This window comes from Polyodon spathula, chromosome 12 (genome assembly GCF_017654505.1).
Source record: "Polyodon spathula isolate WHYD16114869_AA chromosome 12, ASM1765450v1, whole genome shotgun sequence".
Classification (NCBI taxonomy): Eukaryota; Metazoa; Chordata; class Actinopteri; order Acipenseriformes; family Polyodontidae; genus Polyodon; species Polyodon spathula.
Genome location: NC_054545.1, coordinates 30,801,580 through 30,862,527, shown reverse-complemented (window position 1 = coordinate 30,862,527; position 60,948 = coordinate 30,801,580). Strand labels below are relative to the sequence as shown.

General features: G+C 38.6%; 2 protein-coding genes across 4 annotated transcripts; both read right to left on the bottom strand.

The window, feature by feature from the left end:
* Positions 1 to 408: 408 nt before the first annotated feature.
* LOC121324447 (C-terminal-binding protein 2-like) lies at positions 409 to 21,534 on the bottom strand. Its single transcript, XM_041266336.1, has 11 exons — positions 21,431 to 21,534; positions 19,822 to 19,901; positions 18,518 to 18,731; positions 7,616 to 7,770; positions 5,159 to 5,303; positions 3,731 to 3,937; positions 3,104 to 3,318; positions 1,740 to 1,870; positions 1,281 to 1,408; positions 951 to 1,071; positions 409 to 803 (listed from the first exon to the last, which is right to left on the bottom strand). The coding sequence occupies exons 3-11, from the start codon at positions 18,573 to 18,575 to the stop codon at positions 632 to 634; spliced, it is 1,332 nt and encodes a 443-aa protein (XP_041122270.1). The 5' UTR covers positions 18,576 to 18,731; positions 19,822 to 19,901; positions 21,431 to 21,534; the 3' UTR covers positions 409 to 631.
* Positions 21,535 to 26,566: 5,032 nt separating this feature from the next.
* LOC121324380 (protein FAM53C-like) lies at positions 26,567 to 56,187 on the bottom strand. 3 transcript variants are annotated; one of them, XM_041266143.1, is made up of 5 exons: positions 56,148 to 56,181; positions 51,952 to 52,204; positions 50,957 to 51,008; positions 45,640 to 46,481; positions 26,567 to 26,710 (listed from the first exon to the last, which is right to left on the bottom strand). In XM_041266143.1, the coding sequence occupies exons 2-5, from the start codon at positions 52,027 to 52,029 to the stop codon at positions 26,654 to 26,656; spliced, it is 1,029 nt and encodes a 342-aa protein (XP_041122077.1). In that variant the 5' UTR covers positions 52,030 to 52,204; positions 56,148 to 56,181; the 3' UTR covers positions 26,567 to 26,653. The 3 variants fall into 3 exon arrangements, with proteins under 3 accessions (XP_041122077.1, XP_041122076.1, XP_041122075.1); XM_041266142.1 differs by lacking the exon at positions 26,567 to 26,710 and adding an exon at positions 30,832 to 33,539 and having other exon boundaries at positions 56,132 to 56,187; XM_041266141.1 differs by lacking the exon at positions 26,567 to 26,710 and adding an exon at positions 30,832 to 33,539.
* Between the last annotated feature and the right edge of the window lie 4,761 nt (positions 56,188 to 60,948).

The window sequence follows — 60,948 nt, the reverse complement described above, 5'->3', positions numbered from 1 at the left end:
GGAGAGTGTGTGAGAGTGTGTGTGTGTTAGACTGACTGTATAAGGACCTGGGTAGACAATGTGGTCTGGTATTAGGAGGCATTTCAAAACGCACAAACTTCCTAAAGGTAGCTTCTGTTGTTGCTTCTTCTAATTTGGTGCACATTTTCATGGTTATAAGAAGGAATTGGAAATGCTATGACAAGTGCCTACCCATTCAAAAGGTAAGGATTGTGCAGCTACAGTGGGTTTGGATAGATTATACATTTACTATGTTAATTAAGAAGATTAGCAGTGGCCAAGTGTTTCCTTTGATTGCATTTTCCATGTCACTATTAAAGCACACTGTTGTGTTTTAAATTAGGTGATCTGTGCAAAGTTCCCAGCACTAATACTGCACACCAAAAAAAACTAAAAATGTATCTAAAATGAGAAAAAAATCCTTTAATAGGCAATTAATGCTTACCACTTAAAGAAACAAACAATGTGAAGTAATCATTGAGAAATTAAAAACAAGTCAAACAGAACTGCAGAAAAAAAATGTACAGGTGTGGTGTTTTTTTTTTTTTTTTTTTTTTTTTTTTTTTTAAGGGAAAGTCAGTAATTGCCTGTTAGAGGTGGCGAGGGTGAGGAATGTGGTTTTGGTGCGTTGCTATTGGTCTGCTGGGATTTCTCTGTCGGACTCAGGCTTGACGGTCTGTCCAGGTGAGGGGGCGTGGCTGGGGGGGATCCCGTGTGAGATTGACAGGGTTCCTGCTACCATCCCCTCCACTGCTGCGGCTGGGATCCCCCCTGCTGTGACACCGACCATTCCTGCTGGAAACCTGTCGCAAGAAATACAAAAAACACAAGTTACCATTGCTGGACAACAACGTGCACGCTGCTCCTTCACCATCACGAACCGCTACACAGCAAAGCGCTTACACTGGCATCAGGCACACACTGCTACTACTCAGTCTTTCCTCTTGTACCTGTATGCTGAAGCTCCGTTGAGCTCTTGGTGTACGCTGGCTGAGTCCATGGTTGGCCACTGAGCTGCAGCCATCAGATACTCCTTATTAACGCAGTTCTTCAGACTGTCTGGGATGCGCCCTTGAAAAGAGAACAACGAGACCACAGTGACACAACCAAAGAGCCTCGACTCACAGGTAGAGAACACACTAGCTTACTAATATAAACTGCTGGCTAACTAGGAACAGAACAGAAACCCTTCCTTGAGCAGAACCAAACTGAAAGCCTCATTTCCACCATTGTGCTGTGCTTGCTACTTATTTGCCCTCCCAGCATTAGAATCCTCTTACCTGTGATCGCTCTGCGGACCTCTTTGGCAGCCTCCTCTCGTGACTCTATAGACGCTTGCTCACTGTACCAGGCTGTGTGAGGAGTGCAGATCAGGTTTGGCGCGTCTTTTAAAGCACCCTGAGAAAAACTGAAATGAGAGGAGAAAGTTTAAAAAAAACAAAAAAAACACAACACCCCAGACTTCAGCTGTAAAGTCCTGCCACAACAAAACTGGGAAGCCATATCTTATGGCGAGTCTGCAAAAACTAGCATGTAATGTCACACTTGCAGCAGTCATACAGTATCCCAATATTTTGTGGCCACTAGGCAAGACTGTTGCAGGATTACTAAATATAATACCTTTGAGCATTTTCTAGTTATGGAAAGAACCTATTCACTAGTCAATAATCAGTAACAGCTAGTCTTCTTGGCAATGCTGCGATGCCTTTTGAGTTTTACATCCCTGGCAGATGATTTACCTGAAAGGTTCGATTTCGTGAACATCAAGCGCCGCCCCTCGTATCCTGCCCTCTTTCAGCGCCTGAGCAAGGGCCTTTTCATCCACCAGGCTTCCCCGGGCAGTGTTCACGAGGAACGCCCCCTGCCGCATCTGCAACAGGACAGCAGAGTTCAATAGAATCAGTGAACAGGCTGGAAACGTGGCGAGGTTAGGTTTGTTCCACATGGACAATCCAGACAGAATGGATGAGCAACGCAGTGGAGAGTTCTGTTCCATCGAGAAGTTGCCACACAAACAAAAGATACAACTTTAATCCTTTCAGTCCTGAATTATTTTTTTGTAGAGCTGAAGGATGAAATTAAGTTATTTAACTCAAAAGGAACTCCTTTATTGAGTATACATGAGAACAGGTCACTTTCTAACATACATTTTGGTAAATGGGACTTTAAAGTCCTGTCAGTACTTTAAAGAACTCTGGCGCCAAGACTGAAAGGGTTAAGCCGCATTCAAAGCAATTGCCAGCCAGCTAACAGTCAAGCAATTCAGTCGGCTCTAAATTCACAAAGACCATATTTAGGACCTATAATGTATTTTGATGTCTTTCACCAAGATCAGGTTGTTTCTCAAAGGTTGCAGGGGACTAGTTTAAGTGTTGAAGATGTACCGTAAATACCACCGAGTGCAATCTTAATAATTCAGGTAAATATACCATAGCAATGTATATTTCACATACATTATGATCTTACATTCTGGTAAAAACAGATTTCAAACTAATAACTTACAAGTACTAAACAACACTGACTGGTGTATTTGTTCAAGTCGGGGCAGTTAATCCATTTATTTCAATAAAGAATCTGATATAACATAAAAGCAACGCATACGCAGAGCGTATCTGATCTGACAAACAGTTGCTATAAATCTCTTAATTCTTTTAAAAAGCACTTTACGCCAATTTATCTCACAGCTAGACCCAAGAAAAATCCAATTTATATTTTCAAGCAGAACACAATGGGAAATGAAAGAATCTATTATGTACTTGAAACACTGGGCCACAAAAATCTATCTGGGTGCTAACCCAAGCATAGATTCTTAGCAGCCTTCGCACTCTCAGTAACGTGCGTGTCTTTTAATGCCTTTCAATACAAAACCGGATCTCCGAAGCGTATCTTCATAAAGAATGAAAGATCAAACCAATTTACGGCACTAAATCATTGTGTGAGGTGAGACAGACGAACACACAACCACATCCCATACCCAGAATGCACTTCAATAATGGAATCCCGGTGTACTTATTCCCAGCAAATGAATTTATAAGCAGTACATGTCACTTCCAGTCATTAGAGCAGGACACACTCTGTGTGATGAAAGACCTAGCTGTGTAACCTGTTTGATGGTGAAGTCGTTGATGAGGTGGTGGTTGTGCTCGTTCAGACAGCAATGCAATGACACGCAGTCGCTGTGTATTAGCAGATCCTGCAGGGTGCTCATTCTCTGCAGGCCCAGGGACCTCTCCACCCCATCTGGAAGATAGGGGTCGTAGAAGATCACGCTGAAGCCAAACGCCTTCGCCCTCAGAGCCACTGCCTGGCCAATCCGTCCTGGAAACCAATCAACCACAATTCAACATCTGTTCCGTTCTCGGAGCCCTGTGAAGAGCAGTCGCTACAGCAGACAAGGAAATAAAACTACACAAATTATATTTAAGACTAATTCGCAACATAATTTTAATGGTCTATTTTACTTCTTCAAATGTTTCTGCATAAAAAAAGGTTTAAGCTCGTCAGCCTATCCTAAAAGTTAATACATTTACGCAATTGAAGCCTGGCAGAATAAAAGATTTCTGTCCAAGATATTTTGTGCCATTTGAACTGGATTTGCATTTGAACTGGAGTGGGCAGGACAGTTCAGTGGTAAGGCACTTGCACTTGTCCATATCCCGGGCTGCTGTCTATATGATGTTGCAATGGATTTGGGATTGGGCGCACTGCATTTTCTGCGTTTCATAATCACCGAGGCCAATGATGCCGAGCGTCTCTCCTCGGATGCGCGCCGCTCCCCCTGCCACTTCGCGGATCTGCTCCACGCTGCTGGCGCGGGTGCCCTCTCGCATGGCCTGGTGCAGCCACGTGACCCGCCGGTACAGGTTCAGTATGTGGCACAGTGTGGAGTCGGCCGTCTCCTCCACCGAGGACGAGGGGACGTTACACACTGCAATCCCTGAAGGAGGAAGAGACAGAGAGGACACTTAGTGATCACACCAGCTTCACCACCACAGATAGCTCACCATCAAGTCCAGCTGTTCATTCCCAATACATCTTACTTTACTCTGTGACACAACTGAATGCAGTTCAGAAATGTTGAGTCCATATGCTCTCTGGCCTCCCTAACACAAACTTACTTACTTTCTTTCTTGTTATGCACAATAATATATTTGTGGAATAAGTACAGAGTTTAAACTATGTGATCATTCTAATAAATAGATACTGACTGGGGAATAACTGTGTGCTTGGAATGGATGAGTCAATGGACCAAACAGCAACCTCTTATTTTAAGCATTTACTATGTTCTCATGAAGGAAAGAAAGAAAGAAAGAAAGAAAGAAAGAAAGAAAGAAAGAAAGAAAGAAAGAAAGAAAGAAAGAAAGAAAGAAAGAAAGAAAGGAGAGGGTGCTTAACAGAAGTAAAACTAGCAAAAAAGATGACAAACAATCATTAATAGCTAATAAGTCAGAAAATGTATTAACATCCAGGGTTTACATCTTTCATGCATATGAGTTTAAGTAGTTATCCTGCAAGCTCACCTAATCTGCAAATGCATGTGTTATTTGTGCACCATCCTAAAAAAACTATTCTGAAAACAGAGGCCTGCCTTTTTAAAGCTTTCGAATATTCATTGCAGTGCATGTGCTCTATGAAGTGCTGCTACCCATTAGCAGCACTGGAACAGCTTGCTCTGGGTAATTAAGATTAACCAGAAACAAGGTTTAACTACCTTAGCACCTCAAATTGGAGGGCAGACATCAGCAATAGGAGGCTAACACAAAAGGGAAATACCACAGTTACTCACCGTTTTGGAAAGTACTGGTGGAAAAAAAAACAAACAAAAAAAAAAAAAAAAAAAACACCCACACATCTTTGTGCATTAATTCTGGGTGGAGATTTAACCATTTCTTTTTTATCCCTTATTTCAGGTGTGTCGTGTATTAACCGAGAAGGTCTACAATTATTTGCATACCTTTCACCTTGGAACAAGCCTGGCCATGCAGTTTCCTCTGGGCAATACATTTCCACTATAAGCCACAATGCCAGTGGGTATATCATTGTTATGAACGCAGCAGATTTGAAATGCCGTAGCCTCTACAAGGTTGGTAAACTCCACCGAGTTTACAAGAAGATACAGTGAAAGAGGATAGAAAACCAGGAGAGTAAACCCCCTTACCTAACTCAGCAGCTGCTTTGATATCAATGTTGTCAAAACCACTGCCGATCCGGACAATGATGCGCAGGCCTTTGAACTTGTCCAGGTCATCTCTGGACAGTGTGATGGTGTGGTACATCATGGCACCCACTGCTTCATTGAGGACCTGCAGAAAATCCCCAAATCCTGCATCAATAGTAGTTTCTTTTTTTCTCAAAAATAATTTATAGCATATCTAAATACAGTTCTCTCTCGATATCTCACCCTTTGAGATTTCACTGTTGGGCCAAGTTGACAATAAATTAAAAGAATCTGATATTTCCTGTATAAAACCTTCACTTTTTGATGTGCAAGTTAAGGATCAAGGCAGGGCTCGACACTAATGGTTGCCTGGGGCAACTAAAATTCAGCCTCAGGCAACTTGAAAATGAAGCCAGAGAGACTTAGTTGCCTCAGCCGAGCAATGAGAATTTTGTTAATGATCAGAACCTGTCTATATATAAAAAGAGAACTTAAAACTGACTTCTACTGCTCCTCTCTTGCTCCCCACACGGACGATCTGACGCATGACGCAGACGGAAACACATCATTCTCAATGTTGTCGGTATAAACTGTCTGGTTTGTCCCAGTACAACCGCGTATGTTTAAAAAAAAACAAAAAAAGTCAGAAGAGGCTTTTTCAATTTGATTTCACCCCTTCCAAAAAAAAAAAAATGAAGGAAAGTGCCGATCAACATAAGGGTCCCCCTGACATCATTCTCTGCTTTGCCATTGGCTGCTGTTAAAGGGGATGTGATGATATCGTACAAGGAGAAACGGCAATGCAAATTCCAGGTTAAATGGAATGAGGAGTTTTCGTGGCTTGGGTGCGATGAGGACGATAACACAATGTTCTGCAACATGTGTCAAAGCTATTCTACATTGGCAGTTACTGGAGGTCCTTTCTTGATCGGAACTAAATTTTAGAAAACAAAAATGTCCAAAAACACCATGCCTCCAAACATCTTTGTGAATGTGCAACAGCCAAGGAAATTTCATTGAGAGTGTCCAGTGCTAAGACCGAAACAATCCCTGATTATCTTATAAAAATGGGCAAGGAGCTATTGGCTAGAGTCACTAAACTTTTTAAAACAGCGTAATTTGCGGCAAAACCAGAACTCCCATTCACAGAATATTCTGAGATTGTTAATTTGCAAGTGAACAACGGACTTGATGTGGGATCGACACATATCAACGACAATGCATGCCGCAGGCACGTTTTTATATTACTTTCTAAACATTCGAAAATTAGCTAGCTATGTTTGAGGAAAAGCTATCTTTTAAACTTTTATACTAGCTAACTGATCCATGTATTTTTTCACACATCAAGGTTCACGGAATTCATCTACCAAGATCTGATCGAGGCAGAGTTGACAGCTGTCAATCAAGCCAAGTATGCAAACATTCTTGTTGACTCAACAGATGTAAGCAACTTGGATTTGGAGACCGTGTACACACCAGGACTTCAAAAGTGGTGCCTCTACCAACCTCTCTCTTGGAGCGGAGGAGCTTGAGACAGCTGATGCCACAGGCCATTGTGGTACAGTCGAGAGGAGTAAGAAGCTAACTGAGCTTGCTAATTGAAAAATAGATATTTTGATTTAACAAGTTTATTGTATATATTGTACTAGACAGATTTGTTTGCTTCGCAAATAGAACTTTCATAGGTGATCTTTGTCCACAGCGACATGTGAGAGGATACAGTCGTATGAAGCGAGTGAAAAGTTACTGGAGGTCTTCACTTTGTCGACATGCTCTCAAAATGAATGTTCATATTCATAAATGGACCAAGCCAGAATAAATATGACGCTGCAGGTACAGTTAACAGATGGTGGAGAGCAGGGGAAAGGGCATGTTGGCTAGACTATGTGAAAGTCTGAACTGATGCAACGTATATCTGTGACTGGAAGCGATGCTGTACATCACAATGAAATGTTCAGTGTTTGTTGGCCTGGATAAGGGTGTCTGCTTGGTAAATCAATAATGCATTTTAAAAGAAAACAGCAATGCTTGTTTTTTTTCCAGCAACCTAAATTTCACTCCGCGCAACCTGGATTTTTGCAGGGCAACTGGGAAAAAGTGTAGACTCCTGAATTAAGGTAACAATAAAGTAAATTAAAAGATGGAGCACTGAACAATTTATACCATTAATATGTTTGTTTTTATCTGAAGTTTACAGGAATCCAGCTTCTAGATTTACTTGTTATATTTTTTAAGTATTTATTTTTCACGTACACTACATCCTGTTAGATACAATAAAGTACTTTTTTTTATGGGGTCTAGTGCTACTGCTACTGCTACAGGGGCTCAAACCTTTATGGTTGAGCGGTACATTTCCCTTGGGATGAAGTATCAATAGATGTATTGAACAACAACTACAAGATAAAACGAGAATCATCTGAAACAAAAACGGGTTGGGAATTTCTCCTCTTTCCCTACCTTTTCATGTATTTCCTGTGTAGACTGAGCGTCGCAGAATGCGACAGTGGCCACGTCTTTCAGAATGGGCATCTCCACCGTGCAGTCTCGCCCGTCCAGCAGCGCCACCAAGGGTCTGGGGTGCATTGGGCCGTTCAGAATCGGTGGGCGAATGCCTGGAACAAGAAGAATAGACAATGACGAGATCATCCAAAACATAACCCTGTAGCGTGCATGACGCAATTTCCCCTTGGTTACCCAATAAACAGCATACTAAAATGTCAACAATAAATCACTTAATGGTAGTTATTATATAATATTTTAAACAGTGTACACCTGTTTTAGAGCTGGTGACTCTTCCTCAATCCTCCCCCCACCCCCCATAGAAAAAGGACCGTTTAAAAAAAAAAAAAAAAAACACAAAAACAGATCCATGTACAGTAGCAAGGAAAGCTGTGCAACATACTGACTGCATGGAAGTATAGCATAGAAAGCCATACTGATAGCCTAGGGTACATCTCACAACTACATCGAAACATGCATTTAAGTAGAGAACGCATACAGCTTTTCCAAGATTTAAATCCACTTCAACCATTACAACTGTAAAATAAATACAAAAACAATTCAGATTGTTCATTTCAGCCCCAGACAGACTTTTCTTGTCTTTTTTTTTTTTTTTTTACCCAAAATAACTCTGAGCTACTCTTAGGCTAGAGTATCTGGCATTGTGTGCCCAGCAGCAACTAAAACATGTTTTTTATGGATGTCTGGTTGTGTACATTCAGAAGAAATAACAGGTCCTGACAGCTCAGGGTCAGGCTCCAGCAATGCCTGTGCTGTGTGTGGAGGACTCATCCCCTGGCCTGGAGAATGAGTCCAATCCTCCGAGCCACAGAATTCCTTCCCTGGAACAGGCCCCAAGCACAGGAGCATCTCATGTAAAACAAAGTGCACCTCTTTATTCTGAGAAGCACGGCACACTGGGGCACATCGTAACCTCGAAATCTCCAAGCACTAACACTGAACTGTACTGACTTATGATACTAGGCATGAACATACTCATTTACATGACATATACAATTAAGGGAAACGGTGACACATCAATTGAGCGCGCGCGCACATATATATATATTTTATATATATATATATATTATATAAATTGGTTAGATATTTTAAAAAAGGTGCCATGCAGTCTTCCTAGGTTAAATCCTCACAATAGAAGGCCTGCAATCAGAAACCTTGAGCCTGCTGTTTCTATTGTCTCCCAAACTCTGTCTGCATCTCTCAGACTAAATGAGCCTGCATTGAAGTCCCTTATCCAACTAGTGTACACAAATGGCATTCAGAATCCAGGACAATGAACAAGGGTCCCATTCACCAAACTAACCCCCGCCCCATACGCAGAGATAGCTTCTCCCCTCGCCCATCCCCCACAGCGACCGTACCCCTCTGAGGGTCAGACACCCCCCCAACCCCACAGACTGCAGCAGCAAGTGGTTCATTCCTGTCAAACAAGAGACAGACAGAGTCTAGAAGGAGATCGTTTATGCATGTGTATGTCTTGTATCAAGATGTTACAGTTAAAACGTGCTTAATTAAGCCTGTATTTTTAAAACACACACAAACTTTTTTTATCCTCCGACTTCAATTGCTTAAATGACATTTAAACTTAAAATATACAAAACTAAAACAGAATGAGGCAGCTTAATAGTAAAGATGGATATGTACAATAATATATATTTAAAATAAATGCTTTGGTTCTATCTAAATAGGACATTATTCACAAATATATACAGAAGCATACTATAAATTTAAGTCTGATCCATTCATAACACAGACACTATTGGTGCTAAAACAAAACGGCCTTTACAGGATCAAGTGGTTTACCCTTGTCGCCTTACACAATGTACCCGTTTCATAGTGATCTGTGAATCATTTAGCATGTACTGCAGTAGCTGCTCATTGTGGAGATCTGGCTTAGCCAAGACATTGAGCCTCTTTTTCTTCTGAAATGCAGCTGTAGACTACAGCACTTTCTATACGTTGCAAAAATAATAAGGCCTTCACATTGCTCTCCCATACAGCTGCTACTCCCCTCCCCATTTCCTACCCTGCGACAGCTTTGTATATTTATAGTTGCCTTTGTATTAACCTCCCCAGATGACCATTTCAGGAGTCCACTTAACCAAACTCTCCAACGCTTACATAGGAAGGAATCAGGAATCTCAGCTGGGTTTGCTTCCTCCCTCATTTGCCATGCATGAAACTGCAGTCACGTGGCAACAGGAATAACAATATTATAATGGAGTACACTAGATCAGAGAAAAAGAGCCCAAGAGGTTTTGCTGCAAATCTCCAAGGTTCAGATTTCACTACATCAATTCAGGGAGTTTTGCAATTAGAGCAGTTTCCTCTATGGAATGGTCTGTCTGGTTCAGCATTGCACCTTGATGGTACTGGCTGCTGACTGTGTACAATACAGTCAAAAACGATGCCTTTGCTATCCATGACGCAAACAGGTTTACAACAATGAATCACAGCCATAAGTAATGCCATACCAAAAAGCAAAAGAAAACAACAAAAAAAAGCTGTGTTACAATGCGGTTTAATAGTATGCAATATAAATATTACCAGCTCAAGGCAATGTCATGATGTATGTATTGGTTAACTAGAAACTTGTTTAAAGTGACACCTTGTACATATTACAATTTGTGGATTTGAAGAAAAATATGGGTTGCTTTAAAGGAGAACTGTAATGCAAAGGAATCTATAATAATTTCAATAGAAGCCACATTAACTAAAGCTTTTCAGCCTCTCCTTGAGCAGTATATAATATAAAAACCATTAAAACAAATTAACACTGAATGTATTGGAGCTTTCTTCCGTCACGCTTTGTGCGATGTCCTGCCGTTGACTTGCTCTACAGGTCACACATAATGGGTGCGATCAGAGAGATCATTCTGCGCAGATTCTGTGCAGAATTTGCCCGATTTAGCCAATGATCTTCTAAGAATGATCTCCCTGAATGCACCCTTTGGCTAAATTGGTCAGATTCTGCACAGAATCTGCGCAGAATGATCACTGTGAACGCACCCAGTATTCTAATAACAGCAGTGTCAGAAAGCTTCCAATATGGCAGTGGCCTGCGTTTCTAGCTGACCCAGAAAGCTGACAAAAAAACTGAAATATTGCCCGAACGCTTGACTTAACAGAATTGGCGCAGCAAGACACATTTGTTATGTATACAGAGCACTTAGACAGCCTTGTTATTTTGAGTACAGTTTCCCTTTAAGAAAAGTTTCCAATGAACCAACTGTATTAGCGTTAATCTAATATAATCTCTTTTCCAAGTTCACCAAGCCAAAAGTAATGCCAATAAAAACAAGACTATTTTGACTAGAACAGGTCCTGAAAAGCTAACAAAAGTAGAAAAGATTTCCAGAACATAATGCGTTTTTTTAACTGCATCCATGCAGTCACAGCAGACGCAGTGCAGAGCAGAATATGTGTGTGACTTGCACTACTATATTGCCTGTGGCATTGAGAAGAGGTTTTAATATGTAGGACAACTCCCGACAACAAACCGGATGTCTTGAATGTATTAGAATTAGCCCAGCATGTATAACATCCCTGGCTTTTAAATTAAAATCATGCATTTTACTATTTAAGCAATGTGCAGTAATTCAGTCAGCTGTCTCAGTTCCCATTATCCATCAGTCATTGAAAAGTAATCTTTCCAAAACATTACTGATTGTGCAGTACTTTTGATATGCTAGCAGTGGAGTTCTGTATCGGAAACAGACACTCTGTTTATCAGAAGAGAACAATTTATGATGCATAGGTCACCTGCACTTAAGATTATTCAAGTCTATATTTAAAAAGCTATTTTAGAATAAATCTGGTAAAGCAAATAACGAGCGAACATAAGTCGGGACATAAATTACTTCAAAACTTGGGGTATAATATTTAGACTCAGAACCAGTAGAGTGATGAACATGTCTATTCTTCCTCCGGAATTCTGCTTTTTTTCAGCATTATTTAACTATTTTATTAATTCTAAATCATTTCTTGCAACATGTACTCTTACTTGTATTCTACATTGCCATACCATAGACTACTGTACTGATATTCTTCAAGGACTAATAAAAATGTTAATAGATCTTTATTTATTATCATCACCGGTAGTATTATTATTATTTCAGAATTATAAATTATGAGGTGCTTTGCAATGCTCAATTATTACTGCAATATTCTAATGTTAATATACAAACTGAGAAACAAAACTGGCAATTTACAGTAGAATTTTATCATGTGGAGAAAAGCACATAACCTTCTGCTATCAAAGGCATCTCTCATCCTACAGCACAGTGTGACAAAATAACCCTGTGACCCACAGAAGACAAGGGCAGAAAAAACAAAGAGAACACAACAAATGGAAGCATGCGTGGAAGATCAGAGCAGGAGGCTGGAAACCCAGGCTTGGTTGGACTGTGTCCCGGCTATCCCGCTGCCCAGCGATTACTAGACACCAGCTTTAGGAAACCCAACGCCAAAAGAAGTGAGAGCCAGCCTTGAAGAGGTTAGACATCAGCAACACTAAACTAACATTTACACTGCAAGCAATTAAAAAACCCACAGCAAGGTGTATTGTTCAGCCACTGCAACATTCAGGTATCTTCAGTTCCTTACCAAAGGTAATTAGCCCTTGGACTGTAACCTTCCTTCCTACCATAGTTGAAACATGCATGCTTTTCAACCTAATCTGTACATATGTGTGCACATAGTATCAGCAGCAATGACACGCGCATGACAAATCATGGGCCACACAAAGCTGTCCATTCAAGAAGGGTTCATTCATTCACTCATTCATCATGCTTTTTTCTAGAACGGTGCGGCTGTGTGTTTCTGTGCGAGAGGGTTTGGTCTTGCTGCAGTGCCCCACCCTAGCCTCACACAAACCCTACCTCAGCATGCCGAGCACAGCGATCCAGAAAAAGGATTCCTTGCATGCACACCGCAAGCACCTCCGCAAGACAAGTAAAGCCTTGAGAGAAATCCCCAAACCTTGCATCCTGGTGTCAGCTGGCCTCCCCCCTTTCTCAGTCGCAGTCAGGTCCAGAATAAACAACCCTGCACACCCAAAGCGTGCTGCTGCTACTACAGCCTGAAGACGCTCCAATCAGACGCAGCCATAACTCAGCATCAACCAACCATTACAAATCTCATGAGCAGATGGAAGGAGCTCTTTGTATTTTTAAAGAGGCAGTTAATCTTTTTTTTTTTTTTTTAATTAAATGCACACAACAATAGTACCAGGTACAGCAAGGTTTTTTGAATTTTTTTTCTTTAAATCAGAAGTGTCAATTAATTTTAAAACTAAAAAAAGTCACCAAAAAAAAAAAAAAAAAAAAAAGGAAAATTGTACATTCTGCACTTTATCTGTACAATAAAAACAATTTCACAAAAAAAAAATTATACAAGTGACCATGACAGAATTGATCTTAAACGTGACTCTGCAAAGTGGATTATTAAACAGTTTAATAGAAACATTGTTGAGATATCCCCATTGTTCAGTGGCATTGTAGAACAAACAGCCAACACTGTCGCGTGAGCTGTGCCTTGTTACAGTAGCTGCGGCAGACTAAACCAGACCTGACTGTGCACCATCTGAGCCCGACTAGAGGGGTGGAGTAGGGAGGGACGGACACACACTCCTTTCTTCTACCTGCAGAGTCAATACAGCTTTGCTTCCTCCTAATAGACCCAAATTCTGATTCTCTCAATAAACTAAGAGATTAAGCAGAGCACAGATCATTTGAGCTGTTTAATGTGAATAACACCAGCAGTGCACAATGCAAAGGATCTGCGCTGGTGTTTCAGGGATTAAAACAGAGCATTTGTATTGAAATGTATAACGATACACTTTCAGACTGGCACAAAGAGTATTATTCTCTAGATTTTTTTTTTTTTTTTTTTTTTTTTTTTTTTTAAACTTGCAGACTTGCCAATCCCTTTTCTATACTGTTTGTGTTTCGCTCTTGGCGTCAGGTAATTTATATATGCAATGATTAGAGAGACTGGCACTAGCTCAGGTCTTTCAGGATATAGAAGATTATTTTTTCTGAAGCTTGCCAAAAGAAAGCAATCTGCCAGACATTTTAACCTTAACATTTTGAATGTAAAACCAGCTTAAATACAAAACATAATACTACAAATGCACATGTTAATTTGAGTTTAGCTTACTTATAAACCAAACCACTAAACTAATTTTGCTGTTTTTTTTTTTTTTTTTTTTCCTTGCAGTAGAAGCTATATAAAATTAGTTATTTTAGGAGCCAATATATAGCTATGGCCAAAAGTATTGCATCACCTAGAATTTTAGGATTGAAAAATATATATATATATATATATATATATATATATATATATAAAAATAAATAAATAAATAAATAAACACTATGAACAAAGACTACCGGAAGACATAGTACTACTACAGTGTTTCAATTTATATTTCAAAATGTCAAATTTTTCAATTTGTCGTTTTTTGTACATATATGGAAAACTACAAAGCACTATATAGCAAGAAATGTTTGCTAATTTCACTTATTAAATCTGCAAAATTAATGTGCTGTTTAATATATTATTCATACATGTGCTGTACATTAAAAGAAAAAGCGCAAATATTTATTGCAGCAAAAATGGACCTTGAAGGCCATTATCACAATTAATACAACATTATTCAGCAGGTTTCATTCGACTTTATGAAGCTGTATTTGTTAATTCTAAAGGGCGATGCAAAACTTTTGGCCATCGCTGTACTGTACTCTAAACGAAAATGGTAAAGAGGGAGATGAGAAGGAGCTAGAACAAGCCACTGTCCCTGTGTCTCTATGCTTCCCTTCTGCTTGCCTCCTTCACAAAGGACTACAAACTGGCACGGTACACAACAATAATCCTGGTTTACTTTTTAATCAACTAGATAATCTCCAGGAGCAGGGGGGGAGAGAAAACACCGAATGGAAATCTGGGCACACTCCATCAGCCAACATCATACGTACAAATATGGAACAGCTTGACCCCGGCACATGGGGCTCGATCTAGTGCCCTGCTTGCTGGCGTCGTTGAAAAACACAAAAAAGCAACTCTAAATATATTTGACATACTCTAAAAATCAAAAGCCCTTGGCAATATTACCCATTAGCAACTATATCTTCTGCTGATTTAATCTACTATATAGAGGTATACAAGAAATCCCATTGTTATTTGAAGTATGGGGGATGGGGGAGAGGGTCGGGCAATTAGGAGCTGAAAAGCATGCCAGACCTACATTTAAATCATTTAAGTTCTTGTATATTTTGTTTTAAGCCTACTTGAATTAATATGGCATATGTACCTCGTCCTCAGCGATATAAAATGCAGGCATTCCAACCTATTTTATCAAACACACACAATCTGCAGCTCTCACTGTACGGCTTAGAAAGCTCTTGACAAGTCACATGAATTAAGCTGAACAGTAAATTTTTCAAAGGGTTGTCAAGACAACTTCAAGGACTGTCATTACAAAAACATGAAACAAACTGGTTCGACTACACAGAAAACTGTTAATTTGCTTATCCACAACATATCTTTGATCATTAAAGCAAAGGGACAGGCAGTGTCAATATCTGTAACGGAAACAGGCATAGATACAAATAAAAAAAGGCTAAATCTGCATCTCTGAAAATACATACAGTAAACTCAGATAGCTCTCTGTCAGTACCTTTTAATCAGAAGGCAGTTTGACTCCGTTAGGGACCTTATACTAAAAATTTACAGTTCATTCAAACAACATTTCAACGGCTATCCCCTAAACTGGGAGATACAGAAACAAAACTGAATCGAGAAGCACAGCACTAACCTACTCCAGGGGTGCACGGCTCCAGCCCTCGAACGCCATTCCATATCAGGTTTTAGAGGTTCTCAATTCAAGAAGAGAGATTCATGAAGAGATTCATATTTGAAGCGGTGTAATTGGTTCAATGAAGTAATTAAAAGGTATGGTTATAACAAATGGCCCTTGCTTTACACCTCTAATCTACTTTCTTCACAGGCAATTAACCTGCAAAAACATTGCTTAACCTTATTACCAGGCAGCCCTGTATGTGCATGATCACCCAATGTGGGTATAGCAATTCACACGGCATTGTCCAAACCAGTGCCATCACCTCAGAGACCTCAGTAAAGCCTGAAAGTGCCAGCGGTAATGTTTATTTTGTCGTGGTGACGCACACTACCCATCTAAAGATTGGACTGGACTGAAATTCAGACTCATTTTTACTACGAAATAAAAAGCAACCTGGGCTGGAATTTAAGCCAACAAGATTTGAAGAGCGCACACCCTAAAGCTTTTACTGTGTGTTGTTTCCACACTGTTTTTGTTAAGCCCATAACAGACAGTGCAGATCTCTGTTGTAAAATTTCCAAGTCAGATTTAATTGAGTCCCATATCCACTACAGGGCTCTTTAATAACCCTGTCTGAAAACTGTGTTTTAAAAATATAAAAACGGAAATGACCGTCAAGCCAAAAAACTCAAAGCACAGAACTGGTGTAAACTTTACCAAGGCCTTTGGAAGTCATGAGAATCATACAACAGACTACAATTACAGACAGTGGCTATGGCCTTAATCATTTGTAACCTAAAAAATGTCAAAAGGCAGCTACAGATATTTCTAACAATCGTATTAAGCTAGATCTAGGATTGCAAGGCTGTTTTCCTAATGTGGTCTCCTCATTAAAAACAAAGAGGCAATTTTGTCATCAATTTTTATCACTGTAACATGCCCCATAAAAAAATTTGTGACTCATTTCTTATAATCTGGAGGAAATATAAACCACTGTTGGTGGCATATTACAGGAGAAAATATGTTTACAAAAATTTAAAAAACCTAGTGTGCTGCCAAATAACAGTATTTGTCTACATAGGGTTAACCACAAGTGGTTGTGTTATCATGCAGCTTCTATCATGCACTGAAACCCAACAAATTTATACAGAGTGCCAAAACACTTGTCAATCTGCAGACTCAAAAAACAAAAATTTAGAAGTGCTGCTGAAAAATCCATTGATTCGTAGCTTTGATTCTTCTGATGATTAAACAAGACTGGGAAGTTGCAGTTTAATGTGAAATGCATTGTAACCCTCTTCAAGAAATAGAAGAACAGAAATTAAATTGCCAGGCAAAATTAACAACAAAAGGACCAAGGTAGGGTTTTCAGATTAAATTGTTATTTTCATAACCTATTTGTTAAAATTCCGAGTTGTGGTTATTCAATCGATCCGATTAACTTTTCCAACAATGAAAATGATGATGACATGATTTACAGTTAGGCTACATTGTGATGAAGCCAAATACTTTCATAGTGCTTTTCCTCCCTGCAGTATCAACAGCAGTTCTGACTTCCTGGTTTTGTTACTGTTTTCAGGTTAATATCGGACAATGAAAGAAAAAAGTTCAAAAGTCTTTAAATCTCCACAGTCGGGTCATATTGCAGCATGCTCTTTTGCAGCTGGATTCACAGGCTCTGATTGGCACTACTCTTGGACTATTTGGGGCTTTAAAGAAAGTGATTTATTACACTTCTGAATGTATCCTTGATCTGTAGTAACTGCAAAACAGGAATGAAATGATCTGTGATAGTTTAAATGTAACACTCATTTTCTTCCATTCCTGGGGGCTTATCAGGATCAAACCCCCCTGCCTGTGAGCTGCCATTGCACTGTACTTCCAACATCCTGAAGGGTTAAAAACAAACTGAGGACCCAACGAGACAGATAGACAATGAAAGTGCTAGCTACACCATCCTTATCCTGAGTGGCAAGTTTCATTGCTCTGGGGCGCATACTTTTTTCCAGCATCTACGTGAACTGGTCGAGAGCGCCTGTTCAAGACCCTCATTACTTGTGATACACACCCTGCTGGTACAGCATACTCCTGGCAATGTTACGGACCAGTCTTCGCAATCCCTGCAAACTCACTACCTGTTGGGAATTACTAGCAACAAAATAAAGATGACCCCATTTCTCTCTACGAACATACTGTTCACCCTTTCTACACACTATAAGCTACAGCACCCAATAACAGGGCCAGCATTGTGTCATTTGCACACAGTAAGCAATAACCAAGCATCTTAATTTTAGCCCACACAGAAATGGTAACATATCTGTTTTCTTATTTAAGAAATCTTCCACAAACTGTCCGCCTCTGGGTGATTAAGTGGTTTGTGTTTCAAAGTGCTCTGTTATTCTGCATGTCAGCAGCCTACACAAAGACAGAGATCCAGTAGAGTGCCACACTCTGATCTAGCACAATAAAGACTGGAGGTGCTCAACATGCTGCTGCTGCAGTCATAGTAGAGTTGTTTTTAGATTGGCAAAGTGAGTGTAGGTTAAACTACAAAATAATCTAATAATCAGAACCTAGAGAATCAGATTTTAGTACAGATTAAATAAACAACAAAATGAAGACGTGTGATGCTGGTGTACAAGACCTGGGGTCAATTCCAATTCCAGCAGACTTGGGAGCTGAATTGCAATTACAATGATAAGTTGCTCAATTAAAATTATGCAGCATCAATTACAATTACCCACATTAACAGGTTTACTCTCTTCCAAATAACCAAGCAACAATTACAAATACAGAAAGCTTGTTTTCTTTAAGCAAATAGGATCACTGAAAGCGATTGAAAATACAAGAATAATAAATTGAATGAGAAATGTGTTTTTGAACTGTAATCAATCAATTCCACTGTAAAATTACATTGCAATTCCAATGTATTATGAATAGCACAATAGCAACTAATGGAGCTCAGGTCTGCTGACGACATGATTCACACAAACAAAGTAGCTCATCATTTTAGAAACCAGGAGAAAAACCATTTCCTTTACCTTCACAGATGCGATCTAAACGCTGTCGCTTTACTTTGTGTTTGTCCATCAGAGCCATTGACACAGCTGTGCAGCGAAGATGAGAACACCAAGGCAACTGGGGTAACTCCAAGAGGATCAAAAACAAAAAATAAATATACAAAAAAAAAAGAAAAAAAAGGAAAAGAAAAAAAGGATACTCTGGCTTTCCCGCTCTGTGACTAACAAGATCCGTCTGTGGAGGAAAGAGAAAAAAAAACACATACAGAATACAGAAATACATATCCGAGTATCTAGTTACAAACAATCTGGTGGATTTCATTCAATAAACAATGTAGCAACACTTAGCACCTCTATTTGGGCTCCAAGAAAGTATCCCTAATAAACTTTGAACCAACCAATTGAATTGTTTCATGAAATAAAACCCAAATTTCAAAACACAGCTGCACACATTAGCATCTACATTACTCACAGTTAATACTAATTTAGTGTAAGGTGGATCAAGTTTAAAATATTTGAGTGAATTAGACAACAGATAAATAATTTTACAGCAGCACAATTATTCCATTGGGACAGACCTGAAAGCAGTCCTGTTTGTTTCCATCAAAAGCTAAATCAGGACTCTTGTCTGCCTCAGTTATGAATGCGGTCTGGATGAATCTGAGCTCATCGGCTTGCACCGAAGGACAAAGTCAACAAGTATCTTTGTGTAACTTTTCGTTGAAGACTAGATTGTAGACTGCTGATGGAATCAACGTCACCCTCAGTTTGACATTGAGTTTTACACACTGGTTTCATGATTCTGCTTGGATATGGAATTACACAGACCACTTGACCAGCAAATGTCTTAATGGTCAGTATAAAAATGTCCCTGATACGTTAAGCTCTTACAGCCAGTCTTGGTAAATTGGGGGACAGCGGCTTTTAATTTAATGTAGTATTTAGACACCATAGCTCGAGAAAGGAAACCATCCAATCACAAACATGCTGCTCAGGCCAGCGAGAATCACTCCGTGGGGAAGGGTTAGCGCAGGGCGACTCCTCCCAGCGGCACAGCCAACTCAACAACATCATGGTCTATTCTTTAGACATGCAGCTTGTTCAGATTGATATGACGAAACCGAAATGTACAGTTCTACTGTGCTCTGCAAGACAGTTATAAACTAGGACCAATTGAAAGAAAATAATCTCCCGCATTGTGGTACAATCCTCCTAACAACATTCCACACACCCCCTCCCCCCATGATTTGAAATAGGTAATGTAATGAAGATGGAAGATCCAATGGATTAAAAACACCAAACTAAATTAAAGCATCTGAACTCACCCTTGCTTCTTTGTAACTTGAGTCAGCTTCTTTGCTATTGGCTCTTTTTACTCCATACTGCTTTGGGTTGTTTCTCTTCTCTATTAAAATACACCAAAAATACAACATTAACCCATGACAGTACAGAAAAATAACTTTCTTGCAGAAAAACAAAAAACAAAACAAATATCAACTTTGTATTATCAATAAAGTTGTCATTGGTGTTCTCTATATAATTATTGTGCAACTATCAACACAGCTGGTGAAGGAAGGAGAAACTCAACGAAGTGTAATATTGGTTGGGAAGGAAAAAGGCTCCTCTGTGTACATTGAAGGTGCAAGGTTTCCACTGGGAAAACATTACATAACCTTTTATTATAACAAACAAAGCAAGGTCAGGCTTTGTAAACTAAATCCGTACTGTACTTTAAGAAAAATATAGCACAACTACATCAGGATAAAATAATGGAAAGCCTGGCCTTAATGTATGCATGGGTGAAAATAAGACTTCCATTGCATAGCAGTTCGAGCCATTCCTGGTTATACAGCTGTGTATACACTGGTGCTAATCAAGCACATATTAAAACATGGAATGGGTGAACCTGCTGTGCAACAGGAGTCTTATTCTCATCCCTGGTATGTATTATAAATCACAGTGAACACTGTTGATGAATCACTATAAACACACACACACAAGGGCCTGTCTACATACTTTAGATTGTGTGTGTGTGTTTTTTTTTTTTTTTTTCTGGTTTTGTGCCATTTTATAAGCTACTACAGTTTTACAAGGCCTCAAAGCGAGTATTTTAGTTAAATTGCTAGTGCAGGAAATATCTGCCTCCCCCAGAGTGCAATTTGATTCCAGAATGATTTTTAGAACTACATACAAACACTGTGTTTAGCATCTCCACCTACAGAACTGTCACTTGCAGAGCAAAATGAATTTTGTGTCCTCCACAAAGGTTACTTGACATTTCACCTCGCCCACTTAAAACACTTAAATAAGAAATCAAAGTTATCGGCAAATGATATTGAATTATTCTTGTAACCGGCTGTTCGCCCGCTTGGCCACGCCTGCGTGCCACTTGAAATAAATCCCTCGTTTGCCGTCGCCTTTAAAAAAACGCTAAATTTAATTATTGAAACCCCAGTCCCGAAATGCACAATTAACGTAAAAACACGAATAACTGGAATATATTAAAACAAAAAACGCGTCACCCCCCCCCCCCCCCCCCCCCAACAACACAGCATTCTCGCAGTCAAAAGAGGAAGCACGTTCTGTAATTGACTAAACACGAATCCCCACACAAAAAAATCAATACAAAAAACAACTGAAAGAAACAACATAACTCCCACCATTTGATAATTACTTTAAAAACGTATACCTCGGTAATCCACCACAGTTGCCGGTTACTATTCTGGACAATAAAAGTGGGAAAATTTGAAATTGCATAAAGTACCAATACTAGCAGTGCATGTGTGACTGTAGGAAGCCTGCTGAGTGTACTACCACACCGCCGAAACGCGGCAAAGAAACGTCAACAGAAAGCTACAGTCGGGCATGGAAGTTACTTTTTGTGGTCTGAAATCATAATAAACCCGGTCTAACTGAACCCGGCTCGGTATTTACCCGATCGTGGCTGTTTTTGGGTCGGACGGGACGGGTTGCAGTCAACAAGCAGCCCTCTCTCCAACTCGCCATTAAAGAGGAAGCCCCCGGTTCACAAGGTCAGGCAGCTATAGAGGAGTTTCTTCCTTCGAAAGAAGAGCTCCCCTAGTTACTCTTACAGATATTAAATATTGGTGGAGGGGCACCTATAGGTAATGGAGAGGTATTACATCTACTAACTTCTAGTTGCAAAGCGATGTTGGCACAGTACGGTACTTTAGTCAATGTTGCCTTTAGAGCTCAGAGTTTTAAAACCTTCACAATCTATGTAGATACAAATGCCCTTCACAGTGAATAACAGATATTATATTTTTATATTATTCTTCCCATCATGACGATCTGATATATCACTATCAGTTCCCACAGTTGGAATAACACTCCGTCATTTTTTTTTTTTTTTAAATTTTTTTTTTTAATGTTATTATAATTTAATAAAGTGGTTCAAGAAATCAGCCGAGGTAGAGAACACTGACAAGATTAACATAGAGGTTTAGAGCATCAGAGTTCCCATAATGTTCAGACACATTACTGATAGAATGGTGGCAATTTAATTCCAGTATTACTAACAGCAATCCAGTACACCGACAAAGCACAGTGCAGTTTCTATACAGGTTATTCTGTTATAAAGACCTTTCTAATGAATGGATTAACGTCAGGACAGGAGGATGGGATTGAAGGTGTGTTGTATTTGCCTGGAGCTCTCCTTAAACTGTCAGATAGTTTTATGTAGGCCTGCTGATAATGCACTATTAGTTTAAGACAGTGTGTGCAGATTGGGAATGCACTGTACTTGGGACTGTACAGTGTGTGTATGCACAGGTCTATTTAATTGGTACGGTTTCACATGCCATAACCTGCAGTGTTTCTCTTTGTATGCAGCCAGGATGAAAGCTCCTGTTACAGCAGGGCTTGCCATTGTTCTGAGATTATAACTTTATTACAAACGAACTTTGCCCGAGGCAAATACTGTGTTCTCAAGAAAAATAACAATGGATTGGATAGACGTCCGTAACTTGTTAATAGTAGTGGCATTTTTTCTAAGATTAAAAAAGTACTTCAGATCAAATGCTTATTTATTTTATGTTATCTTTCCATTTAGGGTACATCCTCTGCGGAGAGTCTTCTGAGATTTCACTGTGGCAGGAACAAAAAACTGTGAATGAATAAAACAACAGCAACATCAAGGATTGACTGAGACTGAGCTAGCTAATGTGTATTACGCCATGCAGTTAAACAGATTACTCATTTATGAGTGCTGTTTAAAAAGCCTGTATGAAATATCACCTAGATGCTGGGGTTATCTGTACATCAGATACGCTATTTTGAATTTTCCTGAACTCTAACAGAAAGCGAAAACGTCCCATTTAGAGCCTTTTACTGCTGTAAGCAGCAGCTAGACCTTGCCAATTTGTATAACAGAGAAACTCGATGGGGAAAGCAGATGTCAAGGGGAAGGGAAGCTTGTGTCCTCTACAGCTAAAACAGCTCTGGGAGATTGTTAACTAAAAAACTGCAAGCACAGAAGGGTAACCTACAACAGAAACCAAGAAATTCAGTGTAAGAGCCCTGAAGCCAGTGTACACAGAAGGTGTCATTTGCATTGTATGATTTTTGTTTGTTTTTGTATGGACGTTGGCCTCCGTACTGTACCAGGAATTAGAAACTCTAATTCATCCATAGAGATAAGAAAACAGCCTTTTATGTACAGGGCTGGGTATCTGAGTCATTAAGGGCTGATATTGCCTGTGTTCCCAAATGGCAGGGCTCCCCCGAGAAAATAATTCATTGAAATGGGATTTGAAAGATGAAAGCGACTGTGTGCAATCCCTGTTCAATGTACTGGGGTGGTTCACTAAGACTAAGACACACTTTATGTTTCCAAAATTAATGCAAAACCACCCAAAATACTCATACTCATTAAAAACAGTGGACTTATACTTTTCCAACTCCTTATATAACATGAGTAAATGTAATTTTTTAAAGCATTTTGAATTGCACCCTTTGATTTCTACTCTATCTATCTATCTATGCATTTATTAAGGTGATGTAACAAACAAGGTTGCATCATAGCTCTTACACAGCACTTTACTAAATATATCTTTTTTATAAATAAATTAAATGTATACATTTCAGATGTACTATTTAGAATGTTTTAACCTTCATTTTGTAATCCACTTAATTCAAGCACTGCATGTATTTTATTGTTTCTGGCACGCCTCTTCTTTGATAATTAAAGACTGGAACATCAAGACATGTTGAACTTTGTAATATGCAAAATTAACCTTTGTGAGCTGGGAAAGAACTGTGGTTCCCTGATAAAATTAATAAAGAAATAAATGAGTGCTGTAAATCCTCAACCCTTTATTCAGTACAATGTCTTCAAGAAGGCCTTTTATTAGGTATGCACTGTTCCACTAGAGGGCCCTCAACCCTTTGGAGTCCTTCAGAAAAAAAAAAATAAGACTGACAATCATTTATACAGACAGCTTCGTCCAGCTGCTGGAATAAGATTAGGCCAGCCCAGGACACAAACTGAACTGTATATGCGCTGCACTGTACTGCCACAAACTTTAGCAGTCCTTTTTTACCTTGGAAACAAGCTCTGGGCTGACTTCTTTGCTCTCTTGGCAGGCCTGGTACTCAGACAGCTTTGTTTGGGAAAGGCAAGACTGTGGAGCACATTTCCAACGGGAACAAAGACAGAGAGCGCAAGGTGGGGGTGGGGACAGACCAAAGCAAAGTGAAAGTGCTGCTGTATACATGCTTATCTCTTTTTTTTATATGTTACACAACTGTTCTTACAAATGACATACTAATTAGTATCAATGGTTTTGTGTTTGTTCATAGAGAATAATTATTTTTCTATGAAGTGTTTTCTCACTCGAAGGGTTTGACCTTTTACATTGTTTTACATTCCTATTAAAAAAAATAAAACATTGTAAACGTTTACTTCCATAAGTTAGGGATTTGCATTTTAGGCTAGTTGTAACTACCCTGTAAGGTATGCAAACTGTTGTATATTCTGCGTGATCAATGTGACAGGAGCATGTTGTCTGTTGCTTCAAGATATTCTTGAAAACGAGACTGTGGTACAGACCTAAGCCAGGGATAATAAACCAGAATAACTATAATAAATTGCAAGTACTAAAATTGTGTCCTCATTCTAGGATCTAATGATTCAGTTTTTGTATGAAGTTTCATGCTGATAATGCTGGTTATTATTATGGGTAGTGGTAGCTCCCCATAATAATAGAAGTTCCACACTAGGACAAAAAGTAATCCTGTGTAGATTTCAGTGAATTATCAGAACATTAACAGCAATTCCTTTAGAATTCAAACAGTCATTATTTATTCAAATATCTGCAAACAAAGGCGCTCTCTATCCCAATGTAAGCTGTTTAGCGCAGTCAGAAGTTGTCTTGCTACTTGCTTCCTGGAGTGTTTTATGTGTTATTCCAGGTTCATTGGTTTACCTACTGTTTGTCAGGTGTGATTTTGCTAGTCACTGGTAATGACAGAAGCTACTGATCAGGGTGAAGGAGGTTAACACATGTCACTTTCACAGCAAAACACATTTTAGAGGGCATGAGTAATGTGACCTGGCCATGCACTTTAAACTTCTTCCTGGTCGAAAGGGGCCATCAATTTCAGACCTCCTTAGCACCCGGTGGCCTCGCCTCAGAATGTCAGCCTTTTATTGCTCTTAATCTCTCTGGTTGTTCGTTGGTTAGGTTTTCACCAGACTGGGCATTCACTTTAGGGAATCAGTCGAGCTTCAATACAAGTGCCTATCCCTGATGAATGAGAGCTTTCTTGCAATTTGCTGAATTGCGCTGAAAGTCAATCAAGTCAGTCAAGGTAATGGTTTTCAGCAAGACACACTGGTTCAGGAGGTTGGGGTACTTTCTGGTTCAGGTTTTACTGGTTCAAGAGAAAAGCATGGGTAGAATGGCTCTTAACTGTTCATTAACATTCCCAATTTGGAGTGCCAAGGGAGTAATACAGGCTCCCAAGGGCTGGTTAATCTTTATTGTAGCCCTTTCACTGAAAAGACATATTCACCACATTCAATATATTCCTCATTTTCATTTAAAACAGTGCCCCCAATTCAGTTTACAACTCTTCATCAGTGTTGGTACCACCGTCAATGCTCCCCTTGTCTTTGTCCCTTTGAACTTTTTGCAACGTTTCTCATTGCTTCATCACATCCCTAAAACCTCACTGGGGAGAGGAAGAATGACAGGGGAGTGGATTTGGAGAGGATATGCAGCAAATCTTCCATTAGGAAAGTCATGACACTGATTAGCACTAAAAGAAAAAAACCTAAAAAAACAGATGAATGAAAAAGAAAAACAGCTTGCACTGTAATCAACAGACACAACAATGTATGTGGTTAATCTGTATGAACGTTGCTTACTGGCAAACCAGGTTATGTATTCCCAGGTCTTAAATGTTAAACTGTATGTTCATCATAAACTCTATGGGCAGGTCTACTCTAGTTTATCTCAACAGTTTATAAATCATTGCCAGAGAACTTGCCAGATACCTGGGCTGGTAGACAGGAAGCAGGCATTGATTTAATAAGCAAAGCATACCCAACGCAGCTGGCCTTACCTACAAGGTAAATAAAAGAAAGCATGGTTTACAATATGTAGTAAAGAGCCTTGCACATGCATTCTAGATAAGGTTTCTAGAAACGTGGAAATCACATGCAAACTTTATAGAAAACTAAAGCAACTGATCAGCAATTGCCAGGGGCTTTTCAGTTGAGGGCTTACAGTTAAGAAAAAAATAACGTTGACCTGCAGTACAGCTCTGTATTTGACATAAAACCCAGGCTCAGGGGTAACACTTACATGTCAGTTTAACCTCCTGTCCTAACTATGACTTATTTTCTGTAATACTTGGAAATACTGTACATGCAAGTTGCCCTTAAGAAAATATCATTGGGGTTTTTCAGACACCAGTAATCTTTCTCCTGCTGTGCAGGTTAGCCATGTAGAATAGCCTCACTGTTGCAGAGTCACAGATGTAAGTATTGTCTTCCAGCTGCTCGAGACTCACCTGTTGGAAAGTTCAGACTGTGCCCAGAAATGTACTGTATATTTATAGGAAGATCTGGAGTTTGGAAGTGGTTAGTGGAAACCCAAGCCTCTCTCTTTCTCTGCGCCTACACTTCGGTTTCTAAATCTCAACCTCTCCCACAGCTGCTATGCACAGACTTGCCTTCCAGGAGAAAATCTGTAAAGAAAAATGTTAAAAGTTCATGCAGTAGTACTGAATACAAAAAAAAAAAAAAAAAAGTGAAAGCCGAACACTGAAAATAAAGACATTATTTAGTTGCCAAATATTTCTTCCACCCACGGTAAGCCCTGATCAGTGCTATCATTATCTGGGGAACAATCCTAGGCTCTCACTGGGCACACAGAGCGTGAATGTCATCTCCTGGGCTTATTGTACTTCACTGCCTGTTCGAAAGGAACAGGCTCGCAGCATGAATGGAAATGAATATGCAGGAGCAAACCGGGCCCGGATAACAACCTCCTTTTTTTTTTTCAAAACCACTTGGACACAACAGTTGCCACAGTCCTATAAAATATCAAAGATGAGAGGCCAAACTTGGGGTCAGCTTTTTTCTCTCTTTAAGGGCTTCATTTTTTTGGTACCAACAACAGGACTAACAAACTGAGACACACATTATTTACTTGGGGCCACATCAAGAATCGTCTGCAGCAGTTTAAAAAATTTCTTTGAGTGGCCTACTGTTTCTTAACAACATTTCAATGCCTCTTTATATACAAATGTGACAGTGTGTGCGTGTGTGCATTCAACTACATGTCCAGGCAAATGCTTTGCAAGTGCACATTATTATACAAACCCACTCAATTTAGATCTTGTAAGACACAATAGATGTCTATGTAGAAAACTTGCAAGACTGGCAAGCAGATTTACACAGTAAATAATAGTTGTGAATTACTTCAAAAACTACACCAATATTTAAAAGTAGGAATTTTCAATCCTGTTTTTTTTTTTTCCAGTTACATACTTGTTATAATCTTTGTACTCTGTCCTGCCTCCTTTTGTTCTTTCATTTTCAGTGCTGACGTCTTCACAGCGTTGATTGCCATTCAATCAATAACCATTCATATGAATGTAATTGTCTGTTGTGAACTCCAGATTTTTATCCAGCGTTGTTTTGCCCGTAGCAAAGGTGCAGCCTCAGTGTTGCACGTAGCTATCTAGAATCATAAGTTTGTGAACACTGAGGATACTAAACCCCACCGCCACACACAAACGCACAAAGGACCTGTTGTGTCAGTGTACATATCTTAACTGTAACTACAGACTCCAGGATCTTTGTTTTTAAGGCTTTAAAACTAATTTCCTGACTCCTATTTATTTTGTACCTGTCGATCCTCCCCTTTTAATTTGAAAAATCCAGCATTAAACATTAAATCTACCAGCTGTTGCTGGGTTCCTGTCACCCTAGTTCACAGGAGTTAAAGCTCCAATATCATAACTAGGTGTTTACAACATTCTTCCATAGCATATCCTTCTGGGCACCTTGTTGGTGGTCCAGTTTGTTTATGTTCTCCAAATGTAGTTTTCAAAATACTGTTTTAGTTCTACTGCTAAAATTTAAACTGAAAAAACTTTGTTTTAACATGAGGTTACAACTTTCCCAAGCATTTAAAACAAAAGCATTTTTTTTATTTTATAGATCCTAGCCCCTATGCAGGGATGGCAAAGTAAAGCTTAACCTGCTCTTACTGACCCACCACCTGTGTAAACAAGCTTAATAAAAAAAAAAAAACCTGTAAAACTTGAACATTTACCATAGCCTGCCTCTATCCCACTCTGCCCCTTTTGTTCTGGTTTTGTTTTTTTTTAGTAGCAGCTCAAATGAGGACAATATTTTGACTGTCTCCCAAGATCAGTCTCTAGAGATTAAAGAAAAAAATTCTCTCTACCATAGATGATCTCTAAAGACAAGATTGTTCCCAACTGTATTTACTACCTCGAGAAGGTTATTTGGTACTTCAAGAATATGAATATATTGCATTGTGTGGTGGGGAAGTTGACATACCAAACCAGGCACAGTAAGAACCGTCCACTCTATACTTAATTCTGAATGTTAAACTATATTGTCTGGTTCCATAGACCCTGATTCGCACTAATCTAATGCTTCTTTAGGTAAGGTAGTCCAAAATTAGTGCTAACTGGAGTCTGTCAAACTAGCCCTATATCATCTGCATTTTGCTACTCTTGAATTGCTTACCAGCTAAAGTTCAGTATGATTACTCCAGCAGAGACTCCTAATACTCTTTAGACATACATTTTACTTTAATGGATGACGAGGCAATTCCTTTACAATAGTGTGTTTCCCTACATACATCTGTGCAATTTTACACATACAAACGACTTGCATTTTCTATGTATTGCAGTGTGTCACAGAAACTTTAACCAAATTAATGACTTGTTTTTTAAAACCAGACGACTGCAAATTAACAGTAATGCTTTTGAAAGACTGCATATGAAATATTATTTTTACTACCATACACTAATTAACTACATGACAAACATACGTACATTTCACCCGACGAGTGACAAGGTACAAGCTCATCTTTATACAAGTTGAAGTCAAGCCTATTTCAAATAAGTTCTTAGGTATTTTGTTTGTCATGATTGCCAATGCCACATTTCAGACAGATCCCTCTGTGACATTAAAGTAACAATTCAATGAATCTATTAGCTGGATGGAATTTTAAGTTAATTGAATCAATAGAGCTAATGTGGAGACAAGAGCAAACAGTGGAATTCAAATAACAATCAATAAAAGACATCATCAGGAATCGAGTATATGTGTTATTGAAAAGGACATCAGATAATGGCATCAACATTATTCAAACTGTAGACTGTAGATAAATACAAGGTGTTTCAGCTAAGAAATAATGCTGATGGATTATTACTTGGAAAGAGCAAAGCAGTAATCAAATCACTTAACTTCAATTGGTTTTAAAAGTTAACCCCTTAATTTAATCAACAATGGTCCCGACAGCCTTCTGGCGTTTAGAAAAGATGCTTTACATGGCTGTGGTGGTTCAGAAATGGGTGAACGTGGAGTGGAAGACATCAATTAGGAGAAAATTAAAATAGAATATTGAAATAAACCACAGAGCCAATCAATGTTTGTAGTACAGCAGTGTTTCAGGTTGAAAAAGTATTTGCTGGCTTTCACTGAAGACAACAATGTTCAGTTATTTATTTGAAGCTTTAACAGATAAAAAGGTGTTAACTTAGCACAGAGCCCCTAGTGTGTCTTGATACAGTCTGACGGCTCTCAGAGCCATCTGCAGGTGGAACTGTCGTTATGAGTCCCCTCTTCTGTTGTGATAAGATAAACGCTTGCCTCATTAACTTCATTTTTGAGCGGTATCAGGGGTTTAAAAGTTCAGCTGTGCGAACTCTTAAAAGAAAATATTTAGCTATGAGACTGATCTGAGCTATGCTGGTGCTGTGCTACCCATGAAATTAGATTGTTCATGTACTTAGAAAAGGAGTCAAGACAGCAGGGATGCCTCCCTTTGCAGTTGGGGGTCCAGTCAACAGTTTTGGTATGGTTCTTTGTACCATGGAAATCTGTGTTATAGGGTTGTAAACCTCCCACTGGCAACCAGTAAATCTACTGCTACTGTCTGACCAAAAACAATGGTTTGAGGTTCATGACGCATATACTACCAGTTGCTTCGAAGTGCCCATTATTCCTGTAGCCTTTAGCAGAAAAACAGGCAAAAATTTGAGACAATTTTTACAACATAAAATTATTCTTATTTAGAAAAAAAGAGTCCATAAAACACATTTTTCTTGTAAAATTAATCTCTAATAAACTTTATTTATACACATATTGTGTTACAGAGGAATGTCGCCATCTTAACACATAAAATAATAATAAAAAAAAAACATTTCTAAGACAGACCAACAGTCCACTTTTAAATTTTCCAAACTGGATTTACACATACAAAAAAGTTCAAACAAATGGCCAATGTACTATGAGTTGTGCCCTTCAGAATGAAATTGCAGCTTTTTTTGAGATATTTCTCCCTCTCCTATATACACATACATATATATATATATATATATATATATATATATATATATATATATATATATATATATACACACATATATATATATATATATATATATATATATATATATATATATATATATATATATATATATATATATATATATGTATATATATATATATATATATATGTGTATATATATATATATATATATATATATATATATATATATATATATATATATATATATATATATATATATATATACACACACATACATATACACACACACATATATCTCCCCCAACACAGTGCATTAATGTTTTAATTCGCAAGAAGTTAGCAATAATTCTAGTGCTACACAGGTGTTTCCTTAAGGTTTCAACAGATATCTAAAATGACAGATGCCACTAGACCAGATTACACTGTCATCCTGTTTGCAGAGCACAGACTCGCAGTTATCTTTGTTAATCGGCACCCACCTTAGTTCAATTTGCCCCGGATACGATACGTTGTACATTTTAAACCTGTAAAATCGGTTAAACACAAACAGATTGTTTATCGTTGCAACAATAGGCAGTGCTACAGAAACGTTATGTTCAAATACACCAAGAAAGTTACATAAACAGTCCCTCCACATCACCTCCGTATCACAGTTTCCTAAAGAGGATATTCAGCATTGGAGAATCTCTGGCTTTTAATGAGTTGTGTAAAAAAAGCCAGTAATGTTTCCATTAACTTTTTAACCTGGTACACCTAAGGCAACTGGGTTGGAATGTAGACTAGTTCCATGATAAGATTTAATAGCATGAAATATTGAACCTCTTTAAAAGTTTAACAAAAACAAGACCACCTACAGCAGAGGCCTTTTCTCAAGGCAATTTTACAAACCAAAACCAGCATTAAAATGTAGCTACTCAACAACCAGGGTTTGGAAAATTCCACAGAATGAGTCTGTGTTAGAGTGCTAGCACTTGATATATTCTATTCTTGTGCAGAGCCGCTCACTAGAACCCAACACACGTGTTTTAGCCATTGCAAAAGAGGAAGGTGAACCAATACAAGTTGTTACACTGCTGAACCCAAATCATAAGACATGACTTTTTGCAAGTCATAAAGTCCATAAATTCCAGGTCAGTAGTATAAAGTTCATATCTAAAATTAAAACCTACAAAAACTTTCCTTAACAATTGTAGTCTCTGCAGAATGGTGAAGGAATATCCCCACCTGCTTAAAAGACTGTAACCTGAGCTATATAGAAATACAAAGGAGCTTAACCAAAGTGTACTGGCACAGGTGCCTTCCTGAAATGTTCTCAAAATGAACATTTACATTCAAAATGTATCTTTTTTCATCTTCCTGTCCGCACTGTACTTTGCACATCTCGTTTACCTGCTCTACATAGTTTTTCTGTGATTGTTTTGAGGACAGAAAATTGGGTGCACAGCCTTCAATTGCAAATTATTACAATTAAGACTGATCTGGATGCACTTTGTACATACCAACACTTCATTATTTAATCACAATAGCACATGTGTTTTAGTTAGTTTATAACAGTGTTACATATTGAGTACATCTTTATAGGACCACAATCCTAGCTTTTTAATATATTATAAGGTGTCACCGCTCAGCAGCAGTGTAGAGGCAAGGCAATCCACTGTTTCCTCTTTTAAAATGTGGGAGCCTCTACTTTGATAAGCCATCTTTTTAACCCACTAAACAGAACCTCAGGGTTGTGTTAAATGTAGTTACTTAAAAGATTACTGCATTTCTATCTTGAGGTTTGGGACCAAGACTGCTTGTGACCGAGGTCCTGATTCTTCAAAACAAGCAGTTTGCTTCTTAAATGTGACTTACGTAAGCAAAAATTAACACAATTTAAGTAAATTTACATAAAAAAAATAACTCTTCTATATTCAGTGACACTCAACATAATGTTAAAAAGCACTAAAATAAGAGGCTCCAAGACACTGAACTCTAAAGAGGAGGCTCACTGCTCTGCTCAAAACCATACTAAGAATATCACTGGCCAGAAAAGCTTGGGAGCAGATCTGTAGGTTTGTTAATTTTATACAAAAAGAGAAGCAGCAGCAGTTAAAACAATTACAAAAAGCTCCGTTATTTTCATGCCACATTCTGTGACTAGTCTCTCAAATGTTTTTAAATGATTCAGATTTTGACTGAAGATATGCAAGTAGTTCCTGTGCTTGATGCAGTTATTAAAAAAAAATATATATATATATATTTCACAACATAACTAGAATGGGACAAAATCCAATCTAAGCAATTGGCAAGTCTTATTTAAAGGGGGTTTCGAGTGAGTTAGATTACAAATTAAAGATTAGACCAAAAACAGACAGATTACTTTCATGCCATTTTCAACAAACTTCAATTGAATGTTGCCTTTTTGTACTTCAAATAATGATAAATAATTAAGAAAAGTTCTAATTCTCCACTTCGCAAACAATTTAAATTATTTTAAAAAAAGAGAGTGATGTGAAAGAAACAAAGAAAATGTGATTGACAGAAATAGAAAGAAGGCAGCCAAGCCATGGAATGTTTTCAGCCACTGGGTCAGTATTGATGGCTACCTGCATCGGTATTTCTGAAAACACAGCACCACCCCCACCAATTTGAGAACTAGGCTTGGGGCCTAGTCAGTCCACTTTGTTTTGTTTTCCAGAGAGTACTCTGAGCGTTCAGTTTTCCTCAATAAGATTTAAATCCAGTTCTGTGCAGTCTCTCTGAAAGACGGTCTGTTCTTCCTCAGCCTCGCTCTTTGACTCCTCTTCCTCTTCACTCTCGCTCAGAGTCCCGATGGCACCGCTGCTGGGACAGTACTGCACAGTTGTGCGGACATCCGGACACATGTCTACTGTCACCAGGTCGTCAAAGGGGTCCTCGCAGGAAGCTAGCTTCCGAGGGTCACTGCAACACTCTCGCTTAATTTCTAAGTAAATTGGGGTGGTATAATTCCGTGTCTGAAAAACAAAAAGCGGAAAAAATGGTTAAGAATAAATAAACTAATGCAAGTTTCACACAGGTAATTTTAAAACACATTATTCCAATTAATCGGAAATGAAAGATTTCCAAAGGAATTGGTTGAAGACTAGAACCACCACAGTTATACTCATACCTAAAACCGCAGCTGGCAGTAATTATGACCGTTACATTTTAAACAACAATATTAAAATAAAAGATAAACTATCGTATACAAGTTTTATTCAAGCACATCATATCAAACATCTGCACAGCCAGCACACTATGTAAAATTAACAATAAAAACGTAAATGGGTTTATTTTCTCACTTACCACATACAAAAGCACTACTTCAAAAAAATGAAAAACGTTAAATAAGCATTTCAAAATGAAACTAGTGTGTAAACAGATATGTACATATAAAACTGTAAAAATGGAACATATGTTTTCTCTTGTGTGTGTCACTCGGTGCAGCACAAAAACCAGGCTGAGCTGCAGCAGCCTGCTGCTTTGCAGTTTTCTGATTGAAATGTTTCTGCCGAAGCTCTGTGGCTAGCTTCAAGATGAAATCTTTCCTATTGATATTTTCCCTGGTGCATTCCTTGTAAAAAACAAAAGAATAGATGTCTGCCAGGTCCAGCAGAGATAATAGGCTGTAAATATAAATATAAAATAGAATATTGTAGGTTATATTCAAAATAAAAACATGCATTGCAAAAAGCAGTTAAAATGACTGCTCTGGAGGTTCTATGTAGAGGGGATTATAAAACTTATTTTTTCCAAACACCATCACAGTATTTAAGAAGAGCAAAGAACAGACAACCGCGTATCTTTCACGCATGCAGAGTACATTTTAATTTTAAAAGTGAAAACCGTCAAAATGACTGCCGTGGTGGTTGTCGTGTTAAGGGAACCAATAAAGCACTTACAGCCCTCCCCATAGTTGTCTTATTATCTCAGAGGGCGATCCTTACTGGTTTGTGGGAACCCTTATTAAAAAGGTTAGTATACAGGAGGTTACAGGGTTGAACAGTTAAAGAAGCTTGGCTATAAAACTCGAATCTGCATTTATAGAATGCAGTGTTTCTCAGCAGTTTGATCCAATAATTTTTACAGGTTTTTTTTGTAAACATTCTTGTGACCAAACTAGCAGCCCCAGAACAATCTTGCTGAAAAGGGCAGAAATGCACTACCAAATCTAAGGCATTTATCTTATAAATGCATCCATCCACGCTCATCATATGGGGTTAACATCAGGAGAGACTACCAGTCAAAATCTGCAGAAGCCTAGCAGCAGCATGAACTGCACTATTAATACAATGCAAGCACCTTACAAAAGCTGTAAGCTGTTTAAACACACACTGAGGTATAGATAGTGTATTAGGTTGGTGAATTTGCCAGTATTCAAGATTGGAGTAAGATTTGCCTACAGGTAGTGGAACTGATTTTGCTTATCGTATACATAAATTGTAGAAAAAAAGGCAAAGCAAACAAATAGTTTATTCCATGTCCCAAAAGAAAAAAGAACCATCCCCCAATAATTTTATGAGAGATAAGGCAATAAATGGTTGCATTCTCTCTGAAGAACCTACCCTCGGAAGCTGTAAATCCTTTGCAATCTCTGCCTCCCTGTGCTGCTCTACTATAAATTCTAAAACATTTTATACAACTAGGCACTGGTTGTAAATCGCAATAAAACCCAGATTAGAGGGCATCGCAGTGGTAGTTGCCACTGTACAGTTGCGTAACTTACCAATGCGGTCAACTACCAGACGTTAATGCTATCAGAACATCTATTCCAAAAAGATTAGAGCTTGTAAATATGAATGAAGCATTTTCCAACCCTGTACTTATAAAACAAATTGACAGACGTAAGTTGTAAGTTGATATGTTATCTTGGCCGAAACTAGTTACATTACAGTAGGTCTACTGGGAATGCTGGTTTCCTGAACGAAGAAAATAAAAAAGGAGCCTTGTTATTGAGGCCCTTTGAAATGATAAAATGTACATGTTTCTGCAGTTTGGAGATGCCCTCTTAAAAGAGAAGGTTTGTATTTTAAATGTTGAACACCTCCATTGTCCCTGGCTGCTGTGGAAAGCATTTACCTTCTGAGAACTCGAGTTATCCGTCACAACAGAAGACAAAGAAGCGAGCAGGGGATGCGTGGGGCGGAGGGATTCCATTGATTGGCCCTGCTGGGAAGGACTCAAATGAGTTATGATACTGACAGGAGTAGAGAATTCAGTAAGAAATCAACCTCTTCTCAATTTAAAGCCTTTTGTCTACATTAAATGTATTTTGAACACCACCATCACCCCCAAGCAAACACAGTTTTAATGCTGCTCGGTGCTCAACCATTCACTGCTAGGATTATCTAGGATAACTTCTGTACGAATCATCGGTCCTGAAATAAAAACATGGATTGAAACTGGGAACCACTGGCACAGGCCTCCAGTTTTCATATTGTAATGCACACAGCCAGGAGTAAGTAACACAAAACAGGTTTGTTAGTGCAATGCAGTTGGTTCTCCATTCACCTCTTTCAGATATCCGTTTGTTCTTGCTTTCACTCTCTACTACTGTCAGAGATCTGCAGGCGTGAAATGAAATGCATTGTTCTGGAGAGCTAGCAGAACAGGATTTAACATGACTATGCTGTCACACATTTATATATTTTCTAAAATACACACACACGCAGAAGAACATAAAACTAATAAGCGATTAAATGTAAATATTACTGATGCTCTAGTTAAACATATTAACATGAATTAATACATTTAAAAAAATAATTTGCACAGGAGAAAAACCTGAGCAAATCTATTACTGTGACTAACCAAGCTGTCTAACTGAACCCAAAATCCATATCACAATCAGCTTACAAACTCATATCTACATAGGTAGGCCTATAATAAACCAGTCTAGGCTTAACGTTGCTATCAGAAAGACAAGACATTTATTTTAGTATAGACTGCTTAACATTACATGCATATGGCTCTGAAAGAGCCAGGAGGTATATTTTCAAAGCCAATGGTATATTTACCATGGAGAATCCCACTAGCATGCTTTTAATCTGCTTTGTGTTATCAAAAGTTTTCTTGCTTAATAAAATAATGTAGTCCCCTAACTGGAACCAGACCAGAGGAGTGTTGTTCACTCCTCTGTGACGGCAGGGTGGTCTAAATCAATCAGCTCCTATAGGGAGGAAATTCTCAGATCCTTTGCTCACTAGACCTACAGGTTGATGAGCAGGCACAGCAGACAGTCTGTGGCTACACTGACCTCCTGCCCAGCAGGGGTCACTGTGGGGTGAAGCAGGATCTCCAAAGATAGATAAGGAAGTGTGTAGAATGGGAGAACAGATGTGCAACATGTAGCTGGAAAAAAATGTACATACAGTGACTTAACTTTCTATTCTAATAATGATCATTATTACTACAGTATTAAATATAATTTAAAATGTGGGGAAAAAAAACACAGAAAATATCCTGACTAGGTATTTAAATTATAGGGCACAAACATCTTTGCTTGATACAATGTTTCAATAAATGGGAATGCTTTTTCTGGTTGGGTATGTCTGTGTGTTAAACGCACCTATGCACAAAACACAACATCTTACACTGTATTTGTGCAGAGAAGCATTCGTTAAATGTTAGAATTAACACACAGCCACACAACCACAAATCTAGACACACAATAATTCAAAACAGATCATATAAAAGCTGCTGGGGCCGATTCCTCTGTGCTCTTTCAGACGTGACATTCCACTGAAGCACCAGAAAACCAATCACTGTCTGCCATTAACATTTTATTGAGTAAAAGGAAATTTAGCAAAACTGCTTAGAAAATTAGAGCCTTCCGTTATCCACATACCTAATATTTCCATTCAAAATAAATCTGAAGATTGCCAGTGGTTTTGTGGGCTTTAGTGTACAATATTTGACATTATCATATAGCCTGGTATTCTTCAAAAATAACAAAACTCAGTGACACAGACACGCTCTAGCGAGTCAGAAACCCCACATGTCCTGGTGACCAAACTTCCACTAGACTAACTGTTTGTTTGACACTTTCAGCGTATTGCACCAAGAGCTTTGGTTCTAATATCTAGCATATTGTATGCAACGTTGTGAGTTGCATGTTTGTATATGATAAGAAAATAGGAGCACATTCTAGAAATTTGTGAATTGCGATGCATGTGTACATTACACATTAGAATTGGAATTAAATGACAATCGTCAGGTTGCATTTAGGGTAATGTTTCAAATTCTGGAAAAAATGCATTTATGAAAGAGGATTTTGATTTTACAAAGAAAAGGACTTTATACAAACCTTGTTTTAACATCTCAATGCATTCAATACAAAACGAGTGCCAGAAGAATTACCTTTGGTTATTGATGAAGTTAAAAGGTAAACAGCTTTCTGTACCTTGAATAAAACACTACAGTACACTACTGATGTGTATACATCATCACAAAAACAAACAAACAAAAAAATAAACACACACCATTAGAAGCCTGGGATTAAGTTTAACAGCAACAATGCAATCTTTAAGCTTTTTAGCAGCTGCATGCAAAACATATGGAAACTAACTGCTATCTGGATTCTCGAATCAAATCACATGTCATGCACACAGCCTTGCTAGAACTTACCATTACCGTTTTAGTTTGCCTGTGTTTGATACATGGACATGCATCCAGTATGACGAATTTAATATGCACTCATCCGATGCAAACCAACAACCCACACAACTCTCGGGGCTGTGGCTTCTGCAATTTAGCTCTCTGCTCAACCGCAGGCTTTGTTGCATTGCTCTTACAAGGTTCTCGGAGCCCATGACGTCATAGCCTCATACATCAGACAGTTAACACATAGGCAAGGTTAGCAAATAGCAGCAATACCAATATTGCTGAGTCAACAGAGAAGTTATAGTATGTGTGCTTGTCTGATGAAACGGAATATCACTTTATTAAAAATCCCTTTTGACTTTATGAAAAGCACTTTGTGGTCTCCTGTAAAACAATTGACTACTTACTACACATTTCTCAAACGTATCCCCCCCCAGCATCATAAATTGCCTGTTTCCGATACAGCACACTGGTCCCTTTAAAATCACTGACCATGACACCACTATTCTGTACAGAATCTAAAAGGGAGATGGAGCTGGCTAAGAGATTGATGACATTTTATCATTGTTGCTTGTCACTGGAAAAAAACAACTACTTGAAAAATGACTGGAGGTTAAGGGATAAATTACCACTGTGAGACTTAGAAATAAACAAACAGTGCACTGTAATAACACATATATTCTGTGTAGTGTTCAGACGACACATACTCTGTTTTGGAACACTAGCTTTTACCCAATATTCCTGCTAACAAAGTCTGGCTAATAAGAAGCTGTGTGACCGTTCACTACTACTGCTAAGAGCTCCCTATAAGGCTGTGTAGTGCAGATAACTTCAGGAGGAAGCCAAATGTGGCTTTAAAGCTGGAAAATGAGTTGTGAAATTTCATGCAGGAAAATGACAGTGTCTTTTTAACAGAAACAGGATTTAATTAATAGGTACAGAGCAGAGTAACTAATTGGGGGGGGGGGGGCAGGGGGGGGGGGGGGATGGGGGGTGGGGGGGGGGGGGGGGGGGGGGGGGGGGGGGGGGGGGGGGGGGGGAATAAGAGTTCAGCAGAAATAAAGTATCTATCATTAAAAGATTTCAGACTTAAAACAATTGTGGAAGAATCCTATAGAACATGAGACATCAGATGTTTAATTTATGTTTATATAGTGTATTTTGCACACATTGCACTTACAATATAGTTTAAATTGTAGATATATAATCCGACTACCACATGAGCATATATACTTATCCGATAGTAACAAGAGGAATGCATTGTAATATCTAATCTCTTTCGTAAACTGTACAACATGCACTTTCTGGTTTGGCATTTCAAGTGTAAATTTCTAACCATATCAAGTAGTCCTAGGATACAAGAATATCATCATTGTGACATACGCCCAAGTCTGAAAATGACATCTTTTATCAGATACAGTTGCTAGCCACAGATACACAGTAAAAAATTAAAAAGTACCACCCAGGATATCCGTTGCAAGGCTTACCACACTCTCATGCGCTTCTCCCACATGTCAAAATTGGATATTGTGTTAGAAACCCCCCCAAAAATAAGATCTGTCATCCTGCAAAGCGACATAGATCACTGTTAAATCCACAAGTTGCCAGTTAACAAAAACAAATGTTTTTCAAGAGCAATTTTAGTGAAGTTGGGTGTATTTTTGGATTTGCCCACATTGCAGGTTTGACCTTCTGCATGCTGACAACCCTTGAGAGTGTGTGGGATTTCTTTCAAATTCAATCAGCATCTCTTATGATAAGCATTTCCCTAAATCCATGTAAAACACAATTGAGACTTGCATAACAAGCGCAAAAAAAGCACAAAACCAAGAACTGCAAGCCATAACAAGTTATAAACTGAAAGCAATAGGTAGGTATTCAATATTTTCTTTTTTACTCACACACACACACAAAACTGCATACCCCAGTTGAGCTGGTCTATGAAGATGTAGATTGTGGGCCAGGAGAACCTGGATTCAAGGACCACATAATATGTGAACTGGGTACATGGAGTCCCAGAAAGGAAGGACTGTACCGAGCCTCCACCCAGACCTAAATTTAACCTCAAGAGATTTAAAAAACAGCACAAGGAATAAAGCATACCTATCTTTTCTATACCAAGAGGCAATGTTTGTTTCCCTACAGCAGTCTGCACTGCACAGTGACACTGCTAATAGCCAAAGAATGCCAAGTAGAATAATTTGCACTTCAAACTCCATAGTGGCTGGCATTGTGCTTTGAAGAGGTCCTTAGAACTCTTTGAAATCAGCGCGACAGCACAGTGGGACGGGGTCACTAGCCTAACAGACTGGTGAACAGGGGAGCAGATGCCCTGGATAGAGATTGGGGGGCATGGGGCACGAAGGTCAAGGTCTTCTCACACTGCAACCATCCTCCTTTCCCTCATATATAAAATAAATAAATGTCACACACATTGAAAAAAATAGAAAAAGGTAAATAAAATTACATATTATGTTGTTTTTCTATTTAATATACAACGTGGGCTTTCTGTAACATACGGTAGCTGTGTGGATTTGTCCCAGGGATAATTCTGCCATTATAAGATAACTTATGATTGGTTCATTTTTTTTATCAGCTGTTTTTGATGTCCAAACAGTGTTCGGTAAAACCAAAAAAAGTTTAAACCTGAAAAACCGAACTGTGCTTAACACCACTGTGACAAATAAGATGAATAAAGTGTTACTTTATCACTCATACTAATGTATTATTCAAACAGACATAATTTAGAAAGAATAACAATGTATTGAAACTTTAAACTTTTAGCTTTCACTTAACACAATGAGCACGCGACTTAAAAACAGAAATCTCTAACTAGCACAAAACTAAGAATTTCTTATTTTAGTGTTGCTGCTAAATATTTAGCCTATTATGTTAAATGAGCAACACTTCAAAGTTATTATGCTGAAAATTTCCTATGATGTAATGTTTGCTATAAATAAGGATTGGAGGTTCTCCATGGAGGATGAATATGCAAGCTTGCACAACAGTTAAGCCAATGCACACACTGCTTAACCAGAATCTGGCATTAAAAAAGGTAGATGCAACAGTGGTGGGGGGGGGGGGGGGGGGGGGGGGGGTAACTGTGGCTGCTTCAGCCCATGTGTGTGTGTACATTACATATATAAAGTAAAGCTACAAAAGCTCTAAAATTCTAAAAAAAAATTGAGTCAGGTATTAAACTCTCCAAAAATTTGAACTTTTCAACAATGTAAATGCAATTAATTTTTTTTGTGATAGCATATTCCTGTTTTCTTTTTGTGTATTAATTTATTTACTGTATACATTTGAACTAGCACATATTAGTAGCCATGTTTTCTGACCACACTAAAGCAGTTATGAGGATCACTGGTTTCAAACATGCATTATATCCCATTACAAAACCCCAACCAAATGGAGGACAGTTATTAACATGCTGGGAGCCATACACTGCCAGGGTGAATTTGTCTGCCACTCTTAACATCCACCAATTAAGGCATTCTTTTAGCACTAGTTTATTCTTCAGTACCCCCCCCCCCCCCCCCCCCCCTTCCCTTCATCATGTGCTTAAATTGAAATGCAACAACTTTTGTTGTAATCTGTCAGCATTCAATTGAGGTACAAATAAATTACACTTCATGGTCGTAATAAATGGCAGACCTATTAAAAAAAAAAAAAAAAAGGGGGGAGTAGACACGAGTATAAGCCTTCTGTATCCATCTCCACCAGTAATTTAAAATCATCTTTTTTTCTACCCCTACCTTCTGTGAAAGCTGGCTGTGTTTAAACAGAGCCCCCTGCTCTCAATCCAAAGCCTGGGCATTCTGGATCGACTGCCAGCTGTAGCAGGGAACTGGAGTGCTTGAACCAAACAAAAGAGATGCTCTGCAGCTAATTAGAACACTCTCAATACCTCTGGGCAGACAGGGGCTGTAATTGGGGTGTTTTAGTGCACAAAAAAACCCTGCTTCTGACAAAAAAGGTATTTAAAAACTGGAGGACTGCGGGCTTGTGGATTGGTAGTTTTTTAAAATATATATATTTTCATGAAAATTGTGCTGTGCAGCACAATAAAAAGCACCTTTTTATAAAACCGTTCCTTTATAAAGACTTGAATCAATACTGCACAAACACCTTTTCATTAAGAGCTGCTGCAGTCTGTCTGCTGCCTGGCATGCTCAGTGGCCTTCATTATCCCCCGTGACAGAAACAGTGGAGGCATCCATATGCATGAGCTCGTCTGTCTGTACAGTATGTCACAATACTTTTTAAACTCTAGAGAATCACTCATTGTGATGAAACTTCTGTTCCTTAGGTGAACTGAATCAGGGTTAACAGAGACTTGTTAGGGTGCAACCTCCAATTGGTTGAAACTATAAGCGCCATGTAAAATACTTTAAATGTTGTTCTTGGTGTTCTAACACCACAATGGTATTATATTGTACAGGGACCAGAGTACTTCAGTAGCATTCCCAATTCAATTGCCTCTCTCTTGCTAATCCAGGATGCAATAGGAGTTTGCTGGGGCATTATTTTTTTAGGACAAAGCCACATCTCATGTTACAATAGCTCTTGGATTTCACCATTATACCAGCCTGCACTGAAATCAAAGCAACAGCAGGTGAAAGGCTCCATTCCAAACTGGCAAAGCAACCCCCAGTATAATAATTAGGCCCAGCTATGTGATGTTTCCCCATGTCTTTAAGAATGGCAAACATTACAGCGTCATTAAGGCAGCACCTCGATTGATTCTTAAAGTTTAAGGTCCCCGTCATTGGGAACAACAGACAAGAGCAGCTAAGTACATCCTGTTTGTGACTGTGCATGTATAGATATTGTCAATCTGTACTCATCTATCACAAAGACGTGCAAGGTTAAAATGAGAGGCCTTTCATTCATACAACATCAGATCTACGTGATTTCACAATTACCACAAACGACATGCAATGTGAGACGGCTTGCTATTGTGCAAGAATTAATTCAAAACAGTTGCATTAATTAGAGAAGTTCAGCTGCGTTCTTCTCCAAACAAAGGCCATGTGACAGAAAGCCCAGTCTTTTGTTCTGGAAGCAGGCAGCTTGTTGCAGGGAAAGGATGCAAACAGAGCAATGGAGTGAGGCCCCACTCCATAGCTATTGGTTCCCTAATAAAGTACAGCAGGGGAATGCAAATCCCCATTGACTTGACACACAGCCAGGGTTATCTAAAAGGTGAACCTTTCCTGATTAAACCAAAATAAACAAACTCTCCAGTGTAAAAAAAAAAAAAAAAAAAAAGCATCAATGTAGGCTAGCCAGGGCCTTCTTTAATAACTAAAAAACTGACAAATCTGAAGTCAAGATACAAACTTGTGTTACCAAATACAACTTTAGTTCTGTTTTATTAATATAAGGAATCAAAAATCCCTTTCAATGCTCATTTGGCATATCTGAAGACTAGTGAATGGATTTAACTTTTACAGATCCAATAGGCTCCATATTTGTTTGTAAACTAGACACAAACCACTACAGGATAAAGAAATTATTATTAGTTCTACATGGAACAATTATGAACAAGAGTAAATAGACATTTTGCAGCTAGCACCATGACGTCTGTCTGACTCCATCACATGATCCTCCTCCCAAAAAGCACTGTATTAGATAATGCAGTATATTTGCCTTATGTCTAGTCATGCATTCTTGTGGTGCACTGCAATGCATTCTTCTAAAAGAACACATTTCCACAGCATGGACAAAAAAACATGTACAGTGTAAAAGCGCTAAACTGCTTTAACATGCATTTCACACAAGTTACCAATAAAGCAAAAGCCCCAGGCCTCAAAAACACTGCACGCTGACCTTCCATGCAGACCTTGTTGTAGTCTGCATGTCCAGCCCTGTACAAACTGTTGCAGATTTAGGTGACCAGGATATTAAAGTTACTGTTCAGTGTTTGCAGTAAAATTCACGTGTGATGACCAAAGCCAAGCTTGCAAGGTCAAAAGGGCTTGTTGAATAAAGTGTTAACATACTGTTGCATAAAGCTCCATTCCCATGTCATCTCCATACCCACTGCCTCCGATATATTTAGAAAGTAATAACAGGAAACTCACAGCCTGATAGCTGAGAGTTCACTTCCTCTCTTTGCTTTCAGTAAAAAAAAAAAAAAAAATATATATATATATATATATATATAATAATATATATATATATATATATATATAATATATATATATGTGTACTACACATACTTACTGAAGCATGGAAACACAGGCATATGAGAGACTGTCACATTACATAGTGCATCTGCACAACAGACTGGGGCTGAGATACAACACTAAATAAAAACAGAAGTGCAACAAAGTCTATGACAATGTGACAAGTCTTGACAATAGCTTTCTGCCCACATTGCTCACACGTTCACACCTGCTTACGCAAGCTTGCGGTATACTGTTTTTATACACTATCTGGATTGATGATCTGTATAAAAAGTGAACATCTGGAGAATTCAGCACAACCCCCCAGACCCACCCCTCCTCCCCGCCCCCGCAACACACACAGTTTCACAATTATTTTTACAACAATGTTGTCACAATATTGTACATTGTCAGTAAACATCACCATACTACACTGCAGTATAACTGAACAACTTCATACATGGAACTAATGCAGCCAGATCATTTCCTGTTAAATATACTGAGAAATTGCTCTTCCTCACATAACCAAAGAAAAACTGCTTCCGGTTCGGTTCATTCACTGGATTGAAAATATTTCTCTAGTTGAGTTTTCGTTTCAAGGTAGATTTCAAATCAGAAACAGCTAAGGAAATGAGAGAGTTGCTGTGCAGCCTCAAGAATCCAAACTGAGCTTCCAACATCTGTCATTCACTATTTCATATTTGTATGGTTATGAAGAAAGCGTGGGAGGCTTGATGTGTTTTTTAATGGATCCTATAATAGGCCATAAAAACAGAGGCCATACTTTTGACTAAAAAAGGCAACATAAATCTTTATTTTTATGAACTCGGCCACCATATATTTAACTCTTAGAATGAAGAAGGGGAAGTTAAATGTAAACGACAATGCAATGAGCTGTAAGCTTCTTTAGAAGAGTGTATTGGTGTCCCAGTTAATATGAGTTCAGTTCTGATGGCTGGTGTACTCTCCAGAGATCCCACCTTCCCTCCCCTTGTTTACTTTAACAAACCCCTGAGAGGGATTTCACAACTCCAAATAGCTGTCTACATACAAAATGTCAGTTGTGCTTACTGCCGTTGGCTCCCACACTGAACAAGAGCCCTGAAGAGATTACTAACAGCAATTACAGACAGTGGCTGATACAGATCTCTATGCAAGACTACATCTACATCTGTAAAATACTCATAAGTGAAGACAGCCAAACTTTGTGTGTGTGTGTGTGTGTGTGTGTGTGTAATATATATAATATATATATATATATGACAGACACACACACACACACAGTATATGTATGCTTCCTTACCTGGTTCATCTTGAAGAAGTCAAGCACAGGACGACTCCATCGCTCCTCCTGGTCACGGCGGCGCTTGAGGCTAGCCTTGCGGTGGTCAAGGTCACAAGGCTGAGACTGGCTGCGGGGTAGAAGGCTCGGGGCACGGCGGCCCAGCTCTGGGGTGGAGGAGGGTGTGCTGCTAGTCGATGGGGGAAGGAAATGGGCTGCCTCCTGGATGTGGACAGGTGACAGAGAGAACCTCCGCTGAGAGCAAGATGAGAAGGAAGGAGGGAAGGGAAAGCAGCAGGGTTCCGAATCAGAGTGGAGTGGAAGCCCGGAGGAGCAGTAGTCCCCGAAGCCGCTACTTGGGGAGAAGGTCCAGGGGATGGGCGACTCTGGGGACAGGGCCAGGCTAAAGAAAGTTGGGCTGCTGGTTTTGATGGAGTGCAGGGAGGCACTGGTGACCTTTTGGAGTCGCAGGCTGGATGGGCGCTGAAGCCCTTGGTGCTGGCAGCTGCTACCGCCCCCGCCACTGTTGCACCTACGCTTGACAGGGGTCCAGATTTTGGAGCCACTGGGGCGCCAGATGGATCTGCAGCGGGACAGATCCTCTGGTACGGACAGTGAGCGGCAGTGCCGTTTAGTGGGAGGCGCGGGAGGAGTGCTGGAGCTCTCCTGGTTGGGAGCAGACAGGTCTGTGACAGAGGTGCTGGGCACATGGAATCTCTGTAGGGAATGCCCACTGTTGTTGCTACTGCTGTAGTTGCTGGTGCCAAAGCTGTAGCCAGTTGTCTGACTAACTACACTGAAACCCATGCTGTCATGGAGATCAGACTTGGGTGAAGGGTTCAATATGCTCCAACTACCGTTCTCTGAAAAAGAAAAAAAAGAAAAAAATTGAAAGAAATAAGCAATGAGTAATGAGTAATATGTGTATGTGCTTTCTATCTGTGTAAATATACATACTCCAGGAGGTGTATATCTAACCATAAAACTGGAATAATTGCAGTTTCCCCAAAGGAACAAAACAAGAATTATTTGGATAGTACCCGACAAGGCTAAATGCCAATTGGTCCACATAGTTATGCTTATAGGATTTCCAATTTAGGATTTTCACAATATGCATGGCAATAATTTCACAGTATAGTCTGATTTCATAACTTGCTGTTGTTGCATCCTGTAGTTTGAGCAAACTGGTTTTGTTAAACTGCAAAAGCCTGTATATCTCTTTTTATGGTCTTCTGTCAATTAAAAGCAATGGAGTACTTTTAATGCAAATAATTCACCTCCACGTTATATACCACCTAGCACAGTCAGCAGTAAGTTGGTAACTAATCAAACAAAGAAGGTTGGAATCTTAGCCTTGGCTGAGACTTGACATTTTGTAAAACACTGCACCAAGTGTCCCACCCCTTTTCAGCAGATTACTACATGCATAATCCTTACTTTCTCAGGCAATACAACAGTTATTCCTAACAAGTTTTCTAAGGCAAACTTTAGTCTAACTACCCTTGCTTACACCCAGTGGAACTGCAACAGCAACGAGAACCCTTTAGCAGCCAATGACTTGGCCCTCGATTCAGCTGTCCCCGGGAGGAGCAGGCTTGGAGAACAGGGCTTAGTTTTATGGCCATGATTCAGATTTACAACAATCTGGGTTCATGCTGCATTTTAATCATCTGCACATTGGGAATACTTACAGGTAGCTCTGATTGGACAACACTGAAAGATTCAACATTTTAAAAGCATTTAGCTGAAAGTCAAAGACATTATTAAGTAATTATTTTAATTGCAAATATTTAAGGCTACCAACATATAATTTAAGAGATTTTTGTTTAAATGAAAGAAGACTGCATAATGCAAACAAAAAAAAGATAGATAAACAGATAGATAAAAAAAGGATCCATGATTACCCACTACAATGGAAGACTGGAAATAAAGTGACTGATGTCAAAGAGTCCTCTATGGCACAGCATAATGAAGAAAACTCTAAACATGCAAGTGCATTTAAAATAAGTAAATACACACCGACAAAAACAACTCACTGTACAAAACAGCCTAAGGAAAGCAATCATTCACAAAAAATGCATTCTCTCAACTAAGACAGGTGTGCTTGTCTTTACTACGGTTAAATAATAACTGAAAATGCAACCCCATTGTTGCAAGGAGGAAGGTGGGACATGCCTCACAAACAATACTTCAAGTACTTCACGTTACATAAAAACCCCCAAATGAGGAGAGATGGATTGCTGTTACGGTCTGCAATAAATCAGGAGTTCATCTACTTGTAAGTACATATGTTTAATCTAATAAGTTATAATTATAATTATTTTCCAAGATACTGTAATATCCCTAGCAATGAATTCTTAATGGTAACATCATTTTTGAAACAAGGCCATGTTCATAACCAAGGCATACTAAGTTACCCTTTAATTATTTGCCTTGTGTTATTTGTGTGCATTGACAGATCACATTGTACATTCCAAGATAATCAGCTACTAATCTCCTGGAATGTGCTCATTCAATAAAAATAATTAAATGTGAAAGAAATATCAATACAGTCCCAGCAATCGCAGAACAATTAAATACATATTTTAAAAGTGATTGAATTAAGATACAGTAGAATTGAATAATTGTTACCCTTCACTGAACACCTAGTTAGGTGTGCACTGCAATATGGGGTTAATATCCACACTTCAAGAACCACAGTCCCTTCCACCTACTCCTTCACTTAAAAACAAAAAAAAAAAAATCAGAACTAAAAAGAATAAACAATTACATAAAACTCTTCTCTGTGCTGCTGCCACATCACCTCGTTTGCAGCATTATCTACCCGAGCCTGATGACAGATAAGTACAAAAACCACAAAACAACCTCATACTTGCTGCAGTCTTGTTACTACAGCTTGTATAACATAGAACTCCCTTTAGTATAACTTGGGTCATTGCTTCCCATTTCTGAACAGGCTTCTAGTCCATTCAGGCACTATAAAATCAAGCCCACTTCTTTTCATTGTTTACTTAGCTGCTTGCACCAAGTTCTAGTGATAATGGATTAACCATGCACTGGTATAAAACATTCTGACAAGAATTTATGCAGCCACCCTGCTCCAACACCCGATCTTTCCACAGAAAATAATAACTAAAATGATCATCTAAAGAGACAGCACCTGTCGTAACTGTCGACACCCACAACAACCCACATTTACCGAGACAAACAATACCATCTTTAAAAAGTAAAAAGAATATCAGACGAAAGTTCCCCCAACACCTACAGGTCTGCCCAGTAGATGACATTTATTTATTAATGCTCATCATTACTCCTAAGACGAAGAAACAGAGAAGACACCATGCACCAATAGTTACAGACAAGAGGAGAAAGACAAGCTCCACAGAAGGTTCATCAGCACAGAACAAGATATGTTGTCCAAGCAGGTTCCAGCCTCAGGCTGATGTGTTTTTTAGTAGCTTAATGACAAGGTTAACAACTAGCTTTTTAAATTAAAAACTCAAAACCCTGAGAACACAGTTCAATGAAACCAGCTGCTCTAGCTCAAAACAGACGGAAACCCAATTCTTTTAAGTCAAACTAAAAATAACTTAAACTAGAATAATTGTACCCTGTGGATGGGAAATCTTCTTGTTTGCACTACTGGTCTTAAATGAACAAAACACCTGTTGAACTTTTATTGGGAAAAGCTATTGTTTAGCTACCAATACATGAAGTTGAACTTTCAAAACTCACTCCAGTATATCAAAAATTAACTCAAAGATATCAGACTACGATGATGTCTAGCCGTTTAATGCTTTTATTTCAGCCATTTTATGAAATCAATCCTTACAAATAAGTGTCCAGTAACTATCACCCAAATACAATATATTAAAGCTGATGTGCTTCCATTTTGCCACTGTTATTCTGCCACGAGGCAGAATCATATTTGCAGTAACCTTTCCTAAATTTTATATTGTTTTTTTTTTTTTCTAAAACAATGACACTCAATGACCCTATGTAACAGAATAAACACATTATAATATTCTACTTCTGTGAAGAAAGCCATCTGAATATGGTAACTAAAGACATTAAAACATATTCGTTTGTGTTGGGGGAAAAAAATAGGAAGAATGTGTGTTGGTCCACTGATTAAAAGACATATTTACTCAGTTTTTCTATAATTTTTAACCTGCAGCAACACCAGATAAAACAAGCAAGGTTGGGCCTGGTAAGTAATTGGATAGGATACACTCAAGCAAAAATCAAGCATTAAGTTTTTAAATGCAGACGCAACACAAAAATTCAAGACAATATCGAGAAGCTTCGGGAGAATGAAAAATATCCTGAATAAGCGGCTGTCCCAATTAAACGAGAGGCAGTTGAGACGACCTTGGTCACTTTGTTTCTAATTGAAAAGAAAGAATGAAATCACATCACATTACAATTAAATTTTAAATACATAATTTTATTTCTAAAACAAAACTAAAAATCCCTGCTTTTTTATTTCTACATGACATGGAAAAGAATGGAATCACATCTTATCACAAGGCGAGGCACCTGTGATGTTGACACATTAACTCTCTTTGCAGCAGAAGCCTGCGAAACCACAGGAGACTCCTCCTTCAAGAGTTCAACATAGTTTACGCAAGTCACAAGAGTAGTCATGTACTCACTGCACTATGCTACATGACCTGTCTTGATATGAAAAGCGATCTCCCTTCATCATTTGAAAATACTGTATCCCAATTAAACGAAGTGACGTCCCAATTAAACGACAAATAGCATTGGGTATAACTGTCTCCCAGAGTTTCATCCCATTTAAGCAGAAATCTCAATATCAGTACCTCGATTAGGCGTTGTCGACTGTATCCAATAAATAATAATTTAAAAAATTTAAATAAAATTTTGGAACTTCACTGGCCTGTGTGGGGGGAAAAAAATGAACACCTTGTATATAATGCACAACTACCCCATAAAAACACTACAGTATACTGTATAGAAATCAACTATCCAAGTATACTGCACATCTCGTATATAGCATACAACTGCATATAACATGAAACATTTTGTGGCCATTATAGGAGTGCATGTTCTAATATGAAAAGGTCAGTATTCAGTATCACAGACGCTAGAGACGGTTTCTTCTTAAATCCCCTTCATCCCCACCCTCCGTTTTTCTCATCCAGAAAATGACAGGTATAAATTTACCCTCCTGCTGCTACAAAAGAACTGTTTGAATTTCTATGTAAAATTTACTATAAAAACCTTATCTGATTTGCTTTCCAGCCACATTACTGTAATTGTGGTGTGTGTAGCTGGCGCAACACATATTGTAAACCAACACAAACAACCATACCTGGTTTAAATGGGTTCCAGCAGACTCCTGTGCTGGAATGATCAGGCACTGACTAAAGACAAGGAAAAAAAAACACAAAAAAAAAAACAAAAAAAAAACTGTGTTACATGCATACCAATGCAACTTCTCAGAAGTTACCCATCTAGAACCAAACAATAACACTGTCACTGTTATTGCCAAATGCCACATACTGGTAATTTTCAAAGCATGTAAGTGGACAGGACACAGAGTTTTAGCCCCAAGGATGAATGTAAGAGAAAACTTGTATTAGGGCTTGGCTAATCTTAACATTGTTACTTTGCATGTCAGTGTGGGCACCACTTTCTTTCTGATTCGAATGTCAGATGAAGACTAATAAAGAGAAACATGACGGCTGGTTCAAACAGCGGTGAAAGGATCAGGAGAATGCCAAGATCACTCTCAACTAGACAGAATCATGCTGACTCAAGTATAGACCAATGCTGGTTGTCAGAAACTTGGCTTTTTTTTTTTTTTTAGGGTTCAAGGAATATCGGCGATGGCATAAAGCAGAAACTACTCCAGTTGTTAGTTTAGCATGGACACCCTGCCATGGCCAGCCATATGTCCTGAACTGTCCCCAATCAAACACTGAGACATGTTTTGGAGGCAAATTTGAGTCAGCCAAGCTGACATTTTGTGAGTGAGCCAGGGTATGTAATGCCGAAATGGTGGGACACCAATCCTCTTAATCCGTTCCAGGACTTCAATGTGAGCATTCAAACAGAGGTCTTGTGCAACATTAGAAAAAATGCACATTTATGGCAATGTATACAAAGTTAAGATGCACTTTTACTAAAAGTTAACTTGGGTCATGATTTAAAATTCAACCTCTAACGTAACAATGCTATTGCCTACCATGATTTGCTATCTACTTGTGTCATACTGTAGCAATGCTGTACCTATAGAAACATGTTTCTTTTTTTTTTTTTTTTTTTTTAATTCGACTGACAGACTTTGGTCAGCTTGCATCTTACCAGGCTGAGATTAAAAGCCCTGCATTTGGGGTCGTCCAGACTTTGCTTCTGCAGCTGCTCGGTGATGAGGGTTACCATGGTACTGTCTTGGACTCTGCCAAGCTCAGTAGGAAAAAGTGTCTGTAGTGTCCACCGCCTGACACTGGCACTGGCACGGCCCCGTCACTCGGCCAGGCTGCCTGCCCTGCTTTTCAGTGGGAGGCACTCATTGTGGCGACTGCTGTAAGGCATCTGCTTAATCCATCATCGCAGCCTGCACATAGGAAAAACAAAATGTTAGCCATGACAATGGGCTCTACACAGTAAACTCAATTCATAATTGTATTTTTTGCTGTAAGCTTTTTTAAATTATTATTATCGCCATCAATATGTGCTTGCACCCCAATTGTACCTACCAACCTACCTGTGTAAATATCATTAGCTACTTTAACGTCAATATTATGAATAAAACATTTAAACAACAGTTGCCATGTCATTGAAATCCATAAATGCCTCTAGCGTTGGTTCTAAATGCAATTAAAATATACACACTATGCCAAAGCAGACTGGAAGGGAACAAAAACAAAAATTTATAACCAAAAACAAGAAGTTTTTGTTGTGCATTTAGGAGGTGCAAGGTTTGCATGGAAGAAAGCAAAAAAAGCCTAGGACATTAATCTCTTTGAACATCAACCCCACAACCACAGCTGTAAAAAAATGACAAAAAAAAAAAAAAACACACATTTTGTGAAGTGAACGATGCAATACTTGCAGAATGACATTACCACTGGGTTTCTGATTTCCAACGACAGCTGTCATACCACTGCTATTAAAATTACAAACCTCTGCTGCTTCCTGTGCAGTGAGACAACACCGGCGATCTCAGCAGCTGGTACAGTGGAAAGACATACAGGAAAAGACAGTCTTCTGCCCACAGAAGGGCTCGGCTCAAAAAAAAAAAAAAAAGAGCCAACCCAGTCTTTTCAGCTAAAAAGGACTTATTTTACAACGCGAGAAATCTATGCGAAAACACAACTAGCTGTCAGATTTGGGGAATATCCGGAAGCACCGAAATCCTGTTGCACAGCCTTCATAAAAAGAGGCTGCCAAAGAATCCTTACTCTGCACAGTACACAATTAGTAAGGAATAGTATGTACAGAAAAGACCTGCAAGGCAAATAACAAAATTAAATAAAACAGGGATTTTTAGAGCAAGCAAAGTAGACTTTTACACTGCACTTTCAGATCATAATTCTGCCTTGACCAAAATCCCCTTTACTCTGCCTAAATTACTTCAGTATGTTCAGAATATCAGGAGGCAAGAATGTCTGCAGACCAACGTAAAGGACAGTTGTGCAACTTCAAACAGGGGGCAGTAAATGGTGTACTGAAGGCAAATCAGGGTTGATTTTGAACCATTGGTCACTTCATACATTCCTGCCATCTATGGACATAAAAACACCACAACGGCTGTGTTTATTGTATTCTGTTTCAATATGCGCATACCCACACCAAGTTGTAGTGGAAGAATTTACTGAATGGCATCCATGCATAATTTTAAAAGATTATAAAAAGGCACACCCTTCTCCTCCACACCCTTTTTCTGTATCCTGGACACTATGGTACTGCGGACTAAACTTGAAACCAAATGGTGTGACTGGGATATTCCGCCAGGGAGAAGGCAAATGGATTCCCTGGGATGTGTTGGGTGTAAAATAAATCTTCACACTCTTGTGGGATGCTTGTTGGTATTGCATTTTCCTACAAACCTGGGGGCAGATTTGCAAAGCCTTTGCACAATTTTAATGGAAAATCCAAAATATTACATAGGTTAAAAAAAAAAAAAAAAAAAAAAAAAAGGATTAAAAAGTAGATTTAAAAAAAGACTTCCAAAACAGCCAGGCAAGTGTGTACTTTTAGTAGCACATTTTACCAAGTTAAATAAAGCATACTGCCAATGTCAGACTCTTCTGAAAAGAAATGAAGTCTTTGGTAAACCACGCTGTCCTCATGCTTCCTTTAGTTTTCATTAATGTAATTATTTATAGGAGTTACAAGGCAAGGAATGGCAAATGCTGTTAGCTTGAAAAAAGTTACACTTCCCTTTTATCCTGCCCATGTCATTATTTTCTGTCCATTAGAAATCAGCTCTAAGCTTCCACTATTGAAAAGCTTGCACGATAATGAACAAATACAGCATGCATTGGTGGTGTAAACATTAACCCAGTCCCTGCTCTATACTCTGATGGTGTCCTGTACTTCACAGTGCATATACCTAAATATTGCTTTTAATGCTGAAGCCAAACAAGTAAGATTTTCTAGAAGTGCTCAGGACTACCAGACACTTGGACTGACTGGTTAATGAGTTGAGATACACCCTCCATTCTGGTATCCAGACTAAAAATCTATCTATACTTTTTTTTATATAGCTACATTGTGTACATTTCCACACACTGAACACATATCAAACACAAAAGAAATCCCCAACACACCACGTTTTATTCTTATAAAACACCCATGATTATTTACTTCATTTACTGAAAGTACACATTCAGAAACAACTTATAAATTATGCAATCTATGCAAAAATAATTTGCATCTCAGTGTTTCTGTATAAAAAGAAGTGTTTAATTATGCAAATATCTTACTACTGGTTTGAGACAAATCAGCAGTTATTCAAATTAAACACAACATTGTTCTACAGCTTGATCTGAAGGAATCAAAGCAATCAAACTCATTGGCCAGCAACAGCTGGAACTGGTATTTTCAGACAAAGAATTCCAAAAAATACCATGTATTTAAAAACAACAACAAAAAAAAGTGTAATATATTGTCATTTTCCAGGTTAGAACAGAAGGTATCTGTTTTTTTAAACATTGGATTTTTGTAAAAAAAAAAATAAAAAAAAAAATAAACCCTTCTACCCTTCATATGGATATAATCTGGGTTATTTTTGTTCTGTATTATAAATTCAATGAGACAAGCCAGTTACACCCTTTACATTCACCAGGTTATTCTCATTACAAAACAAAATGGCCACATACTCTACATAAACTTGACTATTACATGTGCGAACTTTGATAACCCTAACACATGGCAATGCAGTGATCTCTCCGTTTTTTCTATTTAAGAATGGCAACAGGTGGTCTGAAGTGTGTGCTGTAAATGCAGTGCAGTGTGTGCGTATCCTTATAATGTATGCAAAGCTAAATAAAAGAAAAAACCCTTGACAGGGCGATAATATTAAAAGCCGATTGTTTTTAATAAAACAAGACAAACTAAATATGGAAGATATTTGCAGTATCTGTTTAATGTGTTTTTACTGCCACGAGGCCATCTTCTCCCATAAGTATTCAGCATCATTGCATTTTTAGCATTCCCTAAAATGCTGCTACAGTTCAAGGATTTGGATTTATTTCCTGGGGGATTACACAAATAACACTGAATTTGTGAGGCACAGTAAACTCCGTTGCCTCTGTTTTAAAGAAAAACTAATGGCTACTTAATATCCCCCCCAAAAAATCCTATACTATTTTATTATTATTATTATTAATATTAGTAGTAGTAGTATTATTAATCAACTAAAATTTGGATTCTATCTGCAGAACAAGACCATGTGTGTGCGCGCGACTGTCTTGGTGTGTTGAACTATACTGGACAGCATAAACGCAGGACTGGTCTGTTCACTCACCGGTTACCTTAGAAACCACTCGGTAGGCAGGCAAGCTCCAGTTCTTGTTAAAAGAAAAAAAAGGTTCCGTCTACTTTTCAAAATCTGAAGCGTAATATTACAAAATCGTAACCAGCAAAATCAATAAAAATGCCTGTCAATGCTATTTATTGTTATTATTGTTTTTTTTTTTTTACACATACCGAATATTTAGGTATACCGATAACTGTGATATTTGTAAACACACTATGTCAAACGTAATGAAAGATACCATTTTATAGTAAATCATCAATTAAAGTGGCCTAAACAAAAAAAAAAAAAAAGGTTTAAAAAGCTGACATGTTATTTATTAGTAAATGCAAAAATATATAACCCATGTTTTGCATGGTGCGGTATGTATTTGTCTGAATACATATTATCTTCAATTTCTCCTTTTAAGTGATATGAAATAGTTAATATTAAATCATTTTAACAGTTAACTCTTAAAAGTTGCACCTATTCGTATTCCACAATTAGTATGTTCAACATCACCTGTATTGTCATTTACCTGCCTGATGTTCCTCCTTAGTTACCCTGACCAGCACGGAGCAATGACAGGCCCTGCAAGTGGCTTAAATAGTTACTAGGAGATACCAACACAGTGGGAGGGGGCTAACAGACTGAAAACAAAATAGTCATTTTGAAAAAAAATAAAATAAATCAAGAGATGTTGAAATAACAAAATTATTGCTTTATAACTAGAAAATCTAAACGTGAATTAAGTTTTTTTTTCTGCTTTTTTATTTTATTTTGTTTAAAATATAAATGTTGGTCTTACCCAAAATGTCAGAGATCTGTTTTTGTTCAAGAAGGTCGAGTTGTATTTGTGAAAAGGACGGGGGTGGTCGAGAAAAAACAGAAATGGGATGAACAACTAATACACCTGCTATTGTTGACTGTAAACGTTTTGATCCATATTTTATTCAAAGTAGTTGGTTGTGTTGGAAAATTAGCGACAATATTAACAAAATGTTTTTTTTACGCCCTCACAAATTCACCCCCGAGAAGTGAATGATTGGACGCGCCTTCATAGATTGAGTTTTTATTTATTTATTTATTTTTTAAAAACTATGGGTCGTGGAGTTTTGCTTAGTTGTGTTAAACAGTACAGCAAAGATTGAAGACTAAGTATACGCGAATAATTCATATTAATCATGTGTACTCATATTACAATAAAATCTCGTCACATGTATTTAACTATTTATATTAATTCTATGGGATACAATAAGCAGCCAACACATATGCAATTATAAAGTGAACCATAGACATGTACCGCTATACATAATGTGATTAAATCAAAGGCGATATAATTGTTACCTTTTATTAAGACTGTTAAACCAAAAGAGGAAATTAATAAATTCTGTTGATTCATTCTTACACTTAAACATATACATGTGGAACTTCTTTAACTTAGGCTGCCACAGTTGGTGAAACAACACATTTTGGGTTTATTTTTAAAACAACCATGCTGCAGGGAAGCATGCTGTAGAGATAAATTCAGGATCAGTAAAAGCATTAAAAACCCTTTCACTATCTCCATAGGAACCCTGTAGCTGTGGACCCATATTTTCAATATATTCATGCTGTCTTTGACAAGCAGTACTGCATTCCTACATGCAGAGCTGTAAAAGCACACTGACAGTTTTTATACGATACAAAGCTGGGAGGAGTGGCTCAGGAAGTCCAAAGGGCTTTAGACCACATTCATAATTGTGCAGAAAAGTTGCACATTTTAATGTTATGCTGGTCTAAAAAAGGTAAGATTCCAGTAACAAAATGGGGGGACTGAACTAGAACAGGTAAAAATTGCCATTGTCGGCACATCGGCACAGAGACCAGGCGCAGAGAAAACAGTTGTAAGTTAGAGCTCATGTTAGAGGTTAGGTAGGAAACCCTTATTTATTTATTTATTTTTTTACCTAAAGACTGATGAGTGAATAAAATAAGTTACCCTTTTGTTGGTCCAGAGACAAAGTTCTGGGATCAGACACGAGGAACCGAAGGAGCAAATAGATGGTCCGAAAGGGCCTCATTGTAACTTTTCTTCTGTTCTAAAAGCACGGGCAGAGGGCAGCAATTACAATTCAATTTTAATAAGGGTTCACAAGCCAATGAACTACAGGAAGGCTGTATTAATGAAGAGTCACTTACTGCACGAACAACCAGCAGTAGATCTTCACCTGCTGTATATTGTATCTGTAAGCAAAAGATGTCCTCAATATAATCCCCCTCCAGCACCAACTGAGTGGTAAGGGGGAAGGGAGGACAATTAAGGAGAACTGCAGGAAACTGTTTTAAGTACTACCAAAAGGGAGAGCTGTGTAATATGTAGTGACACGTACAAAATAGTAGGAGACAGCTGAATGTCGAAGTCTGTCTAGATACGCGAATACGTTTTTAACACTATTGAAAAGTTGAGCAAACCAAGGAACGTAGGCCTCTCCCTTTAGAATTCCTTAGCAAATGAGATCATCCGAGGATCTCAACAAACATGCTTTTAAAACCATATGTATTTGTTTACTTGAAACAAAAAAAAACAAAAGAAATAAACACATAAAATTGGATTGGTTTTCTGGATGTGATTACTTGCCCCACACCCACCCGAATCCTTACTCCCCCCTCCCCCTCCCCCCTCCCACACACATAAAGAAGGACTGGGAGGGGACTGCCCCCCCCCCCCCCCCTCCCCCCCTCCCCCTTTTTTTTTTGAAGAGTGTAACCCAACAGCAAATCAGGAAAGATTTAATTGCTCCCTTTGGTGTTGGGGTGAAATTCCTACAGATAGCAAATGAGATCATCCGAACGCAATAGATCAGTGCCTCAACAAACATGCTTTTAAAACCATATGTATTTGTTTACTTGAAACAAAAAAAAACAAAAGAAATAAACACATAAAAACACACACACAAAGCAGCTAGGGCTTGCTGTTAAAATGCTTTCGGTCTTAATAGATCATTTCCTGACAATAGTTTAAAAATAAAAATAAAAAGTGAAATGTAAAACTATGTAACACAATTTTTGTTCCTGGGTAGGACAGTGATATTTTGAAATGTACCTATTTCCAATGAGAAAACGGTCTTTTCGTTCATATAAAGTCAGAAAAAAACAACAGATGAATCCAAATTAACATGCATTTATACTAAAGTAATACAAAAATGACTACAAAAGACTTAGAAGTGAGTAGTTTTTCGGGATTTACGATTATACTGTAAATCACTTTCACGAATCAGCACCCAAATGTAGTCTCCCATCATGTTATCGTTATACTGTCCATGGTAGCGGCGCCTTGCTCCTCCAAGTACGCTCCCATGTTCTCCTTGAATTTATCAAGATGAGCATCAAGGATATGGACTTTGAGGGACATCCTACAGCCCATTGTGCCGTAGTTCTTCACCAGAGTCTCAACCAGTTCCACATAGTTTTTGGCCTTGTGATTGCCCAGGAAGCCCCGAACCACTGCGACAGAGCTGTTCCAAGCCGCTTTCTCCTTACTAGTGAGCTTCTTGGAAAATTCATTGCGCTCCAGGATCTTCTTTACCTGTGGTCCGACGAAGACACCGGCTTTGACCTTTGCCTCAGACTGCTTAGGGAAGAAGTCTTGAAGGTACTTGAAGGCTGCCGACTCCTTTTCTAGAGCTCTGACAAATTGTTTCTTAAGGCCCAATTTGATGTGCAGTGGTGGCATCAGCACCTTCCGGGGGTCCACCAGTGGCTCCCACTTGATGTTGTTCCTCCCCACAGAGAACTCTGTCCGCTGTGGCCAGTCCCGCCTGTGGTAGTGCGCCTTGGTGTCCCTGCTGTCCCAAAGGCAAAGATAACAGGGAAACTTGGTAAAACCACCTTGGAGACCCATCAGGAATGCCACCATTGCAGCCTCTTGATGCCATCTCAGAAAAATGCAGATATGTATCCACTTAGGCAGCTGGAACTAAACTGAACTGGTGGGCTTAAGGCCCCTGTATTTATACTACTATTTATATTACTGGAAAGTTCTAGAAGTTACTCCAAGTTTACTCAGTACTGAATCTATCTGGAATGTTCTGGAAAATAGGTAAATTTCAAAATATCACTGTCCTGGTCACAAAAGCAAAGTTTGTGGGGAATAATAGCCATTTTATATACTTTTGAGACAAAAGCAAATAGGAAATAACACTTACTACCCAGGAACAAAAAAAAAAAAAAATTGTTACATGGTGTTATCAAGTGATAAACGTAACTACATCGTATGCCATTTTGCAGAATTAAAGTATTTAAAAGACAATGAAAAGGTAGTGTCTGTTAGTCTCTGGGTCACACAAGATTAAACAATTGCTTCAAGTTCTACGACGTACCTTTAAAATGAATACCAAAATCATCACGGTTCACATGAGTCACATAATCCTCATTTAAACAGACTACAGGAAGTTGCATCACGTTTCTGGGCAGAAGAGCAAGGTATCTTACAAAAAAACAGTAAAACAAAAGACACATATTTGAAGGGCTTTGCACAACTGCTGCACCTTTTTATTTGGTATCTATTTTTCACTGTGCCTTCAATAACACTGTCATTAAAAGATAACTTGTTACAGCAGGAACTGGGGGCATGGTAAACACAGGTTAACAAGGGACAGCAGGGTTTGTATTAGAGGATTGTTTTGCATTGTGACCTGTAGAAGTGTCCTCTTTTGAACTGTCACACCAGTGCTATGCACACACATCACTCACTGATGTAACTATTTTTAAACTGTGTCAGGCATTTGGTTTTTGATCCTGGTGTGCCCAGCAAAACTGTGTTTCCAGCCACCAGCAGAAGCCTTTTTAAGGAAACCTTTTTGATAAGCAAATTCAAGCAAACCCTCCCCCTCCCCTTGCTTTCAAGCTCCATCTCCTGAAATTCTGAACTGCTAAATCATTCTGCCCAATTCAGTCAAGGATACACTCTTTCCAGAAGCTCAGACCGGCAACACAGGCTAACTCCATAGCCAGGAGCTGTGGAACAATTAAATAGACATAGTTCAGCAGCTGGAAGAGGCATTGAGGTGGGGTGGGAAGAGAACTGGGAAGTGGCAAGGATCGTAATAATACTGATTGTTTACAAAGGATTAAGGTTAAAAACAAAAAATAAAAAATTAAAGAAACATAATGGCCAGGTAGACTATACCACAAATATGTTGCCTTTACATGGGGAAAAGTCATGTGGTGTAGCGGGCGGGGGAAGGTTGTTGAACATCATTCACATAAACACAAGCCGTATAAAACAACATATTCCAGACAAATATCAGCGCCGTGTCCTTGCTCGCTGAAAAGCTGTTGAGCATCTGATTGAATGG

What these genes read in the sequence shown, in the direction of transcription:
- LOC121324447 (XM_041266336.1), bottom strand. Translation starts at nt 18,575, where the DNA reads ATGGCTCTGATGGACAAACACAAAGTAAAGCGACAGCGTTTAGATCGC. An exon ending in GCTCGGCATCATTGGCCTCG is followed by an intron (nt 3,319 to 3,730) that starts GTGATTATGAAA and finishes ATTGGTTTCCAG; the next exon opens with GACGGATTGGCCAGGCAGTG. An exon ending in GGTCCGCAGAGCGATCACAG is followed by an intron (nt 1,072 to 1,280) that starts GTAAGAGGATTC and finishes TCTCTTTTCAAG; the next exon opens with GGCGCATCCCAGACAGTCTG.
- LOC121324380 (XM_041266142.1), bottom strand. Translation starts at nt 52,029, where the DNA reads ATGGTAACCCTCATCACCGAGCAGCTGCAGAAGCAAAGTCTGGACGAC. An exon ending in GGGCTTTTAATCTCAGCCTG is followed by an intron (nt 51,009 to 51,951) that starts GTAAGATGCAAG and finishes CCTTGTCTTTAG; the next exon opens with TCAGTGCCTGATCATTCCAG. An exon ending in CTGGAACCCATTTAAACCAG is followed by an intron (nt 46,482 to 50,956) that starts GTATGGTTGTTT and finishes TTTCTTTTTCAG; the next exon opens with AGAACGGTAGTTGGAGCATA.